The sequence below is a fragment of the Aedes aegypti genome, chromosome 2, assembly GCF_002204515.2.
Source record: "Aedes aegypti strain LVP_AGWG chromosome 2, AaegL5.0 Primary Assembly, whole genome shotgun sequence".
NCBI classification, from domain to species: domain Eukaryota; kingdom Metazoa; phylum Arthropoda; class Insecta; order Diptera; family Culicidae; genus Aedes; species Aedes aegypti.
The window spans coordinates 331,798,049-331,864,894 of record NC_035108.1 but is presented as its reverse complement, the minus strand read 5'-3'; the positions used below and the strand labels follow the sequence as shown (position 1 = coordinate 331,864,894).

Below are 66,846 nucleotides of genomic sequence, written 5' to 3'. Positions count from 1 at the left end.
TCACCAAATAAAAATGTTGCTTATACAGCTTTAAAAATACTACAATTGAAACTACATGCAAAATAATCAAACTAAATTCCGGAATTATAATTTATAAAAACAACGTTGCAGAGATACCCTCTACTATGGTACGAAACATTTCTTTTAGTACTTTGCAATATTTCTCAGTGTCGGAGTTCACTGTCGATCGGCCGATCTACTATTATATACGCGCGTTATCGTTATCATGATCAACTGTGTGCTGTTCGGGAAGATCGAGCTATACTTATGGACTGCATATGTGGCTATTGTTAGGACGTGGTAAGTATCCAATGTGGTTCTAGTTAGGATAAATTTGTGAAAACAGGCATTTTAGAGCTTTTTTTTATCATTTTAATGACATTTCGTCGACGAAAGTTTGGCCAAATGATCATTTTGGTGGTATAATTCTCTTCAAAAGGCCTAGTTTTCCAGGTTTATTCCTGACAAGAAGCTCATTGCGGTGCTTGCCATGAGGCATGATTCCAGGTAAGTACCTTTCATTGTACTGTGCATTGTTAAATTATTGTAAGCGTTAATTGGTTATTCTAAGTATGTTTGTCTAGTTATTTGTTTCCAACAATCATTGTGGTAATAGTTTCTGTGGCTCGATCTTGCCTAGCCCATGCTCTATGGATATACTTTTTTTCATGCTCACTCTCATCTACCACTTGCATAGCAACCTTAGACTGGTCCATTCACAATGACACTAGCTAAATGATAGAATGTACTTTGCATTTGAATACCTTTCCCATTCTATACTTTCCAACATTTACATGGTTTAAAACATACAAATTAAAAAAACAACACATTTAAATTTTACTTCACAAAATTATTAAAATATTTCACGGTTTCCTAGGATTTTGAATGAATGCGACGCCTCGTTCATTAACGATGGGCATTGATGAATGAATGCATCTGCAGCTGCACACATTTGAATGTGTCCGTTTGTTCCATCCCCGAGTTGAGCTTATGCGAATGGTATCTGACATGACTTCCTGATGAGGATTTTACGGAAAACCTGTCATCAACCGATTCGATCACTCGATTCTCAGGAACAAGACGTACCATGGAGAAATTGTTGACTACGCCTTTAAATCTGCCGACGAAAAGACGCCGTGAGATTTGCCATTCATATCGGAGACTTTATATGAGCTGGTACCCTTTTTGGCAACAATGATGCAGGGAGTATAGACTGGGCCTAGCTAGGCGTTGTAGTCGTGCCCAGCTGAGGATTGTCGGAATGACCTCTTATACACCCGCTGTCCTACATCGAATGTTGGTGAGTACCTCTTGTGCCGTATATCGTACTGCCTTTTCGTACTCTCGTGTGTCCTTTTTAGGTTTTCCACAACCATCTCCCACACCTTTTTGGACACACCTCTCATCTTCTCCATACGAACTTCATCGATGAGTTCCTCGTTACTCTCTAAACGGTGGTCAGATCCACGAGTCATGATCTCATTTCCGAACACAATTCGATGTGGAGAGAATTTGGTTGACGAGTGAACTGTGTTGTTCAACACGTATTCCATCTCCGACACTTTAGTGTCCCAAAGACTTTGATCTGATCGGACGTATGATCTGATCATCGCGTTGATTGTACGGTTCAAACGTTCCGCAGGATTCGCCTGACTCCTGTGACGAGCATTTGCCCAGTGTTGAATCTCGTACTTTTTCAACAGTTCTTGGAACTCTTTCGACAAGAACGTTGTTGCATTGTCGGAAATCAGATATTGGGGCACCGACAACTTTCGCAGCCACAACTCTTCCACGATCTTGCATAGACTAGCGGACGAGATCTTCTTCACCGGGACAAGCAGGCAATACTTAGAGAAAATGTCAAGAATGACCAATAAGTGTGCATTTCCCTGCTTGCTCCGGGGTAAAGACTGAATGTAGTCCATACAAATGATCTGGAACGGTTTGGTTGCGATCCTTTGTTGGCCCATTTGAGGTGCAGTAGAAATTGTCGACGGTTTGCTTTCTTTGCACGAAACGCAGTTGTTTATATACTTTTTTAGGTTGGCACTCATTCGAGGCCAGTAATACCGCCTTTTGAGTTTTTCCACACATTTTTCGAAGCCGATGTGCAAGTTATCATCGTGCTCCTGCTTCATGATTTGTGGACGAGATGATTCTGGGACACATTCCTTCCACTGGAAGCTGTAATCCAGGACATCTGATCGGGCTGACACAAGTTTGTACAATTTGCCACCGTCTATTCGGAAATCCATATAATTTTCAGGATTTTCTACAACAGCATTGTGCAAATTTTTGTACCACTCGTCCTCCTCCTCTACTTCTAGAGCTTCGATTGATCGAGAAAGGGCATCCGGTACAATGTTGTCCTTCCCTTTCCTGTGTTTCACTTCCATGTCGTATTGCTGTAGCGTAATACTCCACCTGCTCAGACGTGAAGATGACCTCCATTTGGCCTTCATTATAAAGGTCAAAGCTGAGGAATCGGTCATCAGAATAAAGTGTGTGCTCTCAATGTAGCACCTGAATTTATCAATGCAGCGTAAGGCGGCTAGTCCTTCCTTTTCCGCTGCATGATAGTTCAGTTCTGCGCCCTTTAACTTTTCGGAATGGTACGCAATCACCCTTTCCTCCCCATTCTGGACCTGCGTAAGAACTCCAGCGATTGCCGTGTCACTTGCGTCTGTTTGGACACAAAAAGGCAGACTAAAGTCTGGGTTGGCCATCACAGGTGCTCATATCAGCCTCTCTTTGATGGCCTTAAAAGCTTCATTTGCTGCGTTGTTCCACTGCACTCTCTTTGGCTTGTTTTTAAGCAAGTCTGTGAGAGGTGCAGTGAGTTCACTAAATTTATCGATGAACCTACGGTAGTAGTTGACCATACCGAATCGCCTTAATGAACGCACCGAGTTTGGGACCTCAAAACCCAATATCGCTTGGACTCGATCTGGGTTAGGTCTAAGACCTGCTCGGGATAAAATGTAGCCCAAATAGGGCAGTTCTTGGCAGCAAAAGTTAGACTTCTCAAGGTTTATGTAGAGATTTGCCTCCTTGAGATGTCTCGCAAGTTCTCGCAGTTTTTGGATATGATCCGCAAACGTATGACTGGCCACTACAATATCATGCAGATATACAAAAATGAAGGGTTCCAGGGCACCATACCCTAAAACACGGTCCATAAGTTTGCTTAAGGTGGCTGGGCTGTTTACCAGTCCAAACGGTAAACGTGTGAACTGATATAGACCCTTCCCTGGGACTGAGAATGCCGTAAATTTACGAGATTCTTGCCCCAAGGGCATCTGTAAAAAGGCTTGGGATAGATCTATAGTGGACAGATACTTAAATGGTCCTAAATGGCTTAGAATGCGATTTTGGTGGGGGAGGGGGTACGCATCCCTTTTTGTGCGCTCGTTGAGCTTTCTAGCATCAAGGCACAACCTTACTTCTTCGCTATCACGTTTCTTTACTGGTACTACAGGTAGAGCCCAGTCAGATTCAGAAGGTTCGATGATGTTGTCTTGGAGCATTTTGTCGACGGAATTATGGATTTTCTTCTGTATTTCTAAACTCCAGGGGTACGGATTCTTCCGAACAGGTTCCGCTCCCTGAAACTCTTCTTTAAAATCTATACGGTGTTCAATAAGATCCGTCTTTCCAAAATTCCCAGGACTGGCTACCAAGAACAACTTTTTCACCTCCTCTAACTGTCGAACCTGCTCTTCGCTCAACTGTTCTTCTTCTTCTAGATCCCTGTTAGTGTCTTCGTCAACGGACTCGACAGACTGGCTAAACGTCGGACCAATTCCAAATTTTCGTCAAAAATCGTACCCTAGGATGCATCTACGATTGAGTTTTGGAGCAATCACTACGGGTAAGATCTTCGTTTCACCGTTGAAACTAATCGGAATGTCTGCTGAACCAATCACCTCTAACCTTTCTCCAGCTGCTGTTCTCAGATTTGTGTTCGTGGGTTTAATTTTCAGTTTTAATGAACTAATCAGCCTCCTACTTCCTACACCTAATACAGTCCTCTCCGCACCGCTGTCTAACAAACCTATTACAGAAATACCTAGAATCTCAACCTTCGCAAATGGTCTCGGGTCGTTACTCAGCGTGACAATGGTTGCGATCTCTTCACTTCCTGAGTTCTCACCGAGTACCTGCTTATAGCCGAGGTGGTTCAGTATTTCTGGAGGTTGTGACGCGACAATTTCGTGAGGACTTTCTACGTTATCTGGGAGACTGACTTGCCTCACTGAGCAGTCTCTTGCATGTTTTTTGATTGGCAGTAAGGGCAGTTTTTCAATGTGAATCCAGGGAATCCACAATTGAAACAAAACATATGTTTCTCCTTAGGACATTCCTCAAAACTGTGATCATTTTCATGGCAGTTGAAGCAAATGCCCTTCTTAATTGGAATGTAAGCCTTAACAATGCGCTGTAAGGCACTACTTCCACTCGGTCTCGGAGTAGGACTTTTCTGTCTATGGGGATTGTGAGTTTTGTTGTCTGAATTCTCAGATTTCTTGTACTCATCCCTTTTTTGGTTTTCCTCACCCGAACTGCGCTGCTTCCAAAAACCTTTCTGTCCATTACCTTTATTGAAATTCTGCCTGAAATTTCCCGATTCCTTCCTCCTATCTGGTTCATTTTTGTTGTATCTATCCTGTCTATTAGGGAAATTCTGTCGGTGGTAATTAATCTCATCTACTCGAATTGGCCTATTATTAAAGAATCTTTCATTTCTCTGGTAAAGTTGCCAGTTTATCGCATCAAACTTCTTACCGAATTCTTTCATTTTAGCTACGTCGGTCATGTTGGCAGCAAGCATGGCGATACGCACATCCTCACTCGTATTGCGGAAGAGCACATCAAACTTGCGCCTATCATCCCAGGGGTTGGACATACCACGGAAAATACGGACCATGTCCAAGTAATAGTCCTGAAACTTTTCCTTGGCGCCCTGTTTCCGATTATACGCCTGTCTTTCGTAGACGTAATCGATGTCAATTGGTAAGAATTCGTTTTTAAGTTCGCGAACTAACACTTTCCAAGACCCTAATTCGTAATCACCGTTCACCTCTATGAACCAAGCTCTGGCTTTGTTAGTGAACAGGTGATGAGCACTCTGAAACAGTTCATCTTCAGAGATCCCTTCTGAACGAGCATTGAACTCAACCTCTTTCACAAACTCATTCAGGCGTTTACCGTTGTCTATGCCATCATACCCAATCGTCCATTTATACACCGGCTAACGGTTGCTGTTTACCTTCGACCATATTCTCTCTGACGATTTCGGTTGGCTAGGATCAACCACTACTTTTCTTGGTTCTGCTAACTGCTCTGAACTATCCATTGAACTGTTCCTGTCTTTCAACCACTCCAGAAAATCTGTCGGCTTTGGCTGAGAAGATTTTGGTGGAACCTTTTCAGTTTCGCCTAAGTGGGTGCTGTTGAATGTTTTGGCTTGTTGTTCTTGTATCGCTTGTTTTGGTTGCTTAGCCTCCAAAACTTCGATACGTTGAAGCAGCTGGGTGACTACCTCTAACAATTGCTTGTTTTCGGTGGACAGCTTTTCGTGTTCTTTCTTCAACTTTTCTACATTTTCGTCTTCCTCAAGATTTCCTTCAACGGCATTTTCATTCCCATCTACTCTTTGCGTCATTCTACGTTCCTGTTCTCCTAATTCTCATCTCCATCTAAGTTGACTAGCTCTCCTATTTCTTCTTCATGCTGTTGATTTCCTTCAACTAACTCGTCTCTCATACGATTTAAACTTTCGTTTACAATCGCTAATTTGGCTACTCTAATCTCTGGAAGATGTGAGGTAGCAGAAAAGTATGTCTTCAAGAAGCGCAAACACTCTCCAGCCACTACAGCCAAGCTATTCAAACAGTCTTCGCTCAACTCCCGATTTTTCAATCTTTCCATACGAAACAGAATGTGAAATAACCTGCTCTTGAAAACCTGGTCTGGGACTTTCTTCGATCGTCTGTTCTCCAAAAACGCCTTGATCGAATTCAATTTATCGTCACATGTTTCTAACTCTTCAACAACATTTACTTTGGAAAAATCGTATTGAACATTTGACTGACTATCCTCTTCTTTCAGACGACTACGCAACGCTCTCTCCAAACTAGCGCGAGGTGCGAGTTTGTCCATACGACGGATTATCAACTCATGTTCGAGTTCATCTACGGTGAGGTGGGCAGTATTCAACGTACTGTACTGTGCACGCAGCACTGACATCTCCATGATTCCAGCTCTATCCACCGGAAATCAGTAGAATTAAATTAAAAATAAACCTATTTCAGCACAAAGCTGTAAAATTAAAAAAAAAATCTAGTTTTGTAAACGCTTTCGATTTTTGAAAGCTAAATTAATTTGAAAAAGTACCTAAAATTTGTTCACGCTTCCTAGCAAAAGCTCTAAATAATTTGAAAATCCTAGAAAAATGCTGACCAAGTCTAATTGGTTCACTCGGTTAAAAATTGAAATATTGTTCCTAGATTTGCTCGGTGTTTCTCTACACTCTTCAAAGAAACACACAGGATAACTTCCGGAATTCTATCGCAAAATTTTACAAATTACTCCGATTCTGTTTTAAATTCGTTCTCAACAATGATTGGTAGCTATCTTGCCACTTGGGACTTCCAAGACCTCCGTTATGGTAACAATGATTACAAGTTCTGAACAACTCCAAAGTAGTTCGTGACGTCAATTCCGTAAGTGACTTCGGGATGTTTTCACAGAGACCTCCGCAAAGAAAAGTTATCAGAATCTAAAGTGTTTCCCTAGCACGGAATGCCAAAGACAATTCACGTTGGGTGCCAAAGTGTAACTTGCAGGCCGTGTTACTCCCAGCCTAGATGAGACCCCCGTCTCCAAGCCTCAGGGTCGGCGCTACGCTCGTGACACTCCGCGAAAGAAAACACTTACAGATCGACTCTAGTAAAACTCCCTCTATTTCGTGGTCTCGTGTACACTTTTAATTCCACTTTCTTGATGTCCTACTTCCTGTTCCTCTCTCTCTCCTAATCTATCCTTCTCTTTACTTGCGTCCGTCCTCAACACCGGACGACGCCTTCCACTTTCTTATCTTATCCTACCTTACAATTCCTTCACTTCTTCGGGGCCCCGCGCACTGCAGCACCTTCTCCGCTGCTCCTTCACTGACTACTAGAACTACTTCCGCTATCCGGGCCACGGGGCGGTTGACTCCTTCCTTCTCGTTTCTCCTCCTTCGTCTGCAGCCTCTCGTCGACCTCGTGCCTGTCCCGTGCGCCCCTCGAGTGTGGTGACGGACTCGAGGCTTCAGTGATCCGTGGATTCACTGGAAAGCCTGGGTTTCCAAGCGCACTTGGTGGTCGTTCTGGGGTACAGGGCTTCACGGACTCACTCCTGAATTAGCCGCCTAGGGTCAACGCAGGTAGGATACGGTGGAATGGCTCAAACGGCAATGGCGTTTTAAATAAAAACCGCGATGGCAATTTCAAATTAAAACCGCGAGGTCCTATGGACATGACGAGGATGTAAAATGGTGGAAATTAGAAGCGGTACGGTCGGGCTAGGTTCGAGGTTATTTGAGGCCGGAAATTTACCTGGAGGTCCAGTTTCACTATCACTTCCTTTCTCCTTTCTTCAAATTATCTTCTCGCTAAAACTTCTCCAATCTTTTCCTTATAGCTTTGTAACTTTAACTTTTTTTAAAAGCACTACTGCTGTCTTCAACGATCACCAGGCTTATGTAGTGGCTTGCTGGTGAACGTTGACCCCGAACCTTTGGCCGTTGACTCATTTCGCCACCCCCATGGCCGCCCATTCGTGTGGTTTAGCGCCGCCCTGGTGGTAACTAGCGGCACTGCCGTTGTCCTGATATAGGGTGGAGCTGTGTTGGCTGTGTTCGTGGGATTTTTTTGGAACATTCTATTCTAACCTATCTACAAACGTTTTCATTTTTTTTAACAATACATTTACGAAACTAAACGCGACAAATCTCATCAACACTAGACATCACACTGACACTGGTTACATATTCCTCGTGAGTTCTTTGAAAGAATTCTCAAAAGATATTTTTACTGGATTAAACAAAGAATGAATGTTTCCGTAGAGAAAATTGCATTTACAAATACAACTGCAGCGATATATGACAAAAGCACAAGCAGATAAAATCAACACAAATCTAAGCAAACTACGAAATTAGTGAAAATCGTGATTATTGCGGCCGACATTACTTCTGTAATACAACAATTCGCTAAGGCCTCCCTAAGCCCCATTCAGAAAAAATCCTAGCAACCCCAATGCCACGATTAATGCTTTATATATTTAGGTTAAGTAAGGTTAAGATAATTTGAAGCTTTTTTTTCTTTATTACACATAATCACGTTGTAAAAGTTCTAAACTGCTACGACAAACGCAATGTAATATGTACCAAGTTCCATAAAAATTCTCATAAAAAAATCAATGCGATTGGCCAAATTAGGAATCATAGTTAATAATGCGGTCGAAATTGGTTCTGGTGATCCATATCGACTAGCGCGATTTTCTATGCAATAAAACATTTTCTTCTCAGTTTAGATATTTTTCATATATAATATGGATTAAAATCTCTTATTTGGCGTGTTTTATGTGTGAATAGAACTTCCCACATATATTTTGGAACTATTTTCTCTTAGGCTGGCTGGTTTTTGAAAGATTTTTCCTCAAAACTGCAATAATATTCAAAGTGTTGGGAATTTTCCAATGTTATATTCGGACGAAATGCTTTTCCTTTAAAAAGGCATGTCTTTTGTTAACAGGTCGTGGCGGTATTCTCATTTTTTCGTAGTGTTTTAGTGCAAAAACTCTGAAAAATTGATATTTATGACATTTTTTGGTCATATTTCATTAACCGTTTATATTATGGCATGACTGTCTTCCACAAAAATATGCTTTCAATCAACACAAGCAATTTTTTTCTAATATTTTGATAGCCTAGCAATGATCCTTTTTCTTGTTTTGGTAATATTTACACTTCAATGTTCGTGCTGTTGTATTTTCTGCATCTGGTGCATACAAAAGTCACAAATTCATACTTTCCGTTAAGTTGAAAAGGCAATATTAAGGCGAAGTAGGCCGTCATTGAAATTTGTACGTATCGTTGATGATTGTTGCTAATTCATCTCACGATTTAGAATCAAAGAAAATCAGTTGATTTTGCACTGACACAGCTAAAAAAGTATCAGCATACTTTATGCATGTTAGAGCGTACAGTGATACATTTTCAAGTCAATATAAACTATCAAGACTGAGTTTTATCACTTGGAAATGCAAGCTGAAAAGTCATCATTGTTGCCAAAACGATTGACGGGCTACTTAACCTTAAATTATCAATTTAAACGTTACGTTATAAACAAACGCTGCCAAATCTCCAAAAAGCTGAAAAACACAAAGAAAAAATTAAAATGCCTCCATGAAATGTTGACAAAGCTGTGACTTTTTGTCTGAAGATTGCATTGAAGAATTTTCAATAGTGTGTGAGATATACCCGTACTAAGGAAAAATCTGGCTGAAAAATTGAAAAAGGCGTAAGCCCAAATTTCGAACTAATTTTTCAAAACCCAAATAATGTTTTGCAAATCTGGATGTGTACTTTCAAGAACCGCAGTCAGAATCTTGATTACATTTTGTGTGTTGCGCTGTGTAATTTATGGAAAACTTAAGTATTTTTGAATAAATTTTGTTTCTCTGGAAACATCGAAAGTCGAACTTCTGCCCCACCTCACTCTACTTACATACTTCTTCTACCTGCTCGTTGTAAAGTATTCTACAAAGTTCAATATCTGCATGACAATCGACCCGGTTGCATATACATCCGAACAACTATTACCGGAATAGCAAAATGTTGAATAATGATTCAGCATGATGGCTGCCCCTTCCCTAATCCTAGTATTCATGATATCGCTACCAGTAGCCAGTAAACGCCCACGAACCTACCTCAAACTAATCTACAATCAGTCTACCGGTCTGCAATGGTAATGACACATTTCCCACCAAGACGGCAGACTGTGTAATTATAACGCGATTAGTATAACCCACCAGAATGCGACCCCGCACGCCAAGTTCAACAGCCTAGCCCAGACGCAATCAATAGCTTCGTGGAAATGCCTTATGGGATGTACCTAGGATTAATGTATGCCATTTCCATACATTAACGTGATATTGATTATGCTTACTAATAATTTTGTATTTACAGCCGATTTTGATGCCACAATAGCCATGGCACAAATCTCCCAAATGGCGGGGAACGTGCTTCTGGAGCCGGCCTTCTGAAAGTGGGAAAAAGTTTCTTTCTAAGATTTCTAGCTCGATTCAAAACAAATATTTTAAATGTTTTATGATTTGAACCAAATCATAAAACATTTAAGCTCTAAAAATAGGAGACTCTCACTTCAAAAAAAATATCGATTAAGATTTGAATCTGTTTGTTGTTTTTAGGCATGAAAATTATCGTTTTTGGTAAAAATAAATCTTATACTTTTTTGTAAAGGCATTTCTAGGAATGTCATAAGCATACTTTGAGGTGTATTAGTTTTTGCATAAATGCTTGAAAGCTTTTTTTATCCGATAATGGGGCAAAAGATCGAACCAGTGGAGCAAAAGTACAATCCATATATTATCTCGCAAAAAATTTTACAAATTGTCTGAAATCCACTTAAATTTCACGTTCTTCTTAAGTTCACGCCATGGTAAATGTCATGAAAAAAAAAATCAAAATGCAACAAGCTTTTATCAATCGATGATTATTACTAGCTACCTAGATCTATTTTTGAAGTAGCTGTTAATAGTTGCAAGCAATACTTCATCGAAATTGTGTATCAATATTACCAATATATGCGAATAATTTCAAATTAAACTTTGGCTCATTATCATCCTCAATGTCCAATGTCACTACCAGCTATGGTTCTATAAGAACAACTTTCAGAAGATTTCAAAATGTAAACCAAAAAACCAAAATGTAAAAATTCATACCTTCTACAAAAAAATAACAGTTTTTTTTTGTTTCTATTAAAATAAATATTTTCCTGTAGTAGCTATAAAGAAAGCAAGTTGAAAACGACACGTACTTTAATTTTTATTATTGAAATAACAGGCGGATGATTTTTTTTTCTAGATAACAATTAATTATATGTTTAGGGACATGTTTCAGAATATATAACCGATAGGAATGCCGTCGTCAAGTAGCTGTCAATTTTCGGAATATATCACCTTCTTGATATTGTACACCATGGGGTGGAAATAAAAGGTACAATACTGAAATCATCCTTTTTGATTCTCTTTATTGAGATTCCAGGGCTGGTAGCAAGCCATTTTTTAGTGAATTGGACACTTTTTTCGACCTTGTTTCTAATAAGTAACTTTTTTCACGAAAATGGTCACTAAAATCACTATTTCCGGGCCCTGATAATTAAAACAGCAATATGGATGGGCTTATTCTTCTTATTGGCACAACGTCCTCACAGGGACGTGCTGCTTCTCAGTTAAGTGTTGATTGAGCACCTCCACAGTTATTAACTTAGAGCTTTCTTTGGCTAAGTTGCAATTTTCGCATTCGTATATCGTGTGGCAGGTACGATGATACTCTATGCCCTGGGAAGTCAAGGAAATTTCCATTATGAAAAGATTCTGGACCGATCAGAAATTGAACCCAAACACCTTCAGCATGGTTTTGGTTTGTGACCGCGGACTCTAACCACTCGTCTAAGGAAGGCCCCAATGGATAAGCAACTTAAACAGGAAGACATCAATGTTTTGTAGATTTCGGTTATTCTAATGACAAACTTTGTTTTTGAATTCAAAATTAATACGTCAAGAAAGAGACGGAGCTTTGGTAAAATTCAAGTGAATATTAAGTAACTATATCTGGTGAATTCTTAAAAAAAAATGTTGTCGTTTTTTTTGAGAATTTAGTGATGAAAGTTCTGGCAAAATTATGAAAATTAGTTGGACTTTACGGCAAAGTTAAACTAGGCCGAAACCCGAAACATTTTTAATGATAGACAAATTTAATGAATTGCGGATAGATTACATACACAGAATATTTGTCGGTAGGAAACCAGAAGAGATGTTTTTTTCACCGACAGAAGAAATCTTATTATAACTCTTCCATATAATTTGTCAGCAACTACTCTGACTCCTACCAAAAATTGTTTTTGGGATTCGTTTATAAATTTACTGGGAATCACTCATATTTATCCGCGAATTTTCAAAGGATTCTGCCAAAAAATCTAAAAAAAGTTTTCCACAGTTTCTAGTGAAAAATTAGAAATAAAATCTTTCCTGAAAAATAATTAGCAACTCTATGGCATTTGAAAAATCTTCAGTTAATTTGTGTTGTTTGATCATTGACACTTAAAGAAGTTTTGCCAGTACACCTTTCCTAAGTATTTTTTTTTCGGAATTTATGTCGAGGAGTTCTCCAACGACTGGGATCTTTCTATCTTACTTTTATAATTGTAGTGTATGTCCCATAAGGGACGTGTCCAGCAATTGAATTTGCCGTTTCTTTTAACTCCTTCCGAAATAGTTTTCCATAAGTAATTGGTGTAAGTGGTATATTCCTGGGATGATGCCTGTTGTTATTATGTTCAGTGCCGGATTCGGGCTTCGAGCAGCCCGAGTCAGTTCTCTTGACGGGGCTCTTGGTATAATATGAGCGGGAAACGAAAATAAAATATCCGAAAAACTAAAAAAATGTTGCTCGAATTTGACTATACTAACATTACTTCGTGCACCATTACAATCCCAAAATCTGTAGATCTGGGCCAAAATTATGGTAAATTCTATGCTCTTAGTATAAGTTTCAATATTTAAACAAATTCTTTAGATTTTGATCAACATTTTATTAATTTTTTATATTTTCATAAAAATTGCAACATTTAAACAAAGCAATGCAAATACGACAAAATTATAAAAAAATCTGGTACATATGAAAAAGAGTACAGTAGAATATGGAAATATCGAATTTCCGGTAGAATTTCAAGTGTGTTCTAAGGAATAATAGTTTCAGTACCTTGATAGTAAAATCAAGAAAATGTATGATTACTGAGTATCTTCGATCATTTCAGAATAAAGAGCACTGTAATTTTGACAGTATCTTACCTGAAAGCAGTGCCAGTTTGCTATATATATTAAGCCGAGAAGAGTTTTGAAGTGTTCGATATAACTTTAATGATTTTCATTGAACTGGAAAATTCAGATAAAAATCGTATGAAATTTATAACTAACAAGGAAATAACATCCTCTCATATTATAACATTTATGTTAGTAATCGTATTGGATGTATATTTGAAGTTATAAATCATAAATGTTAAAAAATAATTCATTAAATTGTGTTTCACTTTATTTCACTTCTTGGGGACCCCCTTGATCGGGAGGCTCGCGACATTACCCCCCTTCCAGGCCAGATTAACACATAAAAAGGTTTCTTTACGACGCATAACTAATAAGGAATATTTCAAAGTACCGAAGTTTACTAAATTTTAAACTTCATATGATAGAGTAAGGTTGGGCAAAAGTTCGACCATTGTGGTATAACCAAAATTTCCAGAAAAACAATAGCAGTTGAATTAAAATAAATACCACACAGTGAGACTTCATTATATTGGCTATAATTTTGCTGAACAGACTGGACTTGAGATATTTACCCATGTTTAGTTATAGTAGTTTCAAAATTGATTGTCTTAAACGAACTTTTGCCCCACCGGTGAGGCAAGAGTTTGAAGTGTGGGACAAAAATTCGCTGGCCGAAACACAAAATATCAACACTTTTATGACAGACATACTTCAAGCCAGCTATAAACTTGTGTTTACAGAGAAATACACACTAAATATTCATTAAATTCATATTGGAAGTAGTGTGCAAGCAAATTTAGTGACGCTGATTCGAACTCTGGGTTAAAAATTGTATCCAATCATTAATGCAAAAACTAATACATCTCAAAGCATCCTTATGATAGGCTTAGAAACGCCCTTATATAAATTATTGAAAAAGATTTTATCTTCATTTGGTTCCATGCAATGAAGGTTTGCTTAAAAATTGCAATATTTACGTCGAAAAACAACAAATAGCCAAAACTTTTCCGAATTTCAATCAATTTTTATGATATTTGCAGTGAAAGTACTTGAAAAGCATTCGAATCACAATGATATTTATGAGTTTTGTTTAGAATTGAGCTATAAATCTTAAAAAAAAAACTCTTGCCCCACTCGATCTTTTGCCCCACTTTACTCTATACCAGGGATTGAATCCTAAGAAAATTGAGAGAATCTCTCACGTATCGCTCTCTGTAACTATCATAAAATGCTGCACATTATGAGAGACTGTTTATCGTATACTGCTACAAGTTTGATCAGATTGGGGGGATAGTAGTGCATGATAAAACCCCTCTAAACATGCTCCAAGCCTGGGGGACACTGTTGTTATTGGAAGTTCGTGGATTGTTTATCGTGCCAGTAAAGAAAAACACCTATCCCCAACGGTAAACAAGCGAGAAAAATGGATTTTATCATCGCTCTCTCGTTGGGGCTCTCGCTCGCTGCTGTAGGGTTCTACCACTACGAGAAAGAAGGATTGTATGTACCTTGAATAAGAATACGTTGTGACAGGGAGAAGGAGAGAGAAAAGGGGATAGTGATTGCGCGAGGCGTAGCTTACGGATGTGTGATAGAAAGTGTTGGAATAAAATAGGGAATTAACCGGTGAAATCTAAGCTGACGTGTTTTAATTCGGTATCCGGAGCCACCCGCTACATTTGGCGACGAGGAAAAGTGTGAGGGTATGTGGAATTCTGATTCTTTTAAGTGGAAAATCTGTGTTGACTCATATATCTGGGATCCAAAATGGCTGAAACCTGCTGGAAAAAACGCAACTGGAAATTTACTGGTGTTGAAAAGAGATGTGAAGCGTTTTGATATAACAAATGCATCGAGAATCTGTTGATGGGGTGAGTGCGGGTTTGTGTGTGTGATATTTCAAAGTGATAGAAGGTAGGAAGGAGGTAGAAAGAGATGAGAATATGTAAAGAAGTTTGCTGGTTCTAACACAACGATATAGATGAAAAGCTATAATGGGGATGAACAAGAATGGTGTAGAGGAGATACAAGATTGGAGAGTTTGCATGTATTTGTCAGGTAAGAAAATTTGTTCCTTGATGGTTGAGTGGAGCGAGAGTCTGATGGTGTACAAGGATGACTGAAAGAAGTAAACAATCCAGTTTGGGAACTGGCCTGCAGGTGTATTTTCCGTATTTTCTGATTTGGGAATCAGGCGTTGAATGAAAATTGAATTGAATTGTGTTGAATGAAACTCAATGACATGAGTAATCAGTAGCTTAATCAATGAATTGCAATAAACTGTGTTTAGGTGATGGTGCAAATAAAAGTAATTTTGATTTTGGGAAATCAGAAAGAAGCTTGGTGATCCGATTTGGGAATCGGTTGTATGGTGATAATTGAAATATTAAATAGAAAGTAAACGGTGAATACTTATTTTTTCCGGTTTGGGAATCGGTAAATAACGATCGACGTGAAGTTTTTTTGCTTATTTGATGAAGGTTTTTTTTTTTGGTCATTGCTGACTGGTTGTTGATGTAATGGAATGCGATTGGATGGTGGGTTATATAATATACCATTTTTATGTATATGAAATAATAATAATAATAAAGTTAATTAGTGGGAGGTGGGTTATGATGACAATTTAAATAATAATAATAAATAAAGCTACACACACATACACGCACTCATTCTCTTCGCGGTTTAAATTTTAGTAAATTAAAAGTTGCAATATAGAAAGCAGGCTTTTCTTTTTAAATTTTTGGTGTTATAATACCATGATGATATCATTTACAGATGGAATTAACACGTGCCATACCGCCTTTTAGATGCAATGAGATTGAAAAGAACAAGTTGCATAAAGAATGGCAAATATGGAAAAGATCATTGGAGTACTATTTTGAAGCGGAGGACATTAACGACCAAAAACGGAAGCGGGCAAAACTTTTGCATCTCGGGGGGCCTCAGTTACAGGCATTGTTTCAATCTCTGCCCAACAGCGAAAAGTTTGCCGTAGTGTCTTTGGAGAAACCATATTATGATGTTGCGATTCAAGCGTTCGACGAGTTTTTCCAACCGGGACGACAAGATGTTCTGGAACGTCATCATCTACGTAGGATGAAGCAAAACGATGGTGAAAGGTTTGCCGAGTTCGTTATCAGGATCAGGCAACAAATAAGTGAATGTGGTGTTGATAAATACGAACCAACGGCTCGTAAGATTCTCACGGATATCATGCTAACGGATACTATAGTAGAAGGTTGTTTGTCAGCGGAGTTACGGAAGCAGATCTTGCAGAAGGATCGCCCGGTGGAAGAAATTGAGGAAATAGGGAAATCATTGGAGGGAGTTCAAAAGCAGATGCAAGATTTCGGATCAGGGCGGGAAGAAGTAAAACAACACGAACGCGTATATGGAATACAGACGAAACGACGATATCAGCCTGTGAAACCCAGAGCAGCAGCAGAATTTCACTCGAAGTTCAAAAATTCGGAAATGAAATGTTTCAAATGTGGCCTTTTCGGTCATATCTCGACTGATACACGATGTCCGGCTAGAGGAAAGGTATGCAATCGCTGCAAGAGAACGGGGCATTTCGAAGCTCGGTGCCGTATTCAGACCCGGCCTCTATGGAAAGAGGAATCTGTGGATTCTAAAAGGATTCGAGTAGTTGAACGTGCGAGGGTACAGGACAAGGTTGCTCAAGAGTTAAATGTGATTCAAGCCGTTGAACCGTCAGCAAGTAGTCCATCCAAAACCTATTACGCTTTCTATGCAGGAAACGAGTCAAACACAGTAAATTGCGTAATTGGAGGGATTTCACATCCAATGTTGGTGGACTCTGGTGCAGATGCCAACTTGATCACAGATGGGGCTTGGGAGACCTTCAAATCAGCGGGAATTGAAGTAATTCACTCTGAAAAAGGAAGCGACCGTGTGTTGAAGAGCTATGCCAATAATATTCCTTTGACGGTATTGGGTACGTTTAAAGCAGTCGTTACGATCGGATCGAAGTCTGTACAGGCCGAATTTTTCGTGATTAAAGGTGGTCAACGCTCTATTTTGGGGGATGTTACGTCCAAGCAGTTGGGAATACTGAAAGTCGGTCTGGAGATAGATCAGGTATCAGGGACTTTGGAACCGTTGTCTAAGATCTCCGGGGTGTCTGTGCACATTCATTTAGATCCGGCTGTAAAGCCAATTTTCCAACCTATGCGACGAGTTCCGGTTGCACTTGAAGAAGCGGTCAACAGCAAGCTAACAGAATTGATTACGAGAGACATCATCGAGGAGAAGAAAGGTCCGGTGAGCTGGGTATCGCCGTTGGTGGTGGTTGGGAAGGCAAATGGTGAACCCAGGATTTGCCTTGACCTCAGAAGATTGAATGAAGCTGTTTTAAGAGAAAGACACCCGATGCCATTGATCGATGATTTCCTGGCTAGAATTGGACCGAACATGATTCGCAGTAAATTGGATGTCAAAGATTCGTTTTTACAACTGGAGTTGGACGAAGAATCGAGAGATGCCATGGTGTTCCTGACAGCGCGAGGTATGTTCAGGTTCAAGCGTATGCCATTCGGGTTAGTGTCAGCGCCCGAGGTTTTTCAGAAGACCATGGATGCGATACTTGCAGGCTGCGAAGGTACTTGGTGGTACATTGACGATGTGTATATCGAGGGAAAGGATAAAAAGGAGCACGACGAGCGGGTAGCCAAGGTAGAGTAGTTCGGCAATATTTTTTCTCTTCATCGCAGTAAAACTGCATTCCGAACAATGATATTTCTATTACTTCTAAGAGACTGTTAGAACTGTGAATAAAGATGTTTCAAGGTCCATAGTTTATTTTTTTCGTGTTTACAATTTTATTCAGGTCTTGGCAAGATTAAAGGCATGGAATGTACAGCTCAACTGGGACAAATGCATATTGGGGGTCGATGAGCTGGAGTTTCTTGGACACAAGATTTCTAGTAACGGAATAATACCATCGGACGGTAAGGTGGAAGCTCTGGCTTCGTTTCGACGTCCAGAGAACGCAAATGAAGTTCGCAGCTTTCTGGGTCTAGCCAATTATTTGAATCGGTTTATTCCGAATTTGGCTACCGTGGACGCATCTCTACGGGATCTCACTAAGAAAGGAAACACTTTCAAGTGGTTAGCTGAGCACGAAAGAGCATTTAATGAAATCAAGTCAACTTTATCGAGTTCATCCACTCTGGGATTCTACCAAAAGGGAGACAGAACGCTAATAATGGCTGACGCTAGCCCAAGCGGACTGGGAGGAATGCTCATACAAGTAGATGAGCATGGTCAACATCGAGTAATCAGCTTTGCTTCAAAATCTCTAACGGATACGGAGAAACGCTACTGCCACACCGAGAAGGAGGCTCTCGCTTTGGTGTGGTGTGTTGAAAAGTTTTACATTTATCTGTATGGGACAGAGTTTGAGATTCTGACCGATTGCAAAGCCTTAATTTACCTGTTTACACCTCGTTCAAGACCATGCGCCAGGATTGAACGATGGGTTCTCCGTCTCCAAGGTTTTGATTATTCCATAACACACATTCCTGGGGATCAAAACCAAGCAGATGTGTTATCTAGACTGTCTACACTAAAACCTGTACCATTTGACCAACGAGAAGAAATTATGATCAAGGAGATAACAGATTTTGCTGCAAATGCTGTCGCTGTTCCTTGGAATGAGTTGGTTGCGGCAACAAAATCGGATGAGGAGTTGCAGATGGTTTTGGAGCTCATTGGACAAGATAAACGAAGTGAGCTTCCCACTGAGTTCCGAATTTTTTCTAATGAACTATGCATGATTGGACACATCTTGCTACGCGGTGATCGTATTGTAATCCCTAGTAGGTTACGATCCCGTGTACTTCAGATTGCACACGAAGGGCACTTGGGCACGTCGATGATGAAATCAACATTGCGATTATCAGTGTGGTGGCCGAAGATGGACAGGGACGTTGAGACCTATGTGAGAAACTGTCGCGGCTGTATACTGGTATCAGCTCCAGATGCACCTGAGCCCATGACCAGAAAAGAAATGCCTGCCGGTCCATGGCAAGAAATCGCTGTCGATTTTCTTGGACCACTGCCTGAAGGACAATGGCTTTTTGTAGTAGTTGACTACTATAGCCGTTTTGTTGAAGTGGTTGAAATGAAAAGCATCACGGCTGCAGACACGATAAGAGAACTGTCCACCATATTCGGTCGCTTTGGAGTCCCGATAACAATGAGAGCCGATAACGGACCGCAGTTAAGTGGAGAGTGTAAGGAGCTCAGACAATTTTGTGAGGAGTTCGATATTGTCTTGGTTAATACAATCCCATACTGGCCTCAAGCGAACGGCGAAGTAGAGCGCCAGAATAGGAGCATATTGAAACGCTTACGAATCGCACAAGAGTTAGGCAAAGATTGGCGTCTCGAACTTAGAAGATACTTGCTGGCGTATCATTCTACAATCCACTCCACTACCGGAAAGTCACCCTCGGAGTTGATGTTTGGACGTAGGATTCGAAATAAGCTGCCATCGATTCCAGAATATAAAGAAGATGATGGAGAGGTTCGTGATCGGGACAAAATTGTTAAAGAAAAAGGGAAGGAATACTCAGATACTAAATGGAAAGCTCATTGTAATGAAATCGAAGAAGGTGACTATGTATACGTAAAACGACAGAGAAGAGAACACAAATTAAATACTGATTTTTCTTCGGAGATGTTCAAAGTAATTAAACGGAAAGGTCCAGAAGTGATTGTAAAGTCTATGGCATCAGGAAATGAATACAAAAGATATGTATCTCATTTGAAGAAGGCAGAAGAACAAGTACAGGATCAAGAGGCAAGTTCACAGGATGTTCTAGGAGAGTTACCAAGAGGAATTGATAAGTCCAGTACTGACAAACAATCAAAATTGCCATCACAAGACTTTATACATAATCACGAAGAAGTAGGTTCGGACGTAACGTCTCAAAGTACAGAAAAACGAATTCGTTTAGCTCCTAGAAAGTTTCAAGATTATGTGCCATTTTGAAAAAAAATAAGAAATAAGGTGGGATGTAGGGTTCTACCACTACGAGAAAGAAGGATTGTATGTACCTTGAATAAGAATACGTTGTGACAGGGAGAAGGAGAGAGAAAAGGGGATAGTGATTGCGCGAGGCGTAGCTTACGGATGTGTGATAGAAAGTGTTGGAATAAAATAGGGAATTAACCGGTGAAATCTAAGCTGACGTGTTTTAATTCGGTATCCGGAGCCACCCGCTACAGCTGCTTCCATTTATCAGACTTGTTACACCCTGAGAGAGAGGAGACAGCTCCCTGACAGTTGGCATGTTTTCTTGCCTTCTTTGACTTCTTTTTTTAAATTCTTGGGTTGTGCATAACGGTCAGATGAACTTATTTTGGTCAAAATCATATTCCCTTCTTGTTGTTCATCATGAAAAAGGATATGAATATAAAAAATCAATAGCAGTTTTGCAAAACACAACTATATTTAGGTTTTTAACTTTTTTAAATGTGCAATCATCGAAAATCACCCAGAAATTTTGATTAATTTTACTTGAATTTTGACGGTTTTTCACTCTTTGCCCTTCAAATGTGCCGGTTTTCCAATGACAGTTGGTGACAGGTTCCCGTGACTTTTCGAAGCTCGCAATCTAAGCCAGCTGTCTCCTCTCTCTCAGGTTACACCTTGCGATACAATGACGATCGTGGACCGCAACAGATGGCATGTTTTTCTTTGCTTGCTTTGATCGTGCTTCATACTCAAATGAGAGCGAATTCTGCAACGCCTGCTTTATACAGGTTGGTATGCAGGCATGGGTATGAGGAACATATTTCCGTTTCCAACATTTTTTTGGACTAATGCTTCTAGTATTGAAGTATTTTTTTAGTCACTATTTGTTCACTATTCTGATAATTTTAGTCACTGAAGTCACTATTATATTCTTGTCTGACCGCTACCTGCCCTGACATTCTGTTCAGAGGGTACGAATACGTAAAGAGTTATCTTTCCTTTCAAATAATTTCAAATATTTGAAAAACCATGCCAAGTGAGCTAAGTGGTCTTAATGAGCGCCATTTCGAAGCTTCTTAACGGAAGAGAAATGTGCTTCAAACTCACAAGATTTAACCGCACAATTTCCCATCTCCAGTTTAACTTAAAGCCATGAACCTGTAGATCGTCGTAAATATCAATAGGAAATTTGGATTCATCTCAAGAAGAATTTAGGCAGAAAATATCTCTTGATTGTGTAGTGACCCACGAGAAAAATGATTCCAAAACATTTCAATGGACGTGCATCATTACGAAGCAATCGTTTTGAAATTAGTGATTTTTTGTTATCGTATAAAGAGCAAACACGAAATTATTGCGACACATTCAATAGGGCATAACTTTTCTACCATTGGGTAAAAATCAACCAAATTTTGCATACTTTTCCATTGATGTCAAATCAATGTCAAATGTCAAATGTCAAATCAAACTCGAAGTCGTGTTTTTCGATTCAACGAAAATGGAGGTGAACCAACGCGAGTCAAGAGAACAAATTCTTTCCAAACACCTGGAATTTCCTGACCTGTCGCACCGGCAGTTGGGAAAAATGTTGAACATTCACCATTCAACCGTCTTCAGAGTGTTGAAGCGGTTCCAGGAGCGGTTGACGTTGGACCACGACAAAGGAGCTGGAAGAAAACCGGGACCGGAGAACAAAAAGACGGAGGAAAAGATGAAGCGGATGATTAGAGCAAATTCCAACGTCTCAAGCCGTGATTTGGCTAAAAAGTTTAGCATGTCGCTGAACTACGTCCAGAATGCAAAGAAGAAAGCTGGACTATATACATACACTCCCGTGCATAAGTTTGGGTTCACCCCCTAAAAAAACATGCAAAAGTGTTCAGTCCATATCTCTGTGATTACACGTCCAATTCAAACTCTTTAAGCCGCATTCGAAAGGCAAAGAGTTATTCGTATGTATTTTTCCAAAATAATTCTTTGTACTTTGTATACTAAATTTGTACTTAAAGTTGTGACATTTTTCAAAAAACACACTGAAAAATCATATCTAATTTCCTGAGCATTGGGTCGACCAAAATTTCAAATCAAAGTGTGATTAGAATCGTAATCTTATATTATTTGAAGAGACCCCACGAAATTTTGGCGGAAAAATCTGGAAAGTATTCAAAATCAATGAAACAGTTAGTCAAGTCATCGTGCAAAAGTTTGGGTTCACCCCTCAGTATGATGTAAATCGTGCAAAAGTTTGGGTTCACCTGAGCCACACGCACATCATTTTTGTCGATATCTCTGCCATTTTTCAACCGATTTTAATAGTTTAAAGCTTTTTTGAGCGCAGTTCTTTCCTTTTCCTTACCATTTTTCCTTACCATTCAATGAACAAATGCGCTGAAGACATCATGATGCTACGACGCGTAGTTTTTGTGCTACTTTACTTTGTGTCTTGGTGAATTTTTTTATGTCAAAATTCAACCTATCTGTAACTTTTGAATCAATAGTTTTCTCACAACTTTTACAATAGTTTTTGAAAATTGAGGAAATTTGTAGTTCGTCACAGAAAAAAATGAAAAGAATCGGTTGAGAAACGGCGGAGATATAGCTAACTGAAGTTGACCATTTTGTATGGGAAAACGGCTTTGGTGCATTTTATATGTCCGATACTGTACGTTTTTTGTATAGAGAATGTAATTATGGATTCTAAGCGAAAAATCCGAATTTCGTCCTACAGCACCGTGAAAAAGTAGTAGTGATAACACGAGATAATGCTCAGTACAGATTTTCAAAAGATAGTTTCAAGTTATTCTCAACTAACCTTATTAGTTTAGGCACCTACCACTCGTATTAGGAGTAGTAGGTATAGACAAAAATTTATTTTAGACTCATTAGAGTGTCCCTCTCCACGGAAATCTTTAGTAAAAGGCGAAAGATTTATTCGACATTTGAAGAGAGACCAGAGTAACGATACACTGGACAGCAAAATGAAGTGAACAACGATGGGTCTGTTCAGCTAGTGATTGACATAAATTCGTTGCTTTATTTTCAAAGAGTAGAAAAATTCAAATTGGAATTTCACATGACTTGTGAACAAAATATTCTACCCAAAAGCCATACATGCAAAGGTAGCAACCAGTCAGTAGTTGGCTTTCGTTCGTATCGCGCCATTTTTTGTGCGCATGTCTGTTCACACACTTCAGTGAGGCACATTTGTACGGTCTCAATACAATACACAGCCGATTCCCCTTAATGTTAAGGTTATACCCACACAGAAGCGCAAACCCTCGCACGTCAGACTTTTTTCCCCTCGCACATGTTATATGCCACCAGCTGTTTCTCTCTCGTTTCATTTTCAACAACCACATCTTATGGCTCTGTGTTCAAAGTATCGTGTTGACTAATATCAGGCTATTTACTCGATTGCTCGTCTTATCTTGTACTAAAGGTTATTTTTTTCCACAAAGAATACATAAAAATGACAAAAAAAATTGTTTCAAACATGTCAGAATTTGAGAAACTTTGGACAAATAATTGATTTTTAATCTAATTAGTAAAAATTAGTAACAAAATAAACTATCACTTTCCACCGGCCCAACAGCATCAATATATCTTTAAAACCATGTGACTAATTTTTAAAATCGACACAGATTCTAAATAAAGAAGAGATTTTTTGAAAACTTGGAAAGAAAATGGTAGAAAACCTTCTAAAATAAAGAAATGATCTCAGTAGACAGGTTTACCTTCTAATCCAACCCTGCATTTAAACGGGGAACTGTTCACATTTTTTTTTTTAATTTTCGTTCCTCTGAGATCGAAATGGTTTTAATTTTAACGAACAGAAAATTAAAGCCATCTTAGTAGCTGCTATTATCAAAGCCATATGTTTTAAAAACAATATTGATTTATCCTTTTTTATTAATATGCTCAACTGTCATTTGTTTTAAAATACAGATATGAATCCAGATATAAACTTGCAAGAAGTGGAGACTTCAAGATAAGATATTTATAGCAATAGAGATGTCCAACATTGAACATATACTAGTAATTTCTAAAAAATGTGAATTACCAAAATCGTGAACAAAAATCATTCATTGCCCAAAAAACATTGGTATCGATTTTAGAACGATATACACATTGAAAATAAAAATATTAAAGCGCCATAGTTTGTTAGCGAATTGAGAAAAATTGGGTGCCAACAACAGAAACAATAGCTATCGAAGACCTAAATCAGGCTAGTAAATGTTATAGACTCTTAGACACAGACGTCGAGTAAACTATCTGGTAAACATGACATGAGTTGTATAAATTGTAAAAGACAAAGCCGTAACAAATACGGCAGTGCTGATTCACTTTTCTTGTCGTTGACTTTGATTTGTTGTTAAGTATGTAATCTTCCATTCCTGTTGATATAATAATACCATCGTTCTAAAATGTTACCTAAACATATTTAATTAGAGCCACCAGCAAACTAGCTGGTATAATTCTATTTGTGAATATTTTAGCGATGATTTGTCAGCAATCCAGAGACATGCCTTCCAGGTGGAGAAGATAACACAAATGTTTGCTGAACAATTCACACGAGCTCAGACTCGATCTACAAAGGATTCTCGCAACAATAACGTTTCCGTTATTGCATATGGGAAAAGTATCATCATATGGATTGGGCCCTTTTAACTCTTCCCTCGTTTACGGACATTGTTGCTTATATTTGACATAATGACGAAATTAGTCATAATATTGATGAATTAACAAGATGCTTAATATTCATTTGAATTTGGATTTGTTTGTTCGGAATATGAGTCTTTTCGGAATTTGAGACAAAACGGTACATTTTTTTCTCAGCGGTCTACCGTTTTGCCGCGAGCCGAGATGTGCAGGGATAAGGATGGGAGCATTTGCACGGACGAGCGTGAGGTGATCCAAAGGTGGAAGCAACACTTCGACGAGCACAGCAATGAGAGCACATGCACTGAAGGATTGGACACGTTTCTGGAGCCATGCTGGCAATATAAAGATCTTAACAACTTCAAAAATCATCATATCGTAATTTTCAGATACCTCCAAGAATTCTTAATTGATTTGTGTGATTTTTTCAGAGTAGCTCCTTATAACCTGGCATTATATAGCCCACATTTTATTTTATTTTTTTTTGAAAAATTGATCAAAAACAAAATGTCCGCCAAAGACATTTTATATGGAAAATTTCGGTCCCCTAAGAAACATCGCAATATTTTTGAAACCAGATCACCAATAAACCAGATATCGACACGGATTCCTAAACTAGAAGAATTGTTTGAGAACATGTGAAAAAATGGTGCAAAAATATTGAAAAACAAAAAAGTTATAACGATTTAAATATTTGTTTTGCGGTGAAAAATGAAGCTGTCGGTAGAGGGGTTAACCAGGGGGATTTCATTCACCAGCTCAAGAACAATAAAGCTGCTGGTAAGGATGGTAACGGAGCTGCACTCATACATATGGGCCTGAAGAGGCTGGACTGCATCGGCTGATAGGCACAATCTGGGAAACAGAACAGCTACCGGAGGATTGCAAGGAAGAGTTAATATGCCCCATCTATAAGAAAGGCGACAAGTTAGATTGTGAGAACTTTCAAGCAATCACCATGCGGCCTACAAAGTATTATCCCAGATCATCTTCCGTCGTCTGTCGCCTGTAGTAAACGAGTTCGTGGGAAGCTCTCAAGCCGGCTTCGTTGACGGCCGATCGACAACAGACCAGATCTTCACTGTACGGCAAATCCTCCAAAAATGTCGTGAACACCAGGTCCCAACGCATCACCTTTTCATCGATTTAAAGGCGGCATACGATAGTATCGACCGCGTAGAGCTATAGAAAATTATGGACGAGAACAGCTTTCCCGGGAAGCTCACGAGACTGATACGAGCGACTACGACAAGGTGATGGGTTTTCGTGCCTGTTGTTCAATATTGCGCTAGAAGGTGTTATGTGGAGAGCCGGGCATAACAGCCGAGGTACGATTTTTACGAGATCCAGTCAATTTGTTTGCTTCGCGGATGATATGGACATTGTCGGCCGAACATTTGAAAAGGTGGCAGACCTGTACACCCGCATGAAACGCGAGGCAGCAAATGTTGGACTGGTGGTGAATGCGTCCAAGACAAAGTACATGTTAGCTAGTGGGGCCGAGCGCTTCGGGGATCGCCTAGCAGGGTTACGATAGCCGGGGATACGTTCGAGGTGGTCGACGAGTTCGTCTACTTATTTATTTATTTATTTTTTAACTAAAAATTTTGAAAGAGGGAAAAGCCCCTTTAAGTGATTTCTTTTTGAAATTCTCAAAAAGGCACAAAACCTTTTTGTCTTTTCAAAATAACATTACAAAATGGTAATAATAACAAATTATAAATCTATAGGCTCAAGCGGCATTTATCCATGCAGAGCCGAAAATCTTGAAAAAGGGCCATTACTCGAAAACAACTTGATGCCATCCTTAAATGAGTTTATTGAAAATGTTTCCATCAAACCTAAAAAGAGAAAAAAGAAAGAAGCAGAATCATACGTAATACAAAGCATCATTTAAAAATCTATAAAGTATTTTCAACGAGGAAGACCAAAATAACTATATCGTATCAATTTGGAAGGGCCATTATGAAAAAATGCATAATTTTGAAAGAAAATAAATTATATAAAAAATAGGCAATTATATTTGGAAAATTGATTTTTTTTTTAATTTTTCAAAAAGAAACATGAAGAAAAGTTGAAAACATATCCTGCTTCTTATTAAACGAAAGATTAATTTGTGAAGCTAGAAGAGTGCTACAACATTTTCTGAAACCATATTTTGACGAAGAAAAAAATTTATTACTTTCAGCCCATAATCCTAAACGATTAAGTAACATTCTTTCCATAAGCTTACGAAGACATGACAATATACTTATTGGTCTACGACTATCAGCTAATGAAGGATTCTTGCCTGATTTTACAAAACTGACAACCTTAATAGAACGCCATTCCGAAGGAATGAATTGTACAATTCTGACAAATGTATTTTTCCATCATGTGGTAAATTTTGCAAAACAATAAATTTAATATTATCAATTCCCGGAGATGTGTTTTTTGTAACAGATAATGCTAAATCTAATTCTCCTAATGCAAATGAAGCACTCAGTTCAGGAAAACAATTATATGTCTGACAATTTTTAAAATTTATGGAACAAGGAACAAAATCAGGACAAATTTTAGAGGCAAATTTATTAATCCAATCTTCAGAATATTCTTGAATATTTGAAGAAGAATAAATATAATTTCTTAAATTTCTAGCAACAAACCAAATAGAAGAAAGAGAAGATCCTCATCAAGATTTTCTATAAAATTTCTCCAATAATTCCTTTTTTTTTAAATTTGGTTATTCGAATAAATTGAGCTTCAGCTTTACAGTATAAAAAATAATTTTCCCTTGATCCAAAACGACGAAATTTTTTAAAGGCGTCGGATTTATTTTTTGAAGCCAAAGAACAATCACTATTCCACCAAAATGAAGGACATTTTTTCCTAGAAGAAATTGGAGTAATTTTAATTTTATATATTATTTTTTTTATAAACATTTAATTATAATTTCACAAAATTGTTTATAATTATCAAGTTCTCCACTTGAATGAATAATCAAAATGAGTTAACGAAAATGAAATAAGATCCGAAATGAGTTCGAGGTGGACGAGTTTGTCTACCTCGGATCATTGATAACGTCGGATAACAACTGCAGCAGTGAAATTCAAAGACGTATCATTGCCGGAAGTCGTGCTTACAACGGACTCCACAAGACCTTGCGGTCTGGTAAACTTCACTTCCGTACTAAGTGTAACATGTAAAAGACACTCATAAGACCGGTAATCCTCTACGGGCATGAGACGTGGACAATGCTCGAAGAGGACCTGCAAGCGCTAGGAGTTTTTGAACGACGCGTGCTTAGGACGATCTTTGGCGGAGAGTATGTGAGAACGGCGTATGAAGGAGAATAATGAACCACGAGCTTGCGCAACTATACGGTGAACCCAGTATCCAGAAGGTCGCCAAAGCAGGAAGGGTACGATGGGCGGGACACGTTGTGAGATGCCGGACAACAACAATGGTGTTCACCTCAAATCCGGCCAGTACAAGCAGAGGGGGGCCGCAACAAGCTAGGTTGTTTGACCAAGTGGAGCAGGATCTTGGAAATGTGGGGCGATCGAGAAACTGGAGGTTAGCAGCCATGGACCGAGTTAATTGGCGTAACATTGTGGCGCAGGTCATGTCTTGAAGGACGTAGAGCCATCAAAAGTAAAGTAAAGTAAGTAACATTATCTAATATAGTTTTAATTTCTAATAATGAAAAAGGATAATTTGGAGGGATATAAAACATATGACAGAAAACTCCTTATTCAAATGTTTAACAGAAATAGCAATATATTCAATTGAAAAATTGAAAGGTAAATTTAAATATTTAAATTGAATATTTTTACGAACACCAATCAAAACTCCTCCGACTGAAACATTTCTATCTTTTCTAATAATATTGAAAGTCAAGATATGTAAGTGTTTACTTTCCACTAACCAAGTTTCGTTTAAACAAAATATATCTATATTGGGACTAAATAATAAAGCTTTTATTCTATCAATTTTAGGTATAATGCTACGACAATTCCATTGTAATATATTAAATTTATTGGTAGTAGCCATTACACTGAAAATAATAAAGAAAGGAGGGGTCTAACAAACTTTTCAAAAATAAACACAAAAAAGGGTAAACATTTTTTAACCATTTTTTTTTTCAAAAATCACTAAATCCTAATAAATCTAAAATTTGTTCCAAAATGTTCAAAATGGAGTTATCAAAATTTTCATTATTATTAGATGAATAATCATTATTTTCTTTAGAACTTTCATTAGTGAATGTATTTTCACCTTCAAGTTTTTGAAACCCAGGAATCGTTTGTGAAGTGGACGAAGTATTAAGTGGAGGAAAATTCTTATCAAAAGGAGTAGAAGGCTGAGGATAAGAATTTTCATTATTTTTATTTGATAATTAGCTAGCTCTTTTTCTTTTTGATGGAGGTTTATATATAAATTGATTAGATTCGTTATTTAAATCATCATTATCATAGTCAGATAATGTATCATAAATATTAGAAGAAGTAAAATCCCCAGAAGCTTTTAGGATCTCTGAATAGGAACATCGATTTTTGAATTTATTTTGTTGATTAAATTTTTGTTGGTTAGCTTTATAGACTGAACAACCCTTAATAGAAGAATGAGTCTGTTTGCAATAAATGCAAGCATCAGAATGTTTATCACATTCAGATGAAGTTCCACATTTGGAACATTCAGGTTTATTAGAACAGTAAGTAGAAGTGTGTCCAAATAAAAGACAATGCGTGCAATGCATAAGTTTGGGAAAGTAAAGTCTCACACTAAAACAAACATTATTATCTGAAACAAAATCCGGAAGAACAGAACCTGCGAATGTTATTTTAATACAATCAGAATGAATATCACTTGATTCATTCCCATTGAAAGTTAATTTAGACAAACGATTACAATCTAAAATTTTGACGGGAGCAATAGATTTATTTTTGAAAATTCCTTATCCATAATTACGAATGTCATCGCAACTCAATGATTCGTTATAAATTACGCCATTTATCTCGCATGAATCGCAAGGGGCATATATGCGGTATGAATTTCCAAATAAATTAGATTCTAGGAGTGCATTAGCATCTGCACGAGAACCAAAAACTACCCTTAATTTATCCAGCGATTTTTTTTTTTAATATCATTAACAGTTTTATATTTTTTGTAAACTTCAGCCGAAATCAAAAGAACATTAATTGGTTTATCCTTCTTTCTAAAATATACAGAATAAGGACCAATGAAAGTGGAAGGAAAAATTTTAACTCTAAATGGTTTAGTAACTGAAGCAGGAACATCAGAATGATCATCATCTTTAGAATTTGAAGATTCCTTGTCAGATTCCATATCGCTAAAACAGCGGGGAATATAAATAAATAATAAAAAGTTAAATGATTAATCAAAGTTAAACAAAAAAAAGAAAAATTAGCTAGAAAAAATATACTTAACAAAATCCAATCCAAATCTTGACCAATTTCTCCTTGAAAGAAGCAACTTCAATCTTGGACATTTGACAAGACCAAAAAAACGGAAGAAGCTTCGAAAACTTCGATTGTTCTCCAAAAAAATTCTCCGCCGTCCGCAACAATTCGGAAGAAATTCTCCTCAGTCAAACGCACGCAACAAAACGATCACCCTCCAATGTTGAAAATAATCCTAGACGGAATGTCTCTCCGCAATTCCAAAGCGCGTAAACTGGATCAATCCAATTCTTAATCAGCTTGTTTGGAAAATTTTCTCCACCTGAAAAAGAAAAGAAAAGTCAGACGTCGAAAAAAACACGTCTTGATAATCCAAGGCCTGCAACAACAATGAGTTCGTCTACTTAGGATCCTTGCTGACGGTTGACAATAACGTTAGCCGTGAAATACGGAGGTTCACCATCAGTGGAAGTCGAGCCTACTATGGCCTCCGAAAGAAGCTGCGGTCAAAAAAGATTCACACCCGCACCAAATGTACCATGTACAAAACGCTCATAAGGCCGGTAGTCCTTTACGGGCATGAAACATGGACGATGCACGGTGTGCTGGAACACACATATTATCGAACTTGCATGAACCTCCGATCTTTTTTCACTAAAAGTTAGTCTTGATAGCCAAAAAAAGTTTGCGGAATATTAAAAAATCTTTCATCGGCAAAAAATTGAAAAAAATCGATTTTTGTATTTTTATTCTTCTCTCATATGTGAGTTCATAGGAGAATATTAGAGTTACACTAATTTTGATGCACTGCAATAACTCAAAGACTTATTTGATATACCTTGAACACGAATCGATAACAAAACGTTTCAAATTGAGCATATTTTCTGCCTGCATTCACACAATGTGATCAGCCCATGGTGGTATGCCGTTTATTAAGGACATCGCATTTTTACATAAATTTATTAAGTTAAACATACTTGTAGTATCAAATTTCAATCAACGTTTCCTATTCTACTGAATAATTGAAATCATTGGAGTTCGTTATTGAACATGAAGCTTTTTTAAGATAACAGACAATTGTATAATCACATGCAACTATTAAAATAAACAGCCATACAATTATATAGGGCAATGTACTGTTTCAATTTTGTATGGTATGTTCACTCTAGCTGGTCTTGTTATTCACATTTGTTTTGATTGAAAGATGGAGGAAAATTTTACGCAAGCCTGAATACTGTGTATCTACATCCAAAACTAGAACGCATACAGATATTGTAAAATATCGTTACATATACAGGATTTATACAGAAAATGTAAGATGTGAACATAAAAAAAATCTAGGATAGTCTTATGTTTCTTGTATGAGTAACAATATTATATAATATTTGTAAAGTTGTCATGCAGATTTATATTGAAATCTTGCAGCCTCTGGTTGGGTGCGTTTGCTAAAACATCACATCATTAACGTATCATTAGTTACATTCACATACCGTAAAACGGGGTAACTTTGATAATGCGGGTAACTTTGATGGTACGTAACCCACCGCATACTAAATGATATATCATAATTTCTGTTAATCAATTAAGCAAAACGAATGCAAAACTAAAGAATATTAGTATGACACTTTATGTAAGAGCGGTTTTCATTTTAATCAAGAACATTTTAGGCTTTTTATTCGAGTTTAAAAAATTTACACAATTTCAGCATTTTTAAAACGCTTACAAACAATCTGTTCTACGATCACTATTTGATGTAGTTTTGAATAGTTGGCCACTTATCTTTGATAGCCTAGTTATCATAGAACTTGAATACGGTCTGAAATCTCTTAGCGAAAAGCATATTCACAAACTGGGACCATGTTTGTAATCTAAGTCAGAAATTTCCATATAACGTTAAACGCCTAGAGGTATGCAATGCCCTACAAATGTTCGTTATTCATTCAATTTTGTTCGAATCATACTCCATTATCAAAGTTACCCCAAAACAGAAAACCAACTTTCGATTATATGAAAAATTATATATCCATTCAAAATGTATCTTTCGCCAATCTATCGACTGTAATCGATAGCTAGGATGCCAGTACTTGTTTTAAAAATATAAATTGTAAATCTTTGAAACAGCATGCAAAAATATTCAAGTTTTCTTCGAAAAAACTATCAAAGTTACCCCGTTTTACGGTACTTAAAACTAAATACATACCATAAAACGGGGCAACTTTAAGAGTTTTTTGAGAGAAAATCTAAATATTTTATTTTTTATTTGTAAAACAAGCACTGGTTTGTTAGTTATCGATTGCATATGAAAGATTGCATAACGGTTCGATCTTAATGAATCTATAGTTTCTCATATAATCGAAAGTCAGTTTTTGGTAATGGGGTAACATTGATAATGAGTAGATAAGCGCATGAAAATCCACAACAAACTTTGGTTTGACATCATCACAGTTTGAATTGGATTGGAGAATGTTAATAGAGAAACTGGATTAGATTTTATCAATTCAAGTGCATAATTTATTGAACAAAAAACACCTTTAAAAGTGTTTTCAGGCAAAACAAACATGACAAATACCATTATAAGTTGATAATAATGGGTATAAAGTTATATCTCTGAATAGATAGCTATCGATAATCATGTTTCGACATTGAATTCAATAAATCAATCGTTTTTTGGAACATGACTAAGTATAAATCGAATGAATCCCGTAAAGTACATGAGGCGTTGCATACCACTAGGCTTTTAATGTTATACGGGAATTTGTGACTTTGAGTACAAAAAATGATTCTAAATCGTAAAACTGTTTTTCGCTATGAGGTTCGATACCGGATTCATGTTTTACTATAGCTAGGCCATCAAGCATACGTACCGATCTCATTATAATTTCATGAAATAGTGATAGTAAAACAGATTGTTTGTGAGCGTTTTCAAAGTACTAGAATCTCATCATTTTTTAATATTCGAATATAATGCTTCAAATACTCTCGATTGGCACGAAAACAGCTCAGAGGTGAACTGTCACACTGATACTGCTTAGTTTCGCATTCGTTTTGCTTAACTGAATAACATAATTTTTGTTATTTTGTTTAGTACGTTGCGAATCCCGCACTATCAAAGTTACCCGCATTATCAAAGAAACCTCGTTTTACGATACTAAAATTTATGTGTCCATGTTGGTTATTGAAATTGTTAAGTCTATTTCGCAAAATGTGCCCTCCATAAGTGCGAAGTCGTGAATAAAAGTGCTGGATTGCGTTGGATCGATTTGTTATCTTCGCCACATTTATTATTCATCTTATGACAAATAATTGGAGTGATGACATAATGTCGATCCGAAGTAATCCAGCCCTTTTATTCAAAATCAGGCACTTTAAATCCCAAATATAATGTGCGCATTGCATATGAGTAGATTAGTGACTGCACAAAACTTGTATCACGATGAGCTTGAGACCACATTAAGGCTATATAAGCCATTTACTGTTAATCATGTTATAGTGAATTCTCTTTCAAGACTTTTGCGCGTATAAGCACATGAATACAGCCTATACTGCCATGTGTATCTATTTCTGGGAATTCCAATTATGATTAGAAAACTATGCTGCATACGTAAAATATTACTGATTTGATTCAGAAAGAAGAATACGAAGCGTTCGTATGAACTTTTCTGGAGGAAAAGTGAAATTTCCGTTGTATAAAATACGGCATACCACCATGGGCTGGCCATATTGTGTGAGTGTATGTAGGAAATGATGCTTAATTTGAAACATCTAAGAATTCATTCACGTTAAAGATATGTCAAATTGATCATTAAGCCGTTTAAAGTCATTATATTAGCGTAACTCTAATATTCTCCTATAAACTTATATATGGGAGAAGGGTAAAAATACAAAAATCGACTTTTTTCAATTTTTTGCCGATGAAACATTTTTTAATATTCCGCAAGCTTTCTTTGACTATCAAGGCTAACTTTTAGTGAAAAAAGATCGGAGGTTCATGCAAGTTCGATAATATGTGTGTTCCAGCACACCGTGCGATGCTCGAGGAGGACTTGCAAGCACTTAGAGTCTTCAAACGTCGGGTTCCTAGGACGATCTTTGGCGGTGTGTGGTGGCGAAGAATGAACCACGAGCTCGCCCAACTCTATGGCGAAGCAGCCACGCTCACTCCAAACTTCTGCAATTCACGAGCCAATCATTCTCCTTATTTCGTTGCCAGGTCGGTTGCCAAAAGTATCGTTCGATATTTCTCCTTTCTCCATTTTTCGTGGTAGGGGAGAAATTCGATATGCTACCTTGCCAGGGTCGCGATACCGGGGCTGCCAGAAAGACAATGTTTGAGCCGCACCTCCTTGGTGGACAGACGCTCGGGACGCATCTCCTCCTCACTCTAGCTCAGCGGTTTTCATATCGTGCTCCGCGAAGCCTTGGCAGGTGCTCCGCGAAGGTTTTGAAAATTTATGACAGTTTTGAAAATATTTTACCAATCACTTGAAATATCTCAACTTTTTCCTTAAAAATTCGTTTTTAATTATACTATACCAATCCATATCCAGAATTTTGAAAAGTATGAATTTAGACATCGAAACAACTGATCACGATGAAAATTTGTTCGATTTGTAATTCGTTATTTGCGACTAATCAATCGAATATTTTCGACGTTATGGTGGATGATAAAACACAATTTTTACGGGTCTTATACACACGGTGTTTAAATCTCGATCATTGGTGAACTTTTATGTACCTCAGATATAATACGAAAACGTTCAGCATTTGGGCTAAAATTTCGTAATTGGAAGGTTAAAAATATTTTGTCGGTGAAAATTATCCGATACATTCTGTAAATATGTAACAGTTTTAGCTGAAAAATAAGGTTTTCTTGAATTTATTATAAAAAAAAAACAATCCTTAAAGTTAGAAAATTCCAATTTTTGTTATTTTGACGAGTTTGAACAGCCTACTTGATGGCAAGACAAAGTTTGCCGGGACCACTAGTATTAAGAATATTTTCGAGAGTGCTGACCACTCAGATACATTAAAAAAGGCCTAAAAAAGCATTATTCGCTACAGAAACTCGCTCAGTTTTTCGATCAAACGACAAAAATCGAAACATTTCCTAACAAAATCAATTCTACAGATTTAATATTTTGAAATATTGGACGAAAATCCTAATATAGTTTCATTTAGATGCTTAATTGTCAGACTTTAACCTTGAAAGAAAACAGTTTGCTCAATCAAATCAAACAAATCTTTAAAGTTAAGAATTACAAGGCCCAAATAAAAAGGGGTAAATGTGACATTTAGGTCGGTTTTGAATTAAGTATACTGAAAAATTCGATTGCTTCCTGGATTTCGAATAGTATTTTTATGTATAATTTGTAGAAGTTTTGATTGTTTTTTTTTCGGTTCCCATACAAATTATATTGTTACAAAAATTGATGAAAAAACTTGAAACTCGTTTTTATTAAAGGCAGATTTTCGTCACTTACAACCCTTGGCTTTGTACCCCCTCAATTAAAATTTGAAACTTATTTCAAAATTAATGAAACATCGACCAACATAAGTCGTACTTCACGTTTTTCGTAAGATTGCGTAAGATTGAGGCGTGTATAAAAATCCAAATTTCAATCGGAGTGATAATGAAGAACAGGTGCTCCGCGGAACTATTTTATTTCAAAAAGTGCTCCACGAACCAAAAAGGCTGAAAATCCCTGCTCTAGCTGATGTCAGAAAGACAACAGTGCCCAGGTTGTACTATCAACTAAGTATGCAACCCTTAGCTGGCGGTCTTTGTCATCGTTTGACCTGTAGAAGCGTGTGGTAGGTACTTGTAAGGACCAGAGCTATGTTGGACGCTCCTTCCTGGTTGTCGGCTCACCGTTTCACATTTTTTTAGTATTTCCGAAAAGTTTAATTAGTTGAAACATACTACGAACATTTCTAAGGATGCATCGATAGATCGAATAATATTGTGGAGTTCCCCTACAAATTCCAAGAATTCCTCAATAGTAATCGACAATTCGAAAATTTTTCGATGAGTTTCTAATAATTTTTTGATGGTTATATTAAATTGATAGTCAAAAAATTCAAATTATTGGTCGATAAACCAAAACATTAACAAATAATTTGCAACATTTCTATAACTTTTTATTTGTTTGGGTTATTCTCGAGGAGATCCCAAGCAACACAAGGCACAGCGGTTAGCTTAGCCTTCCGAAAATTTATGAGATTTTTCTCAAATAATCCAGATATTTCGGCTATGATCGTGTGAAAATAAAACAATGAATGTATAACCCAAACTAGCATTGAACGGTCGACAACCGATTCGATTAATATCAATAAGCGAAGGCTCGGTTTGATACACACACTTTCACGTTGTTATGAGGTCCATTCTCTCTCAGTCCCGATTGCGCACAAGCCCTCCTAGCGACCGGTCTCAATAATGTAAGCATAGGCACATGCTCTACAGCCATAGTTTGCGCAGCGACCTGCGAGAGCTCTGTGCCTTATAAGCTGTTCGCCACCTGGCCCCGCATACTTATTTCTAGTTCGCGCATTTCTCCGCGGGCTGAAGAAGACGCAAATCGGCAAATCCATCCATCCAAGAAAGTGTGAAACAGTGAAGTGATTCGCCAATCATCATCGGGTTAAGATTTGTATAATTGGCTGCGACGCTTCCCTTTGCCAATTCAGACTCGATTCAACGTTCGGCGCGATCAGTTGTGAGCGGCTTTTATAGGGCAAGTTATGAATGTGGTCCAGGAATTGGCCGACTGTTTAAAAAGTTATTATTAATACTGATTCGGTGGCCAATTACCAAACGATCATACTACAGAGGTTGTGAACCGTGCGTGCGTGTTGGTGTGAGTTTTGGCGATCGATAGTGTCGTGAAGGCTGGATCAAAACGGAATAAACATTGATCGAGAAGGGATTCACATCTTAAGAATCCTGCTATTTTAGTGCTACTTTAGAACAGGTGATTATTGCTCGTGTTGTTAGCAAATACGTGAGTATGGTATTACTGAACAGAATCTGATAATTCCGATAACGACGTGCGAATACAACTGTATTGAGGAGCAAATACTTTTATCAGCTACTAATTCAAAGGCAGTCGGTACTCGAAGGCCGTCTTCTGCCTACATGCTGTCGCCGCAAACCAGTTTCAGGCGTATCTTCGAAGTGACGGCGTAAACTAAAAAGAGATAATGCAAATTTTGATGTGTGCGGTGTAGGGCGATTCAGATTATAAAAAAACACTTTCATAGGTTTGTTTATAATTTTTATGGTCAAAATAGAGTTTCGCCAAAATTCAAGTCATTTAGGTGGGGGCTCGAGGACTACAAAGATTAATTTGAAAATTAATATGAAGAAATTCATGTAAACCTGTAATCCGGGGTAAAATTGATCAGATTTATGAAGGTGTATTAAAAAATCAATCGAAAATGCAAATGTTGCATGTTTAATATTTTTAAACAAATGCTGACACTAATCGCAGGACTGTATTACTGTATTTTGTATTCTTAAAGTTATTTACAATTATAATTCATGTGGTTTTTTGATTAAGCTGATATGGGGTAGCATTGATCACCCATGTAAACAGTGATCGGTAATATTAAAAATGTAGTAACTTACTAAAATCATGGCCACACTTTTACAATCATCATTTTTTTTTCAGAATCCCTATTTTTTGTTAGCTTATGAATATGAGAAAGAATAGCACCATTGATAATATTCTATCAGTTTGAAGTTTTTACGACAAGGGCCATTTTGGTCAATGTTACCCCGTTTTCGAACCATAGAATTCTGCGTGAATTTTCGGAATTAATCGTATGAATGGGTCAAAAATTGGTGCTTTTATCATACTTTCGAAATGAATTGCATATACGCAATGTTGCAACTGCGACCGATAACTAAGGTAGGTACTACACACTTATCTTGGATTTGAAAGTTCCGTGCTGGAATCCATACAGAAATCCCTTAAAAAAAAGCCTTTTTCTGGAGAAATATCTGGATTGATTTTTGGAGAAATCTTTGGAGGAATTGCTAGAGAAATCCCAGGAGAAAACTCTGGAGGGATCCATGGAATTTTTCTAAAAGCAATTAATTTAGAGTTTTTACAGAAGCCATTTTTGTAGAAATTTCCTTAATGTAATCCTTGGAGAAATTCTTAGAATAATGTCTGATGAAATTCCTGCAGGAGTTCATAGGAGACTCTCTTGAGGAATTTCAAGAGGAACTCTTGAAGGAACCACTGGAGGATGTTTTTGGCCTAGAGAGGCCTAGAAAGAATCCATGGACAAATTACTGAGGAATTCTTCGAAGGATTATCTGGACAATCCTTGGAGTGAGTCATGTAGCGATTTTCCTGGTGGAAGTTTTGGAAGAATTCCTTGAGGAAAATCTTGAAGAATCGCTTGAGGAATTCTTGAAAAATTCGTAAGTTGTTGAAGATCTGGAAGAAATCCTGATAAAAACCCTGGAGGAATTCCTGGAAGAATCCCTGGAGTGATCCGATGAGGAATCCCGGAAGAAATCTCTGGAACAATTCCTGGACGAATCTCGAGAGGACTACTTGGAGATATATTTGTATGTATCCTTATAAAAATTCTCAGAGGAAATTCTGGATAAAACACCTGAGAAATATTTCGAGTAATGCTCGAAGATATTGTCCTAGTGTAACTACTGATGGAATTCCTGGAAAAAGCCTTGTAGATATCTCTTCAAGACTCCTAGTAGAGATTTTCCTGAAGGAATCCTTGGAGAAGTCTCTGGGATATTTTCTAGAGGAATGCTGCTTTAAGTTACACAAGTTTTTCAACGCACCTGGTCTGGAGGACAAACGCAACGAGTCATCGATAACATCTCACAATTGCCCTAGGTTCGGAAGCAGTGAAATACGCATCATACCTACCGCCGTGCGGGGTGACATTGGGCCTAGGGGGTGACTTTGACCGCCCTTTTCGATGCATCTCATGGCTAATACGGGAGCCAAAAAACTAATCCATGACTATCCAGTGGCTATTTATAACGTATTCTTGAAGCTTTCCACATTGTTTTCATTATTCTGGTTTTAATTTGCTGTAAAAATCTTGGCCCAAAGTCACCCTTATGGCCCAATGTCACCCCGCACGGCGGTATTAGAAAAATTAGATGGGCAGATGAATTCAAAATCAAGTGTGACATCCAGCAGTAAAATACAGGAGATTAATTTTAATTGTGTTTCTATTTTTCGATCTTAAAATAAACATATCGTTATGTTTCATGCATGCAAAATATGACATAAATTTAGCATTTGAAAATGCAATGGAACCTATGGGTTCCTTCATGCATTAAATACATTAATATACGGTACAGACAGTAGCTATACTTTAGTAATAACCAAATAAATGTAGCGTATTTGTACTAGAATAGTGCCCTTTCCACTTTATTACTGCTTTTATGAGACATATGCCATATTTTATAGAAGCAAAGTGATATTAGTGCAACTACATACAGCTTTACGGTTACTTAAGTACGCTTAAAAGCACGAAATTTCTAAATAATTTTCTGCATTTTCACTATAACTCTTTAAATGTGTTGAAATTTACATATTCATGAAAATTTCGTCAACGGAGGCATGAACTTTCGGTAGTGTCATTCAAAAGTATCGTTTTCGATGATATCATTTTTAGTACAATCGCATTTTCCTTGTTCATATAGTTTGCATAGCTCAAGTAAGAGATGAATCTTTGCTAGTGTCTTTCATAATTATAGAAATCAATGTTCAGAAAGGTGAAGAATTTACGCATGAACAAAATTTACTTTTCTTAAAACCTTATATTTTATTAATTTATGAATATGAGAATAAAAACACCATTCATGCATTGAAAATATTTCTTCGAAAAATGTTGACTTCTCTCTAAGAGGAAAATTCCCACTGATCAATGTTACCCCGAATTACGGTATCATTTTAGTTTTTCATATAAATTTTTAAATACATTTTTTAACGTCTTCGGGCCACCGTAAAATCTTCATCAAAATAGCTGAAAATTGGACAGGACTCAAATGCCATCATGAATTTAATAAAAAAGATATGGAAGATGGGAACCACCCTAGTGCGGAGGCCGAACGATATCGTGAAAATAAACACAAACCCCAAGTAACACACATCATTGAGATACAATCTCAACAAACAGAAAATTTGTCGTTCACACGTTCCCGTTCGTAGCGGCGCGACGGGACCGCAGGGAGCAATCAATCAAAATTCGGGAGTGATCAATATTTTCCCGAGCAACTAATTATAGACTTTGGAGTGGAGTTTGAGCTTAAATTGGGGATCTGATGCAGATCGTTCTGTGACAACATCCGTGGGTCATCAATGGCACGGCTGCGCGCCGCTGCCATCGAATGGAGATGATTGAAACTGAATACAAGCTTTCTGATGGTTCTGATGCATAGCATCGTTAATTGGAAGAAAATAAATACAGGGCGCGACGGAATTGTTTGTCCCACGATATCGATGATGCTATACAAAATACTCAACTTTGACCTGCTGTAATATTGTTCTCGTATGAGAAATTGAGATTCAATTTTCAAATATGATTAATTTAGTTATTTCGAAATATTATTTTTTCTAATATCCAGATAATAAGTGAAGCATCTGGTAAAAGCACCAAAATAATAGTAGTTTTCCTTTTTTACGACTGTAGGGGAAGACGGGGTAAGACCGCCCGCCTAAGAAATTTAATTCATATGTCAAAATCAAGAATCAATAAATCCTTTTTCCACGCAGCATGTCTTTTTTTGAAGCCTTAGGCATGATCAAAAAATACAACAGGTGTTGTATTTCTAAAAAATATTTATTTCTTGAAGCTTTTAAAAGTGATGTCTTATCATTACTTATAATTACTTTTAGCGACGGGGTAAAACCGTCCACCCACGGGGTAAGAGCGACCACCACGATTTTCGTACACAATTTTGCGAATAAATGTATCAGTGATTCTGAAAAGTATAATGTTTTATGAATTCTACATTGATTAACGTGGATATTGCATCATTTTTAGGGTTAATTATTTCAAAAAACTTAAATATATACTTATTACTACCTTGAAACATCTATATTTTGGAAAAAATATGCGGATTTGGTTTGTATTTTTCACAAAATTGATTTCATTTCACTTGAACAGTAATATACAACGTAGTTACCGTAAAACGGGGTAATTTTGATAATGCGCGTAACTTTGATAGTGCGAGACCCACAATATACTAAACGAAATAACAAAGTTTCTGTTAATCAGTTAAGCAAAACGAATGCAAAAATAAAAAGTATTAGTATGACACTTCATGTCAAAGCTATTTTCGTTGGAATCAAGTACTTTTGAGAATTTATATGCAAATATCAAAAATTTACTCATGTTTCACTCATGTTCTGTGAGCGTTCCAAAATGTTCCTTTGATTTCTCATGCGTTCATGTTCAGTAAGTTGAACACACATATGATTACTAGATTGATCCCAAAAGCGTGATCTCCAAAACCTCAACCATTCAAGCATTCACATCGAACGTAGTGATTCTCTAGTCTGTCATTAAGAGTTTAACAGATTATCTTCTGTTCCTGCATTAGAAAATCTGATTTAAGAAGAGTAAGTTTTTCAACATTTAAATCGCCAAGGCATGCAATAGTTGTTGAGTGTAAGATTTTATCAAATCGATCGGAATATTCAAAGGATTCATTCATCGAAAATCAAACAAAAAACTAGAAGACATCGCTCTGAAAGTTGTTTTTTTATTTGCATATTCGCACTTTTGACGACTGACTGCGATTTAATGTCACTAGCCCGAATGATACTAGCCCGAAAGTTACTTGTCGGAATGCCAGTCCGAAAGTAAAATTAGTTCTTACATCACTGTTCCGATATTTATTTTAAATTTCGTCAAGTTTTTTTTTTCTTTTTTCCATTTATCGGGTAAACTTTTTAGACTTAACACCTTGAATATTCGTGGCGCTACGAGCCATTGATTATATTCGGTATTCACGAGGGCTAACACGGGATAGTGTTATAGAATCGACTGTGCAATTCCGTAGTTAGTAAGAAAAAATCTTCGGTAAACAAAATGACGCCGGAAGCGAATAATGAAGAGAATCACTTTAATGTTTTATTTGCACATGTATATTTAAAATAATCGAGTAAAGAGAATGTTTAATTCAGTAGCCTAGATAATCCTTCCATCCATTTGTAATATGATCGTTGACCTTGTCACCGGCAAGTGAGATTCACTTTATTTTTTTCATTTAGAAGGTTCAATTTCCGTAACTATGAAATGGCATTTTAAAATTGCTTTTCGTAGCGGAAAAAGTTCTTCCATGATGCGGCAGCCTATCGTTTCGCACTTTTTTCACTCAAAACTATTCAAGTTGATCCTAAAATATATATAAAAAAAAACAATTTAATATTAAAAGTATGAGGGCAAACCATTCGCAATTCGTAAATATAAATAAGCACTTTTTACTAGTCGTGTAGAGTTTGCGTACTTACTTTAGTATCTGGCGTTAGAAATATGCTGCATTAATGCCAAGAAGATGACCAATCTGGGAAGTCCATTGTGACTCTTTTACACAAAGTTGTATACGATATCGAGAAAGCATTCGCTCAGAAGCAATCCTGATTGGGTTTTTTCTTGGATATTGAGGGTGCCTTTGATAACGTGTTTTTTGAGGCCATATTGGAAGCCGCACTAATCCATGGGCTACCTACAACAATTACCAATTGGATTCATCAAATGCTCAAAAACCGACATCTCTTCTCGTCATTGCGTAGCAGTAATTCGAAAATTAAGTGTTTGCGGATGCCCACATGGGGGAGTCTTGTCACCACTTTTGTCAAATCTAGTAGCAGATACGCTATACGTAGCAGATACGACATTTTTGACAAATTGGAGTTAATACCATGGAGAGTCATCAAATGACAAATACTTTCGATCAACTTAATCATCAATCAATCAGTAAGTTGATCGAAAGTATTTGTCATTTGATGACTCTCCACGGTATTAACTTCTAGTATCTAGCTTTGATAGTTGGTATGTGCATAAGCACCCTATTCGACCTGATGCGAAGTGCTCTTCAGGTAGTCGAGAGTTTGTGTCGCCAATATGGCTTTTTGGTAAGCCCGAATAAAACATCTATTGTTCTTTTTACGGAAAGACGAAACTGCGAGGGAATTCGACCTTTACGTCTTTTTGGCACTGAGATTAATGTATTTAATTGTAATTAATGTCGGAGTCATTCTTGATTCCAAACTTTCATGGACACCTCATATTGATTTCAGAGTCAAAAAAGCTTCCATGACCTTTGGTCAATGCCGGCGATCCTTTAATAAAACCTTGGACCTCAAGCCCACGTATATTAAATGGATTTACACAACAGTTGTTCGACCAATATTGGCATATGGATGTCTTGTGTGGTGGCAAAAGGGCGAAGTGAGAACAATCCAATCAAAATTGGGTAATTTCCAAATGATGTGCTTGATGGCGATGTCTGGTGCGTTCTCTACGACTCCCACGGCAGCGCTCGAGGCTCTTTTCGACGTTGTGCCACTACACATACATCTTAAACAAGAAGCACTTTCTTGCTCTTAACGTTTATGGGTATTGGATCTACTGGAGAGAAATCCGGTGAATCGTAGATTTACACACACACACTTAGTTGTTTCCACTTTTGGTGAATTGGGACAAAATGGTCCTTGCTCCAAGTCTTCCCCCATTGGCTTGTCACTTTCCTTACAGGACATTTACCACACAATTCCCTTCACGGAAAGAGCGGACGTCTGGCTATTTGGAAAGATGTATATCAAACAATATGGTATGTTACACTAATGACTCCCTTCTTGAAGGTAAAGCTGGTGCAGGTGTATATTCTCGTGAGCTAAGGCTGAATCAATTTTACTCACTTGGCAACTCATGGTCGAAGCTTGTTATCGCATGTCGAATTCAAATGGTTGAACTCTGTAAACCTTGTATGAGTACCTGGCCATTCTTCCATTGCTGGAAATGAATTGGCTGATTGCTGATGAACTAGCTCGCGATGGAGCATCGCATGGCTTCATTACAGCCAGCTATTCCAATTTTGAAGTACAGGGTGAAGCTTCAGATAAATTCTTGGGCGGCAACTCAGCACAAGCAATATTGGAACAGTTTGGAGTCGTGTCGTCAAACAAAATTGTACATTACTGAGCCATCTCCAAATTTGGCGAAGTATTTAACAAATCTGTCAAAGCAGAATTGCAGTCTCTGGGTCAGAGCGTTGACAGGCCAATGCCGACTCAACTATCACATGGCAAATATTCAGCGTGCGGGTGATAGTTGTGAATCCGATTATGGAACTTCGTATCACCTGATATATAATTGTCCAGTTTTAGCGCAAATGCGATACCAATTATTTGATAAACACTTATTAAGTGAAACTGAATTCAGAAACCTGAATCTTCTGGACATTCTGTTATTCTTAACCCGCTGCGGTAATGTGCTATAGACTCTTTTTACGCACATGTGTTTTGCAGTGCCCTTTTTAGGGCGCTGTTCGAACCCATTGTGGTATGGAGCTATACATGCTCTCAATTCGCTCATGCGATCTTCCCTCTTCAAGGGACCCCATTCCTATTTCTTCCCATCTTTCCCTTCCCTTTCCTCTCCCATCGGGTAGATGATGAAATGGGCTCAAATATGGCGATTGCACAAATCTCCCAACTGGTGGGAACGTGCCTTTGGAGGCGGCCTTCTTTTTCGCATCGCGTATCGAATAATATCATCTGAGATTTACGCGTTGACCACAGCACCTAGTGAAGCATTAGGAATCCGATAAGCTAAGAGACGGTTTGGTTGGAGACTCCTTAGTATGTTTACGCACTCCTGAGAAATATGTAACTATACGTACAGCTGAGCTCATATCAACCGAATTGCCTATTTTTTGACCTACAAGCTTCTAATCTCCAACCTAGCGCCGCATGAACTGTGCTCAATCCAGAATTTTGATCTTCGTTTGACTTCTAAAGAATAATGATGAAACATATGCTTCAACTCGAGTCAGTGTTACCATGTAATGACGGTAAGAGCGTTGTTTTGCAAAACCTTATCAAAAACAACCTGAATTGTTCATTATGTTACGCATACTCAATTTGGCGTTGATAATCGGGTCAGTTCCCTGGTGGGGTTCTCGAAGCATCAAAACCGTGATTCATTGTCACGCGATGTGCACTAGGAAGAGGATAAGAGGAAATGACTTTCAATGTCAGCTATCATGTTCTCGCTCGACCATTATGCTGTTACCATTGGCCTACAATCGAGAGCACATGGGGCAATGGATGTTCAATGACCATTATTCATATATGAGGGTTAAGAATTATGATGATATTGCAAGAATTGCACTGGCGTGTAATTGTTGATTAAGGAAACGCTAGCTGCTCTGTTAGATTAAATGAATCATGGTATTTTTGCCCTGTAGTTGCTAAGATGTGATTGTGGGAATTGAAATATGCGTAAGAAATGATAATGTTAAACAAAAAGAAAAGAAAAACATGGTAATGTTTAGATGACCAGCGTCTTATCAAGTGTAACAAAGCAAAGTGACATAACAATTGTGTCTGAATGCAAATTCTAATCATCAGCCAATCACACGCGTGTATGGCTGTGGGGGCACGTGATAACGGTCCGCCCCGTTTATGTTGTTGTGACCGAGGGTACCCCACTCGAAGTCGCACCCACCCTCCAGTAGAGAAACCACCACGCATATAGTTTGCCCCCGATGACACTCAGCTGTTGGCAATCCTTATCAGCAGGCTTTCTGTTTTGCTCAATTGCTTTGATTTTCTCGCCATCCCATCAACGTGGTTTTGTTGCCCACTAAGCGACTGATTCGCCGTTGGAGCTTTGAAGTCGTGATGCCATCATCATACACTCGAGTTATTAATCGCCCTTTAATTGTCAGCGTAGATCTCTATCGCAATATTTGCAAAATCGAGGAATTTATTATTCTGTTTGCCTCTGACTAAACAGCGACAACCACAAAGAAGCTTTATATTTATACGATCAGCTTGGAAAGAACAGGATGAGCCTGTCACTTTTCCATTAGAAAGAATATTAGTTGACTGAAACTCAAAGAAACAACTTGTTATTTTCCACTTCTTTGCAGAGGATTGCAAACACCGGCCATGACAAACGAGAAGCGACCAGGTGGTACAGTGCATGCGGATGCAGAAGATGTATATCGACAACTGACACCAAAAAATAATCTACAGCTGATCAGCCCAACGTTGACCCCAGCTTCCGGAAAGGTGAAGGATGCGGAAGATGGGACACTTGTTGGATTGTATGGATCTGTCGTTGAGTTGGCGCGGGCTGCCAGCAAACGGAGCAATCGAATGCAGGTACGAGATTTTGGATACATATTGATTTAAGCTTACCTGAACTTATTTCACTTCCAGCTCATGATGAGCATTTTGGCAAATCTGACAGTGCTGTCCTCCGGAATGGGTTTGGGATACTCTGCAATCACGTTGCACTCGCTCACAAGAGAAGATGATCCATTGCGGCTGAACTCGGATCAAGCGTCGTGGTTTGGTAAGTACTGTTTTACTCCTGATTTACTATTACGGATCAATATGTGAAGGCCGTGGCGCCCATAGGCTATATTTTGTAGATGAGTGCTCTTTTCCTTACTTTCTTTTTCTCCTTTTTCTTATTTTTATCCTATGTCTTTGATTTCTTCTTCTCCATTTCCGTTTTCTTATTCTTTGATTTCTTCTGCTTCATACTTCTATTCTTTGTCTTTGATATCTTATTCCTATTCTTTCATTTTTTCTTTTTTTCTGAACTTCCCATATCGTTCATTCATAAACTTCTCCGTTTTCAACAACCCTTCAGCAACTGGTCTTGATATTTTATATGTAAGAATTACACGGCAGAACAAGCACCGACATACTGCTATTTGGAGTAAGGTGCACAGATAAAAATATTTAAATTTCAATGTAGTGTAAACTGTGGCATATAGTAAAAATAAACCAAATTCATCTATTGTTACGGCATTTCGTTTAGTTTTCAACCAAATTGATGCTTGAATGCTACATGATCTGTAAATTTGAAGTGAAAATGATTGAAAAATCAGCGATTTATCGTTGACATTTGAGTTTATTTTTATGCTCCAAATATGTGCATCAAAATAAACTTAAATTTACAACATATTTTTAGCTGTGTGGGAAAAAGTTCGACCTTAATAAATATTTCCAGAAAAACTATTATAGTGGAAAATATATACATATCACATAATGAGTATTTACCATATTGGCTGCCATTTTTATGGACAAACTTGCGTCAAGCTTCAAAATTGAATGTCCTAAACGAACTTTTGCCAAACCGGTGGGGAAGTGCTCTAAACTAGTGTGGGACGAAAGTTCGCTGACTGAAACACAAAATTTCATTTCTTTTATGACAAGTATACCTACCCTAAGAGATTTGAGACCGAATTCATGTCCTACTATAACTAGGTTGTCAAGAATAAGTGACGAACTCATAATGGCTTCATCAAATAGTGATTGTAGAACAGATTGTTTGTCAGCCTTGCAAAAATTCTAAAATCTTATAGATTTTCAATATTTGCTTATAAGTCCTCAAAAGCACTTGATTTCAAGGAAAAAAGCTTTGACATGAAGTATCATACTAATACTCTTTACTTTTGCATTCGTTTTGCTTAACTGGTTGACAGAAACTTCGTTATTTCATTTAATATGTTGTGGGTCTCGCACTATCAAAGTTACCCACATTATCAAAGCTATCCCGTTTTGCGGTACTTCAGAATGCTATAAAAACTCACGATCACTATGCAAATATAGTGTCTTTAGCAGTCTAAACTAATTTTAAACACTCTTTTTACTTTTATTTTTTCTGGGAGTAAATGGATGGTATACCAGCAAATATGGCCATAAATGGATAAATCACTAGAGTTACCTAGTGTCATGGAATGGAGGAATATTATTGGTTTTTGCTTAGCTCTGGCTTTAGTAGAATAGTAGAGAACACTAAGATAAAATTTGTTCATAAAAATAACGATTTTTGTTATTTAGTTTTTCGGAGGAGTTTTTGTAAAAACTATCTAGTTCTTCAACCAATAGCATTTTCTTAGATCTTATATTTTCACAACATTAAAGAATAATAGTTGAACGATGCACAGGAAACCGATTACGATTTGATCAATAAATAATAGAGATACAGCTTAAACAAAGTGTCCACTTTATAAAATGAACAGTCTTTAAATAAAATAAATTATAAATTCAAGCAATATTTAATCGGTTGTTTGGGCACGTCTGGAGTTAATCATCAATGTTAACTTCCTTTTCCCGATCAGTCTAGATATCCGTGTAGTGTAGGTAGCGGTTGTTTCAATTGGCTAAGAATTAACACTACGGACTGCCTGTTCCGGTGGTAAAAGTCCACCTAACAGGTGACCCCTAATTAATGCGGCTTTAAGCTTACCGTGCCTAAGAATGAATGGTTAGGGGGATCTAAATAAAACCTAACCGCAAACGGAGCCTGTGGAGTACCAGGGCGCCCTCTACAGTATTATGTCCTTCCTGTGCTACCCGGAGCAATGGTGCAGGTGACCTTGTGTTTCTCCGAGATAATCGGCTGTTCTTCTTCAGTCTCAAGCCTGAGGCTAAATAAGGGTGGGATTATTAATACGTTGTAATTTAGTTTAAATTTTCACCTCTATGGTTTCGCATTATGTGTATTACACAGTGTAGTCTGTGCTTTTCGCCTTTGGTGACTTTTAAGAGATACCGTTCTGGTTTTTTTTGCTGCTGGTATTTTTCGTTCTGAGATTGCGAAAAGCTTAATCCTGCCTAGTTTGGGTAGTGGCTACAGTTAGGATAGCTTAATTAGACCAATCTTCAGCATAGAATATAAGCAACGATCAATCTTTGTGAACTCTTGCAAATGGTACAGTTCAAATGGCGCAAAAACCTTACTTTTGTGAACTTTTATCTAGGTTTTATTTTACCTTGTGGACACAGTTTTTGTTACTTTCAGAAACATGAAATGGCAAACTCCTGTGCCATACCTCGTGTATGCGTGCTCGTAAATAGCGCTGACGTTGCTACACTCATTTCTGAGTTAACAACCAGAGATGTATGTGCTGTCACAATTGATATTTCTGTTGGTGACCTCAATAGGAAATACGTCTTTCGTTTTATGGTGTATTTACCACATGATGAACCATCCCCAATGGATGATTTCAAACGAGTTGTCGTTCACTGCCTATGATAAGGCCGTCTGCTGATTGTGGGCAGTGATGCTGATACTCATCACATCATCTGGAGCAGCTCAGATATCAATTTGAGAAGCTCCAGTCTGATGGAATGCTTAAGTAGTTCAAATCTTGGATTACTTATTTCTGGGAATCGCCCAACCTTCATGGTATCTGCTAGAGAAGAAGTGTTAGACATAATGCTCTGCTTGAACAGAATCGGTCACGAGTTGACGAATTAGCATGTATCAGATGATGAATCATTATCTGATCATCGCTACATCTCTCCGTCCATTGGAAATCCTAGTGATTTGAATGTTTCTACTTCCGGTGAATTGGGACACAATTGTCCTTGCTTCGAGTGAATCCCACAATTGCTTGTCACTTTGTTCCTCACAACTCTCTTCGCGGGACGAGTTGACGTGAGGCTATTTGTAAAGGAATATGTCAGATAGTCAGGCTGCTTTTAAGCTCTTGCTTCGGCCAACTCAAGGTCTAATCTTGTTATCGCACGGCGAACGCAATTTGAGGAACTAAATTCAGTGAACTCTGTAAAACTTATATGGGTCCTTGCTATTCTTCCATTGCTGGAAATGAAATGGCTTATGTATTAGCTTGCAATGGAGCACCGCATGACTTCATTGGTTCTCAGGCAGCTATTCCAATTTCGAAGTGCTGGGTGAAGCTTTAGAAATTCTTGGGCGGCAACTCAGCACCAGCAATATTGGAATAATTCATGTCGTCTAACAAAATTGTACATTACTGAGCCATCCCAAAGGTGGCTAAGTATTTAACAAATCTGTCAAAGCAGAATTGCAGTCTCTTGGTTACAAACTTGACTGGCCACTGCCGACTCAACTATCACATGGCAAATATTCAGTGTGTTGATACATTTGTGTGTGATAGTTGTGATTCCGACTATGGAACTTCTTATCACCTGATATGTAACTATCCAATCTTCGCGTAATTGCGATTCCAATTTCTTGGTTAACACTTATTAAGTGAAACTGATTTCAGAAACCTGAATCTTCAGGACATTCTGTTATTATTAACCCGCTGTGGTAATGAGCTATAGGCTCTCTTTACGCTCATGCGTTTTGCAGTGTCCTTTTTAGGGCGCTGTTCGAACCCATTGTGGTATGGAGCTACATGCTCTCAATTCGCTTATGCGATTTTTCCTCTTCAAGGGACCCCACTCCTATTTCCTCCCATCTTTCCCTTCCCTTTCCTCTCACATCGGGTAGGTGATGAAATAGGCTCATATATGGCGATGGCACAAATCTCCCAAATGGCGGGGAACGTGCCTCTGGAGCCGGCCTTCTGATAATAGCATTTTGTTAGATCTTATATTTTCACAACTATAAAGAATAATACTTGAACGATGCACAGAAAACCGATTACGATTTGATCAATAAATAAAAGAGATATAGCTAAAACAAAGTATCCACTTTATAAAATGAACAGTCCTTAAATAAAATAAATTATGAATTCATTGGAAGTTATTTGTTGGAATCATCATCCTTTCTTGTGTTAAAAAACTAGCTGTAACTTAGGTAATACCGGGTTGCTTTCTTAGGTAATACCGGGAGTAATGTTTAGAAGAATCTGAAATGGGATGCTTGAAAAAAATCACAGAAAAAGAAGTCGTTATCAGAGTTAGGTCGTGCATTTCTTGAGTTAACCAATTATCGTGATCATCAAGATGGTCCAAATTTACCCTTATGCTATTGGAACAATAACTACATCACCTCATCACGTGATGAGCTCTTTCCATCAACTTTCAAGGAGCAATGTTATAGATATTATATGATCTACGATTAACTCGTGATTATCTTTGGCTGCGGGTAAATGGATGATCGCCGAAGAAGAATTTTGTTCGAGCGCTGTAATGGAACTGCCGATAAAGTGATCAATTATCCCAGGGAACCGGATATCCAGTATACACAAACATTGGTCCAAGTCATCCAAAAGGTCTAAAACATTTTTTTTAGACTTGGCTTGCAAAATCATGAAGTTTAGTGTGCATAAGTCATATCTCAGTATCATACAGGCGCAGTATATATCTGCAGTACCGAATCGGTTTCTCTTAATCGACTTTCTTTTTAGATTTGTACATCGAAATTGAATTGATTTTAGGGACATTTTACTAAGCAGAATAACGAAGGATGATGAATACTTTATACTCAAAAACAATCGATCGCTTAAGTAATTAGCTGGGAGGGATGTTATAAACCATTGGGATGGAATAAACCATTAATGTACAATATAATGAATTGGATACAATACAGCGTATTGTAATTGAATGTCGAAGCAACATTATTCTTGTTTGAATATACAATTCAAAACCAATACAATAAATTGTAACAGAACACTGTATTTTTTATTGGTTGTATACCTTACAATTTTGGTCAAATTCCTATTTTCGCGTAAAACAACTGTTGCTTTTTTCTGTGTAGCTTGTCTGAAATAAGTAATCAAAACAAGTTCAGAAAGCAGGAAATGTTGGGTGAAAAATATTCAAAAAGTAAAACTAAGTAGTTTTGTAGAAGTCACTTGACATTAGCTGTAACGACGAATGCAACCATGATAAATATCTTTACTTCTATAGGAGTTAAATTATTTTACTACTGTTGACACGAATATCCGGTAAGTTGAGGGACAATCCATTCAAAATACATATTCTATGCTTTTCACCACTAATTGAAATACAGTTCGTTGAATTGTTTTTGTATTGTGCAACAATACACGAATTGCTAATCAAGACAATACATGTACAATATATCGTATTGTATTTTCAAAATGTATGAATAAGAAAATATCTATATTTGTATTGTTACGATACTTAACCACCGATACATTATATTAGAAAAATCTCATGTACTATGCAGTGAACTGTTCAAAACAATATATTGTACTGTAATTGTATTGTCATTTTACAATATCCTGTATTGTATTTTCAATATATTGAATGGTACTGTTACAATACGTTTTATTATTTTTGTATTGTATTTTTATCCGGGTACCCCAATATTTTCTGAGATATACCTGGAACTACAGTAATTTCCGAATCGATCCTGAAAGTTCGAAGCAATTTTCTTGAAAGAACAAAATTTTGATTTCGGAAATTTTGGTCTAAGTTGACGTTAGGCAAATGTAAGTGTTAATCACAATTTTTTTTATCAATAGGCAAATATAATGCGCCACCATCAAAGAGGTCGCTGGGGAAGAACGAGAGAAATGTCACTGAAAATGTTTGTTTACATCAAGAACTCTTTTTTTTTTCAACTCAAAAATTAGGTCATAATCTATCGAATACTGAACTATTTTCCATTGGTATAATCGTTTTAACCATTATTCTTGCGATACGCTTGATTTCACAACAAATTTAACCACTAACAAAGAATCCGGAAGTTTATAAACTATGTTGCCAAACACAAATTTCACAACACTTCCTATGCAGCACACGGTGCGTTCTCAACCCAACCTCCTTTTTGACGGTTCTCCTACAAGCCACTAGATGTCGAAGTGATCGTTTAGCTTTGAAAATATTAGCCTATTAGCACAGAGAACAGACGTTCATCTTTTCTCGTCAGTGTGTGTAAAGCTTGTACTGGTCATTTCAAAGTATGTCGTTATGCTCCTGTTACGTGGCGCTGTCGTCAGATTGAGAACGCTACAAATTTGCCGCTTTTTACATTTTGGCGCTAGTGTCGATATCAAAAATTGCCGCTTGTCGCTAGCGTTGCTTTGTGTGCTAATGCATTTTGACGTTCACTAGTGACATCGTGTTGTCGAAACGAGTTTGTATGTCGGGCTGTCTGCGTTGGCGGCGCTGATGTTTGATTCGAACCTTTACACATGGTTCAGATGAAATTTTGTTCGAGCCTCCATGTCTGTTCTCTGTGCTATTAGTGAATAATACCGAATCGATAAATGTATGCCCTCATATTAAATTGTACGTTTATCTTGCTGACAATGTGCGACGACCGACGAGATATTGAAGGTTGTGATCTATACAAAAAAAGGTACATGTTTCCGCCCGGGATCGAACCGGGGGCCTTCCGCGTGTTAGGCGGATGTGATAACCACTACACCACGGAAACACACTGAGTGAGGTTGGGTAACAGCAGTACAGGTTTTATGTAGCTTACATTGTTCACATCTATGAACTATTTTAGGAAGTAATTTTAACTTTTCAGAACAAACAGAGCAATTTTGCACTTAGGTTTAGAATTCAACTGTAATTGACTTCAATTGAGACACGAATTTATCGGAATTATCATAATATGATAAGATAATACTTCTAGAGATAATGACTTATCATCAATATTTATTTCGTAAATTAGTGGTCCAACCCCGGATTAGCGGGGTTGAACAAGACAAAAATTTATTTTAGACTCATTAGAGTGTCCCTCTCCACGGAAATCTTTAGTAAAAGGCGAAAGATTTATTCGACATTTGAAGAGAGACCAGAGTAACGAGAGTCTGGAGCTCGTAGGCAAGTCACAGAAGATGGGCCCGTTCAGCTAGTGATGATCAAAGGTTATTTCGCTCTTTTTCTCAAATAAACCGAGTGAGTCGAATAAGAAGCTAAAACACTGTATCCATTCGGTTTCGTCTTCACTTGTATTCACCCTTATAAGAAAGCATTGCACGTCTCAATTTTCCCCTCATTTATTACCTCCGCATTTAGTTCTCTGAGCATACTGAGCGCGCTTACTCTCTCTAGTGTTCAGTGGAACACATTTGTACAGTACCGGCGCCAATACAAACATCCCGTCCCATTTCCCCTTAATTTAAGGTTATACGGACACGTTTGCGCACATACATACCGACACGCATGCTATAATCGGTTTCGTTTCATTTTCAGCTTCCATAAATTCAATCGCGTGCCCCTTCGGTGGACTGATATCAGGCTATTTGCTGGATCGCATCGGACGAAAATGGACCCTGGTGCTGATCAACGTGCTGTCCATTGTCTCGTGGGCGCTGATTGCCGTGTCGAGCAGCACCAACTTCGAGCTGATGTATACGCAGATTCTGATCGCCCGGGTCGTTATAGGTGAGTTGTATTTTATATGCTTTTAAATTTGATTGAATTGAATTGTAAGAATAATAATCTTTTAATAATAAGTAGTATTACATTTTAATAACATATTGCTTCTACTGCATTCAGCAGTACATGATGGAATAAAGTATGCATTAACCAGTTTTTCATACAAGCTAGTCCAGTTTGGATGTCCAAATCTAAGTCTATAGTGATCCGATTAAGTTACCTTATAGGGCAAACGCTCCCTTAGTGGAGGTAGCTCCAATAATAAAGGTGAATAATGTTCTTACATGTTCCACTCTAATAAATGACTATGTGATATTTTTCTATGATGCACTATGCGAAAATGATACAAGCAATAGAATAATATACACGAAATTCGATAGTTAAGCTTAATGTTCTTATGAGTACTTACACAGTTTTCAACTGAGAGCTTTCAATGTCAATTGATCATTTTGCATGTGAATATCGTGTGGCAGGTACGAAGATACTCATTACGATAATTATGTTCAATCTGGCATTACGATAATTATGTTGTTTCTTAGGAATTCTCGGATGTCGGATGGATCTTAGCTAATTATAAAGTAATTTCTAATTTTATGTAAGAATGACTGACTGACTGACAACCCAGATTCTCTGATTTCCTTTGGAATTCTGAAATCCCTATAGTAATTCTGGGATTCTGATAGACATTCTAGATTTGTTATAACAATTCTGGGATTCTGGAAGCCATTCTGGGATTCTTTTGGGAATATTGAAAATCCGGTATTTGATCTGGCTATTAATCTTTTGAAATTATTCGGGTATCTTCAAGACGGTATTTCTCTAAGAATCTCTGAGATTTCAGTGAGATTCCTGCAAACTCTGGTCCGAATCTTTGGAATTCTTGTAAACTTCAGATCCCTTTGTTTTCCAGTTCCGTTGGGATTTCAGAGGAAATCTTCAATTATAGTATAAACCTTTGAATGTCTGAATGTAATAATGTAAAAGAAAATCCTTAATTCAACCACTATTGCGAGAATTTATTTTTATGTCTAAGAATTCCAAGGATACTAGCAGGAAACCTACCGAAATAACGAGATTACCATGCTTCAGTATGTTCAACATGCTGTTTTTTTTATTCACAGAGGAAGCTCAAAATTCTACCGCTATTTCATCAAATTCTAAGTACTGAAATGTTGAAAATGTTATGAACTTTATGATTACACAATTGCTGTAATCTCAAGATCTCTTTATAGGACACAGCTTTTTAGTTAAATTTCCAAAATTCTCAGAAAAAATTTTGTAATCATTTTCATAAAATTCACATTCATATAAAAGGAATGCTAGATTTATCGCAAATTTATACTTCAAATCGTGTAAAAATACATAATATACATGAATTACCCAAGTAACCAGTAAGCACGATAATGCGGCACGGTAACAGCATTATATGCGCATATAGGGTAATCATTTGATACTTGTCAGTTTTATATACGCATATAATGCTATTATAATGCCAGAAAAGGCGAAATAGCGTGCCATTATAATGCGAAGATATAACCGTGCTTCTCGGCATCACTAGTGCTCATATAAGACCACGTGAGAAACGTCAGTTGTTTTCGCCAGGTTTTTCGGGCGAATATTTTATGCTTTCGCGTACGCAGCCAGAGAGCTTTCGCGTATGCGGCCAAGCAGCTGGTACACGAGGTAAATAAATAAATGAATGAAAATGGAAACCTCGAATAGTATGCAAAATGTAATAAAATGATTGAGATAGTACTTCTCCGTATCAGACTTATTCATTTTGGTTGTTTTAATCCTTTTGAGGACTGAAATTGCCACATATTGATCCTTGTTTTATGATGATGAAATTCCTCATTTTGCGTCTCGAACCTGCGACACCTGTATTGTTGAGTTGTTGAAGTTCTGCTCCTTTGCTCCTTCGCCCACATAAGATGAATAGTATTGGAAAGAAAAGAGACCAATTTAAACCACCACTTTTCCCCGTCATAAAAGCTGCAATTGTAGTAGTGAGAAGACTTATGTTTGACTCCCTCTCACCACTATATGTAAACACAAAGCACGTGGTATATCTGTCAAAACACTGGATGGCATTTAAACAGGCCCTGTATGCGAATATAGAGCCAATATAGTGCTTATTTAATGCCCGTATGCATCAGGCTTAGAAGCATTAATGATGCTGTAATAGGGTTTCTATGTAGCGGAAGTGCTGTTATAGGGTGTGTAAGCATTTGTGGTGCTATTATAATGCATGTAAGCATTTATGATGCTGATTAAGGGCTTATTATTAGTGCTTATGGTTACTTGGGTAGTGTCCATGCTCGACTACGCGATGTATAGCGGGAATGTAGTAATATTCATATTTTCACCAACCCCCTGAAGGAAGCGCTAGTTCTTGAAGCCGCCACCATCTGTGTGGCGCTAGTGCTGAGTAAACAAATTTTAGGCTTTGCTCTCATCAAACCCCGCGCGGAAGCGACAAATGTCGTATGAGAATAAAATTATACTATTGATAATGGTTTTTTGTTGTGCCTAATAAAATGTGGTCAGCAGTTACAGAAAATTTGATGAAGTACTACGCACTTATTACCAGAATGGAAAGTAAAACATGAATGTCGCATTTCAAAACTAGTGTGTCTCGAGCCTAAAACAGTATTTTTGGACGAGCTGTCAAATCAGCACCTTCTTCAGCACCAAATTTTTGGCTTCAGTCCAGTTGTTCGTGGATGACAGCCGTTTCAGTCCTGTGATTTTCACATGATTTTTCGTGTCAATAAGCGATTATACATTATTTTTTCAGACCATAGTCAACGGCAATAGAACATTGTAAAGCTATGAATTCATTAACCATTAACAGCTTACATGTTACCTAAGGCAATAAATTACAAAAAATGCCCAAAGATCGAGCACTGCATCGCAACCTGATGATAGTTAAATCACGCATGACACATGTACCGACGAATGAATAAATTGAACAAGTTAGCATTGCTTTTTCTTTCCGATTGATGATTGTTTTGATCGCATTTCATTGACGATTCAGAACGATTTGAAAACAATCATCATCATCGATTGAGAAAAAGCAGTGCTAACGTGTTCATTTTTTACATTCCACAAAGCTCACGATGGTGCTCTTTGCTCCCCCACAGCGGATTCACATATGTGCTTCCTAAGTTACTATTTTTTACAATTTATTTTCGTAAGATAACTTGTAACTTTCAACGGGATTGAGTTATAGATATGTGTAGTCATCATGTTCTGGAAGATAAAAATCCTAAATTTTCATACAGGTATGTTTTTTAGAGAGAACACTTCCTAAAAATAGTGATTTTAAAGAACCTCGAAGCACAAACCTCAACCAAACTATGTTAAAACTTGCTCCAATCGTAAAATTATGTTCGACAAAAGTTCGTAGAATCAACTACTGTGTAGAGGTATTTCCAATAATTGTTGGTGTTCCGTTCGGTAGTTATGATTTTTTATAGCTTGAAATTATCCTAAAAATAAATAATTGATTTCAGTGACGCAACCAAGGGGGGGTTTTGGGGGTCAACACCCCCGCCCCCCCCCCCCCCCAGAGCAGATTTTTTTTAAAGATTTTTATCCAAATATACCATTTAAATTTAATACTACAATCCAAAAGCATCGGACCAGTACGTTGTATTTCATGGAAAACAAATCTCGCCGAAAACTTTCAAACAGATCGACAAAATCGTCGCCAGCAACCAAATCAAAGGAGGTGATTTGCCGTTATGTTTGTAAGACTGTTGAAACGTCAAATTCACAGCTGCTGGTTGGCTGGCGACGATTTTGGTGACGGTTTCACCGGCGACGATTACAAATCGTCGCGTTCGAAAGGTGCGAAATTTACAGTAACAGTAATCTGCCCATAACTGCATATTTGTAACATTCGACAAAAGTAGGCATTGAGTAAATGGGATACCAAGTTTGCATTTTACTGCAGTATGGGAGGGAACTGATATTTCAAAAAATCACTAAGAATTCAAAAGTGCTTATTTGAGGCTGAAATTTTGTACGACTCATATCACTTATTGGGTGAATAGTCAGAAAAAAATTCGGATAGAAATTTCGTTGCCACTGCATTATGAAGCTCATGTATAATCTCAATGTGACTGTTATGCGGTTACAATTGCCAATGTGACAAAATAACTTGGTATTTTTTTCGAATTTTCTAGAACAATCTCGCAGATTTTAGTAAGTGGATCGAAAGTATTTGTCATTGGATGACTCTCCCCGGTATTAACTCGAAATTGTCAAAAATGTCGAATGTGACTGTTATGCAGTTATGGGCAGTAATGTTCTTCAAAATTGAGGCTTTTTAATAGTAAGACCCCCAAAGAGTTTTATTAAATTGAATTTATCTTGCTTATTCTGATAAATAAACAGGTTTTTCTGATAAATAAACGGGTTTTGATGAGAATACATGCAGATATGCATGCATATTGAGACAGTAGCGCAACCAGAATTTGGCTTTAGGGGGGGTTTTGCAAACTTAAAAGTAGTTTTTTTTGTAAAAGTTATTCAGGGTAAAAAATTTGGGCAGATGTTTTTTTCTGGATTGAAATTCATTAGTTATGCATGAAATTCATCAGATATGCATGCCTATTGAGACCGTTCGACCGTATTGACAGATGATTGATGCAAATTCCGATGCCTCAAAAATCTCAAAGTTGGCTCAACATTTTAGGCGAATTTCATAGCTTTTGGAGCACGTGAATCACAGAAAAAGCAATACCTTAGTTTTTAATGATTACAAATAAAAATCCTGAGAGAGATCAAAGGAGAGAGCGGTTCCGCTAATAAGCTGAAAAATCACAAACATTCGTCTACAAGCTGGAAATGCTGATTTACCTTCGAAGAACTGCTAATAATAACTGCAATTGTTTATATTGCAACCTATTGCCTTTGAAGATCATAATGTTTGTTGAAAAACTTGGAAACGTATTTAGGGGGCGTAGAGTGATTGTGCGTGCATTCATGTAGCCTGGATAATCTTTCAAACATACTACGAAGGATGTAGATAGAATCGATACCAGAATATTGTAGCCTCGTTAAACCAATCATGCTTTAGGGTAAAATCTACGCCAATTTTCATAGAGAACGAAATATTCTTTGGAATCCGAAAGTTCTTTTATCTTCCATCACCGTCCTTAGGAAAACTTTTGGGAAATTTCGCCAGGTACAATATATTCCCTTTGGCAAACGGAATTAGTTTATATAGAAATGTATGTCTAGGGTGGACGAGAGAAGCTTAGGTTTGCAAATGTTGATTCGTTATTTATTAATTTCAATCCAGAAATAAACATCTGCCCAAATTTTTTACCCTGAATAACTTTTACAAAAAACTACTTTTAAGTTTGCAAAACCCCCCCTAAAGCCAAATTCTGGTTGCGCTACTGATTGATTTAAAGCACACCTAATTTTTAACCAAATTGATTGAAATTATGACCAGAAGTTCATTTTAACATGAAAAATCTAAATATTGGTTGACTGATTGATTTCCCGACATTCTTGAAAATATGAATAGGTCTACTGCTCATGTTCGAAAGTAGTAGGTACTACATGTTCGCAAGGTTTTTTATTCATACCAAAACTGTAGGGGATGGTACACAAATTATGTCACGCTAAATTTCAACATTTTTGACCCCCTCCCTGGGGGGGCTTGTCACGTTTTTTGTATGAGTCCTCCGAAATTTTTAAATTTTTGTACGGCTTGTCACGCTTGGCTTGACCACCCCACCCCCCCCCCCCCCCACCCGTCGGAGGGTGACGTTATTTGTGCATGACCCCTAGTAAACTTTGTGGATTTTGTTTTTGAGTAGATGCTACATGTAGTAAAGTTCAATGCTTTTTATTCATACCGTCCAATAACGTTGTGTTTGCATCAAAAACCGCCTACCCCCCAAATTCACCAGAAATTCGTCCGATGGAAAGATTTTGGGCTATAATGAAGGCCAAAGCTCAAAAATCATCCAAGATGTTTAGAAACGAGCTGGAATTGAAGAAAGCATGGATGAAAGTGGTCAAGAAGGTTGGCACAAAATGTAATGAGGGGTCTTAAGGGAAAGGTGCAAGCTTTCAGCGAAGCAAAGGACATTGAATAAAGTAATTATGCTGAAACATAATTCATATGTATAAGTTCACTCCCTGGAAGTTTCAAGACTTAAATTATTTTTTTGCCGAACACATTTGTCTGGTGCATTTTTTCGAGTACAGGCCTTAGTATGAAAAAACTTACTTTTGCAAAGGGAAATCGCCAGAGGTCGCCCATTGACCTCTATAAAAATTCTGAACAAAAGCATTTTTTGAACGAAGAACATTGTCGAAGACCGCGAAGGAATCCGACACTAATAACGAAGTAATCCGACAGGAATAATAATAATAACAAAATTGAGCAAAATCTCCGGATAGGGCAAATGCACCATTAGTGGTGCACCTAATGGAAAACAGCTAAAACAATTATCGTTTTCAACTTATCAGTCGAAAGATTTCACATCCTTCTGTCATGTAAATGAATTAAAATCACGATTAATTTGGAATTTCTCTGTAAAAAGCCTTGCACCAATAATAGGAACACTGTTCCTTCAGTGGAGGTATGTTTTTAGAGTAGAGCTTTCAATGGCGCATACCATTGGTTTCTTATAGGACCCTCCATTATGAGTACTGACGCACCACTATAGGTGCAAAGGAGCCAAAATGTTTAAGCAAAATGATTGTTTTAGATAGCTTTACGATTATTTTTTGGTGGATTTTCGCATAGTGCATCATAGAAAAATATCATATAATATTTTGTTAGTGCGATACACAGCAAAAAATTCTCAAATTTACATGGCACGTAATTCTTTATGATGATCATGTAAAACAAGTTGCAACTGAACATTCAACGATAATTAATGTAAATTGTCTCATTGCATTCGATAATGCTTGCAAACTTGAGTGAAACTGAAACATTTCATGATCTTCCATCCAACATTCGCAAATGTTGCATGCTTTCTTGCATCTTGAAAGTGGAATTGCAAACAAGAATTCTCGGTTTACATGATTCTACGATGAATATTCTGTCAAAAATAATGCACATGGATGGATTGACGGCTTGTCATTCCATGTGCATTATTTATGATTGAATTTTCAGCGTGAAAATCATGTAAACCGTGCCGTTTTGCATACAACATTCTTCGAGAGAAGACGTTTCGAGTTCAATATTAAGGATTTTGGTAACAATGTTGTACATAATAGATGTGTTTATAGGTTTTATCATTGAATAATACATGAGAAATGGCTTTGCATGATTGAGGCTAATATTACGTTACGTGTAAATCTAAGATTTTTTTGGTGTGGACATGTAAAAAACACTACTTTTACTAAGGGAGTGTTTACCCTAGTCAATGCTTTATATTTTTTTTTTTTCAAACATCGGATTGCTTTGCGGTCTTCGACAATGTTCTTCATCGTAAAAATACCTATCAAGGTATGCGCTTAGAATTTTTATAGAGATCAATGGACGATCTCTGGCGATGTTTCTTTGCAAAAGTAAGTTTTCCCATAGTAAATCCCAAACAATCTTTGAATTAGTTTTATCGATCGAGCTGAAATTTTGCACAGTTGTTATGAGACCAACATGCAATCCAAAAGGTGGACTGGAGTGAGAATTTATATTTTTAACTAGTGGTCCCGGCAAACTTCGTCTTGCCATCAAGTAGGCTGTTGAAAAACGCCATGGAACGCTCCGTGCAAAATTGAAGTTCCGTTCACTCCTGTTTTTTCAACTTTCCCGTTAAATATCCGTTACTTTTTATATACACAAACACGTCGGAACACTTCAGGAACATAACGATAGAAGAATAATTCTAATCCGTCGAGCCGTTCTCAAGCCATTTCGTGACATACAAACACCACTCCATTTTTATTTATATAGATATAACCGTGTCCCAGGCTACTGGTCAGTGTTACCCTGGATTACATTAAGTCTGCATGTATTCAAAAAAAAAAAATTCAAATTACCTATGCTGAAATATGTATAATTTCAGCAATTACAGGTAGGACTCGATCATCTGAAGACTCGATTATCCGGAATTTTAGACTTGATTATCCGGAGTAAGTTTTTAGGTATTCTTGATTTTCAGTGTTTATGCATAAATTTGAGATAATTTTATATTGCAATATTCAATATGAATGGTTTAACAGCTTTGAACGCAGGTAGGTAAAAAGGAAATTAAAAAAGGGTATTTTGTATGCTAGTCATTTTTTTTTCCTTTTCGAGATCCCTAATGCTCTTATCAATATTTTTTGGCTACGCCACTGCATCATATAAATAAAACAACACAGAAAAGATAATATTTAAGTTCTTTTATCGAATATTTTATTTTTTCTTTTAGTTATTCGATTACCCGGAGGATTCGATTCTACGGAGTGAAAAAAATCGATACTCCGGATAATCGGAAATCAGTTAATAAACTGCAAATAAATTTATTGAAAGATCTGAACATTGATCTCCAGTATAATTTAAAACAATACTTTAGCTTATTTCGTTGACAAATAACACAAAGCTTAAAATTAAAAAAGTAAACAAACTCCTTCCTTCTACATTCCAGGCCTGGTGATCGGCTTGGTGAGTGCTCCTGCATCAATTTACTCAGCAGAAATCGCCACACCCAGCATGCGAGGTCGCCTCACCGTACTCACGTCCCTTGCGATCGCCCTAGGCATCCTGATGATCTACACCTTCGGCTACTTCATCCCGGAAAACTTCCGCTTGGTGGCCGCCATTGCCGGGGGATGTTGCGTGTGTTCCCTGTTGATGTTGATTCCGCTGCCCGAATCTCCGGCATGGCTCATGTCCAAGGAACGGGAATCGGAGGCAGAACGATCGCTGAAGAAAATTCGAGGATTTGGAAACTGTGACAAAACGATTCCGGAAATTGAACACGAGCTCTCGCGCTTGAGAGATAACGTCGAAGCGCAAAAGCTGGCCGGAAAGGAACGGTTCGTGGATCTGATCAGGCAGCCTCAGGTCTACAAACCACTGGGAGTGATCATCGGATTCTTTGGGTTCCAGCAATTTTCTGGAATATTCGTAGTGGTGGTGTACGCAGCAAAAGTTTCATCGGAAGCGAGCGTTTCGATCGATCCCTTCCTGTGCACAGTTCTGATTGGGATAACTCGTGTTATCGCAACAACCTTGGTAGCCTACATTTTGGACACCCTTGGACGCAAGCCGCCTTCGATCTTCTCCGGCGTGGGAATGGCCGCCTGCATGTTCGGCATTGCCGCTTGTATTTTCCATCCTCCAGCGGAGAATCTTCGATGGCTCCCGACGTTCCTCATCATTACTTACATCTTCACCAGCACCTTAGGATTCCTCACGATGCCTTTTAGCATGCTAGCCGAATTGTTCCCACAAAAAGTACGCGGACCTGCTTCCGGAGTGACCGTATTCTTCACCTATCTGATGTCGTTTGTGATCATCAAACTGTACCCGACGATGGTCGAAGGTATGGGCAGTGCCAATGTGTTCATCTTCTACGGAGCCGTATCGCTTCTAGGTGTCCTGTATGTGTGTTACATAGTGCCGGAAACGAAAGGAAAATCTCTGCAAGAAATTGAAGACTACTTCCGCGGAAAAGTGCTGACCAGGCGATCGAGTCAATCGGCCGATGAGGACTGCGCAGATCTTTCATCATCCGCCGAAGCGTGAGGTCATAGCGGCGGCACTACTAAACTAAATCGCACGTACTTAAAAGATCATTTCTCTTCATATATGGAAAGCATTTCGGCAGTTTGTAGTTTTGTTTTGATCGACGAGCATGTTTTAATTGCTGATGGAGGCAACGGACAATGATGGAAAGTTATCAAAATTCATCAAATGGTGCCAATTGTTTTGAACTCATTTAGACTTCGTAGATGATCCAAGGGAGATCGTTGATTAGTGTGAGCAAATTTAGTTCAATTAGCAAAAATTGCTGCATGAAGAACAAAAAACACCGCTTGATTAACAAGGAATTCAATTCCATCACTCAAAGCAGTTACCGTACTGTGATAGATTTAATACTTTACTGTTGTTAGTTAACAAAAAATGTTTTAAGTAGGCAACAATTTTTATCCAGTGAACATTATGTTTGTAAGTTTTAGACTAAACTTTAGCACAAAAATATATTGTTTTCAACATTTCCGCTGATTTTTATTCTTAGATGACAACATTTAAAACGCCGATTTCCGGAAAGTTAATAAACTTGTATACACATAAAGAACAGTATAAGTTATGTATGGTTGTTATGTAAAGATTTAGATTATCATTTGGGTATATAGATTACGGTTTGGGGTGTCAATAAAAATTAGCAGGGTTGGGAAAATTTATGAGATTCACACTACATTAGGTAAGCGTAACAAATCACAGTCAGCATAGCCAGTGAAACTTACTCCTATAGCTGCTGTAGGCATAATGCCTTGAAAATAGCAAAACACTCATTCTAAGGGCAACCCAAAACTACTGTAGAAAATGTTCTATTTCCCGTTGCATTTCCCGCATTTACAGCCTTCAATGACACTACTGATTTAGAGAAATTCATGTATTGCTGTGTGCGTTTGAAATGCAAATATCAAATGCGGGAACACCAAACGCGGTAAGATTTTCTACAAGAAATGCGATGTCAAAGATAGGTTTTTCTATCTAGGTAAGCGATGATTTAGATAATCGTTGCTAGGAGTCCTTTGGTTAGTTTGTGTTACCGCATTTGGAGGACATTTAGTCAAGATTTGTACCTAAAATACAATCAGCAATACTCAACGCGTCGCTCACATAGCACGATAGAATGGGGCTTTGCACAAAAATGTACCTCTCCCTTTCACTCTTTCACGAAATTTGTAAACAACAAGGCCAGTAAAAGTCAAATTCTCATACAAAATCAAAACAGTGCAGTGGCCTATAGTGTGGTGGGATCGCATTAGTATTGTAAATTTAGCACCTTATCGAACGCGACGATTTGTAATCGTCGCCGATGAAACCCTCGCCAAAATCGTCGCCAGCCAACCATCCGCTGCGAATTTGACGTTCCACCAGTTCTACCAACATAACGGAAAATTACATCCTTTGATTCATTTGCTGGCGACGGTTTTGTCGATCTGTTGAAAAGTTGGCGGCGCGTTGGCCATGAAACAGACAGTAGTGTTTGGGCAAGTGACGAACACTTGTTTGCATTTATCGAGTAATATCGCATTTATCGAGTAATAGGCTTGATTAGGGGGCCTTTCTTAGCCGAGTGGTTGGAGTCCGCGGCTACAAAGCAAAACCATGCTGAAGGTGTCTGGGATTTCCGGTCGATCCAGGATCTTTTCATAATGGAAATTTCCTTGACTTCCCTGGGCAGAGAGAGTATCATCGTACCTGCCACACGATATACGAATGCGAAAATGGCAACTTTGGCAAAGAAAGCTCTCAGTTAATAACTGTGTAGGTGCTCATCAGAACACTAAGCTGAGAAGCCAGGCTCTGTCCCAGTGAGGACGTCATGCCAAGGAGAAGAAGAAGGCTTGATTATATCATGGTCGCATCACAAAACATTTCGTACTTCTAGATCCTTACCCTATCCCAATATCCTTTACATGACAACTGTGGAGATACAGAGGTTTACTCGGTCTCTAGTTATAATGGTTGTTTAACTAACATACCTTCCTTTCCCAGATGACCGCAAGGACGTGGCTGACGCCATGATTGACTTTTGCATTTTGAGTTCTCGATTTGTACACATGCCTCGATTGGTGCCAAACCCCCTTCATTAAATCTCTATACAACTTCGATTGTTCTGATCAATCACATAGTAGCAACTATAAATTGTACGATCATTATTTATTGTTTATTAAATTGTTCACTTTTCTATACTAATAACTTTAAAAGAAAGAAAGGCCCTTTCAGTTATTTTAATTAAAAATCTTTCTCATTAGGGCACCACATTTTTTTATCTTTTCTAAAAAGGTATAAAAATAGAAAATTTAAATCTAAAGGTTCATCCGGAATGGATCTATTACAGAACCTACATCGCCAATAAATGAATGAAGATTCACGTAAAATACCAATCTGATCGAAAATAAGTGAGGTTGTCGATAAATCCATCAATCTGAAAATTAAAACAAGCAAAAACAAATACAAAAAAGAGATTATCAAACATGATAAGAGAACAAAACCTTTGCGCCCTTTTTTCAATTTAGTAGAAAGTGCTCATCGTCCTTCGTCGTCTTGCATTCCGAAATCGATTCTGTTTCGTATACTAGGGTCGATGTTCCCTTAGTGGACAGTCCCCTATAGTCGCACTAGTGGCTTTTTACGGCCGTTTTGCTATAAACC

The 66,846-nt window shown here is 37.7% G+C and overlaps 1 protein-coding gene and 1 non-coding gene across 4 annotated transcripts; one reads left to right on the top strand and one right to left on the bottom strand.

Moving 5' to 3' along the window:
- Positions 1–36,618: 36,618 nt before the first annotated feature.
- LOC5576051 (facilitated trehalose transporter Tret1-2 homolog) lies at positions 36,619–64,675 on the top strand. Of its 3 annotated transcripts, XM_021845965.1 has the most exons (6): positions 36,620–36,777; positions 36,862–37,145; positions 46,331–46,565; positions 46,623–46,758; positions 54,309–54,500; positions 63,101–64,675. In XM_021845965.1, the coding sequence occupies exons 3-6, from the start codon at positions 46,350–46,352 to the stop codon at positions 64,201–64,203; spliced, it is 1,647 nt and encodes a 548-aa protein (XP_021701657.1). In that variant the 5' UTR covers positions 36,620–36,777; positions 36,862–37,145; positions 46,331–46,349; the 3' UTR covers positions 64,204–64,675. The 3 variants fall into 3 exon arrangements, with proteins under 3 accessions (XP_021701658.1, XP_021701657.1, XP_021701656.1); XM_021845966.1 differs by having other exon boundaries at positions 36,619–37,175; XM_021845964.1 differs by having other exon boundaries at positions 36,620–37,145.
- On the bottom strand, positions 53,469–53,541 carry Trnav-aac. Its single transcript has one exon. It is a non-coding gene; the product is annotated as a tRNA-Val (tRNA).
- Positions 64,676–66,846: the final 2,171 nt, after the last annotated feature.

Excerpts from the sequence above, each read along its gene's own strand:
- LOC5576051 (XM_021845966.1), top strand. The coding sequence starts at position 46,350 with ATGACAAACGAGAAGCGACCAGGTGGTACAGTGCATGCGGATGCAGAA. Across the intron at positions 46,759-54,308 it reads GGATCAAGCGTCGTGGTTTG|CTTCCATAAATTCAATCGCG; the intron begins GTAAGTACTGTT and ends TTTCATTTTCAG. Across the intron at positions 54,501-63,100 it reads GATCGCCCGGGTCGTTATAG|GCCTGGTGATCGGCTTGGTG; the intron begins GTGAGTTGTATT and ends TCTACATTCCAG.